This window comes from Myotis nattereri, assembly GCF_964212035.1.
Source record: "Myotis nattereri genome assembly, chromosome: 16".
In the NCBI taxonomy this organism is placed as follows: domain Eukaryota; kingdom Metazoa; phylum Chordata; class Mammalia; order Chiroptera; family Vespertilionidae; genus Myotis; species Myotis nattereri.
This window is the reverse complement of record NC_138091.1, coordinates 31,386,975-31,451,484: the sequence shown is the minus strand read 5'-3', so window position 1 is coordinate 31,451,484 and position 64,510 is coordinate 31,386,975. Positions and strand designations below refer to the sequence as shown.

The 64,510-nt window shown below is 46.7% G+C and overlaps 1 protein-coding gene across 1 annotated transcript; it reads right to left on the bottom strand.

Annotated features, from left to right (window-relative positions):
• Nucleotides 1–50,241: 50,241 nt before the first annotated feature.
• Nucleotides 50,242–64,051, bottom strand: AKAP1 (A-kinase anchoring protein 1). The gene is made up of 10 exons (XM_081110227.1): nucleotides 62,386–64,051; nucleotides 59,654–59,787; nucleotides 57,941–58,067; nucleotides 57,658–57,785; nucleotides 55,504–55,681; nucleotides 54,366–54,516; nucleotides 53,829–53,896; nucleotides 52,123–52,196; nucleotides 51,829–51,891; nucleotides 50,242–51,330 (listed from the first exon to the last, which is right to left on the bottom strand). Exons 1-10 carry the CDS (start codon nucleotides 64,031–64,033, stop codon nucleotides 51,256–51,258), a joined length of 2,646 nt encoding a protein of 881 aa, XP_080966353.1. The 5' UTR covers nucleotides 64,034–64,051; the 3' UTR covers nucleotides 50,242–51,255.
• Between the last annotated feature and the right edge of the window lie 459 nt (nucleotides 64,052–64,510).

The following is a 64,510-nucleotide window of genomic DNA, read 5'->3' as shown; positions in this document are numbered from 1 at the left end:
CAGCACAGGACAATGGGAGTAGAGTGGTTAGCTTAGACCTATCACTGTTCAACCTCTGGCCATCCCACCAACACTGCTCCTTTTCTCTCAGAGATGGAGGCAGGTGGTCCTAGAGAGCTCCAGGTCACTATTCAAGACCAACTCACACATCCAAAGTGAGTGCTTGAAAGAACTGATCTCAATAACTGTGGAAGGGGCACCATGGTTCACTACTGTCCTTAGTAGGTCACATTTGTGTCCTAGATTTCTGAAGCTTGGTTTATAGCCTTTAAGCCACAAAGCTGTGGTTACTCCTCCCATCTCTATCATGTGTGCAGTATTTGAGGTCAGCAAGAGCCCGAGAAACTACAGAGCAGACGCACTGGGATCAGGTGTTTCCAAAAAAGAAGGCTTAGTTAGTTCAAACCTTGTTTCAAAAAGAAACATTTGAGTCCAGCTTCAGTGGTTCAGTGGTTGAGTGTTGGCCTATGAACCAGAAGGTCATGGTTCGATTCCTGGTCAGGGCACAGGCCCATGTTGCGGGCTGGAACCCAGTGAGGAGTGTGCAGGAGGCAGTTGATCAATGATTCTCTCTCATCATTGATGTTTCTATCTCTCTCTCCCTCTACCTTCCTCTCTGAAATCAAAAATAAAAATATTTTTTTAAAAAAAGAAACATTTGAGGGGGGCAGGGGATGGCCTGATTTTCTGGTCTCTCTGTAAAATGCAGGAGGCACTCACCAATGTACTGAGAAAATAAATCCTATGCAATATTTTGAATGGGGAAGACCTTTGGCCCTACAATTGCTTGCTTAGAGGCACAGCCCCATTCAGGTTAGGACTTCGGTCTGATTCCTCCATGGGTCTACTCACTTTGCACAGAGATGGGTTGGGTTCCAGGTCATATGTCACACCCATGGCCTGTATCAGCCACATCACAAATACAACCAATCCATTTGTGTAGACCAGTGATTTTCACCTTTTTCATCTCATGGCACATAAACTAACCACTAAAATTCTGCGGCACACCAAAAAATGTATTTTTTTTTTGCCAATTTGACCAAAAAAAGTACATACAATTTTGATTCATTCACACCGGATAGCTATTGTGTTGGCTATTGTCTTTTTTAATTTTACAATCTAAGGCAAAAAGAGGTCAGTGTCCTTGAATAAATAGTCATGTATTGCATATTTTAAAAATTCTTGTGGTGCATTGACTGAAAATCACTGGTATAGATGGATCCCAATTCTATGTATCTGTCTGCACCTGCACCACTGAGAATGCAAAGGCAGCTCCTCCCATCAAGAGGTCGAATTGATTTTCCCAGTCTTGAATCCAGGTGGACCTCCTCTCTTGCTTTGGCTGACAGAACATGGTACAAGCAACACCAAGCTCATCTGAGTCTAGGTTTCAAGGCCTTTCACACTTCTTGTTCTGGTCTAGCCTGCTGGATGATGAGACTCATGACTCAGTCATCCCCATTGCTGCAGCCAAAAGCCAGCCAATCCCCTAACATGAGTGAAGCCATCCTAGATCAGCCAGTCTCCAACCAACCCACCAGCCACCAAGAAGGACATGAGCAAGCCAAGCTACTATGAACCTAGTCTAGCCTAGGCCAAAAGAACCACAGTTTTTCTTAAACTTATGAGAAATAACTAAGGGTTGCCATAAGTCACTAAGTTTAGGGGTGTTTTATGATACAACAGCAGCTAACTAATACTCCATCCATTTTAGAGGTGACTTCAACCTCTTCTCAACCCATCCTCACTCTGAGAGAAAGTGCCTTAGACACCAGGGAGCTGGGCACATCATCTCCTGTTTTAGGACAGCACATGGTGATGGCTCCTGCTGAAAGTCTTGCAGGTGATATTATGGGTTTCTTATGCCTTTAAGAGGCCCAGGAGCTCTAAAGAAAGCCAGGCCTCCAACCTGGATTAACTTCTTAGTGCTAGGGAACACCATTCTGTTAAATCTATTCATGGCTAATGGATTAGGGTCAAAGGCTGAATGTGAAGAGATTACTGCTGAGTTCAGGGTAAGATGCTATTAGGGAAACCGGGCTCACTCATCTAGGCTTCTGTGATCCATCTTGGTGTCAAGACTCTAGACGCCTCTTAGCATCTGACCTTTTAAGCCATTTCAGAAATCTTGATCCGAGTCCAAACCCACCCATCTATGGCATCTGCCTTTCCCATGGGTGAGCTGTTAACACTCCCTCCTCCACCAGGCAGACAGCAACCCAAACACATCAAGAGACTCATCACCTCTGGGCTTCAGCTGCCATTCTTGGTATACTGTCATTTCACCCTTCCCAGCCCACCAAGTTTTTCTCCCTGTTCCCTAACCTAGGCCTCTGCCCAGGCTGGGGGATGGTGGTCCCTAACTTGTACAGCTCAGAATAAACATGAAGATTAAGAAGAGCCTTGGTCGCCGAAACCGGTTTGGCTCAGTGGATAGAGCGTCGGCCTGCGGACTGAAAGGTCCTAGGTTCGATTCCGGTCAAGGGCATGTACCTGGGTTGCGGGCACATCCCCAGTGGGAGATGTGCAGGAGGCGGCTGATCGATGTTTCTCTCTCATCGATGTTTCTAACTCTCTATCTCTCTCCCTTCCTCTCTGTAAAAAATCAATAAAATATATTTAAAAAAAAAAAAGAAGAGCCTTGGTCAGAGAGCATGAGGGAGGGAGGGGGGGAGGGGGGTTAATGGGGGGGATGATGACACATTTGTAATTCCTTAACTAATAAAGAATTTAAAGATTAAAAAAAACAATAAAGAGGGATTCAACAAAAACCAAAACCAAAAAGAAGAGCCTTGGTCAGAAAACGACACAATCCCGCTTTGAAAGGGAACCTCCAAGAGGAGCAGGAGGCAATAAATCAACTTCTCATCACTAACACTTTCTCATCACTAACTAGTCCCCAAATTATAGCCTGGAGATCCAGAAATCCACTTACATAAAAGCTCAGGTAGGGAAAATGTCAAGATAGAAACGATAGGTCTGGACTATGGAACTTTGGATGTTTTTCCCTGCTTCCCCGCAACCCCCACCATCAGCTGATACTTGCACAATGTTCTTGTTCATGTCCAGAACCATCAAGGAGTTTCTTTCTTCCCTCTCCTGCATTTGTTTCCCACCTCCTCTCTTTCCCTCCCTCTGAGGTCCTGGGCAAAAATCTGTGCGGGAGCCCTGAATGGTAAGGTTTATGCCGGTGTGAGGTTTTTGGACGATTTCGTCCCTCTCATGAAAGGGGCCCTTGAAAATGTTTTTCTCTCTCCCGGGGAGGTGGCTGGGGACTGCCTGGGTTTCCTGGAGTGGGTGGCCATGCTGCCAAACTCAGTGTGAAGCAGAGACAGTCAGCCAGTCCCAGACTCCTGGATAATGGGGACCCTGTTCTGTGCTCGATACAACCCTGAGATCTGTATCCAGCAAGAAGCCTCAAGCTACCACCCAAAGGTGAGGCGGAGGATCACCTCCGCCTGAATTCAGGAAACAAATTATCCAGCCTCTAATTCAGACAGTATGGAGCGCTTAAACTAAACATTAATTTTTATGCCCAGTTTGGCAGTGGGAGTTGGACACTGACAGTTTTCTTTCTTTTTTTTTAAAGCGTGGGAAGTTTGCGGGCTGGAACATCCTTATTTTGTGACAAATCAGTCAGACTCTAAGGATAACAGCCGGAAACCTAGCACCATGTACCACTCCAGCTAAAAAGGGAATTGAATGAGAAACCCCACGTGGGAGACACAGCGCCTCATGCACGTCGGTTGTGACGCCAGGCGGCTGCTCCACTGTCCCGTGAGGCAGCCTCTGGCAGAGACATGAACAGGGATCTAGTCCCGAGTTTGAAATCTGGCTCCTCTCCTCTTACTGCCCATGGGGTTCTGGGAAGGTGACCTAATCTCTCCATGTCCCCATCATTTTCTCAGAAAATAGGGTTAATTATAAGTCCAGGGTGGTGATTACATATCAGATAGCATGATGCATGGAGTAAAATTGATTTCAGGCACAAACACCAGTCGCTGGTATTGTGTTTGACAATTGTATCAGTCTGAGCAGACTGGGTCATGTGTGTTGACGAAGACTCCCAAATCTCAGGGGCTTGCAAGACTTGGGTTTTGCTCAAATGACTGGTCCCTTGTGGTGGGGCTATGGCTCTGCACCATTTGCCCTTCACTTTCGGATCTGGGCTGTCAGAGCGTCTTCTACCTGGAGCGTTGCCAGGCTCATGCAGAAAAGAGGGAATATGGGGGAATGGCACCCTGCCTCTCAAAGCCTCTGCTCAGGACAAGCACAGGTCCCTGCTGCTACGTTTTCATTGGCCAAAGCCCATCAGAGGACCAAGTCTGTCCTCAATAAAGTGGGAATACATAAGCCTCCCACTGGGACAGACAGGAAGTGTTTGAACAACATTGTAGATCATTGCTGCACATAACAGAAAATCCCAAGTATCATTGGTAGACATGGAAGCCATCTCCCTCTCTCTCTCTCTCTCTCTCTCTCTCTCTCTCTCTCCTTTCTTTCTCTCTTTCTCTCTCTCTCTCATATAAAATAAGCTCCAGCCCTGGCCAGTGTTGCTCAATGGTTCCAGCATCGGCCGGCACACCAAAGGGTTGAGGGTTCCAATTCCTGGTCAAGGCACATAACTGGGTTGCAGGTTCAATCCCTGGCCCTGGTCAGGGCATGTGCAGGAGGTAACCAATTGATGTATCTCTCTCACATCAATGTTTCTCTCCCCCGTCCCCTTTCCATTCTATCTAAAGCAATGGAAAAATATCCTCAGGCAAGGATTTTTTTTTTAAATAAATAAAATAACATAAGCTCCAAAACAGGCATTCGTGGGTTAACATGGAAGCTCCCCCATCACTAGGGACCCACACCTTCTATATTTCTGCTCTATCATCCTCAGTTGGCATGTTATTTTCAAATAATAGCAGAGAAATGTGCGTCCTTTCAGGAATGGAAGGACAGGAGGGTCCCCATATTTAATTGCATTTCCTAAATAGAAAAGCACAATGGGACTTCTTAGCTAGGCAGGTGAGAAAGAGAATGAATAGGGACCTGGTCCAACCCAAGCCAGGAAACAGAAAAAGAGGAAACAATGTTAAAACAACAATCCACATAAAACAGAAGCAATGAAAGCACACATGTGGACTACCACACTAAACAGGGCGCTGTGAAGAGAGTGCGGAGCGGAGCTGCCAGGCTCCAAGGGACCTGTAACGTGAGCGAGATCACACCTTTGTTGTTACAGCAGCACGATTGAAAGTCACTTCATCTTCCTACTTCCCGCGGTCCCCGTGGATTCATTTGTTGTTTTGTCCGTCTTTCTCAAGTATTTTTTCCCAGATGGGGATGTAAGTGATGCATTCCGGAGCTCTGCACATCTGCACCTATCTTTTGTGCTCCTCCTGTCTTCTTAAGTGTGCTTATTAATTTTGACTGAGGTAAATGTCAGGCTCCATTTCACTTGGCACAAATTCTGTCGGTTCTGACTGATCTTCCCAGGGGGACCCAAGGATCTGGCCCACCCACCTAGCTCCCCCCTGGCCTCTGGGCTGTCACGTGTGGACAGCAGCCCAGGAAGCCTCTGATCTCTGAGGTCTAGTCTTTCTACAAGGCCCCTGGGGGGTTGCTTCTGAGACCTCATAGCTACCTGATGCCAAACTCCCCCCTCTCACCCAGCTCTTAGGAGAAAATCCTCTTCATTTCTCCCAAAGCCCAGAGTCCCACCTATGGTTCACTCTCCACATCCCCAGGGAATCCTGGCTGAAGAATGCAAATAGGCCAGGGTTGGGCGTGCCAGGGCGACAACCTAGTTCAGCTGTCACCTCCACAAGAGACACTGTTCAACAGGCAGGTGTTCTGTCCCTTCAAGATGCACATAGAGCCCAGGCAGCGTGGCTCAGGGGTTGAGCATCTACCTATGAATCAGGAGGTCATGGTTCGATTCCTGGTCAGAGCATATGCCTGGGTTGTGGGCTTGATCCCCAGAGTGGGGCATGTAGAAGGCAGCCAATCAATGATTCTCTCTCATCATTATTGTTTCTATGTCTCTCTCCCTCTCCCTTCCTTTCTGAAATCAATAAAAATATATATTTTTTAAAAGATGCACATAGAGGCAGAGCCCAAATGTCATGTAGCTCCTGCAAAGAGATGAATCAGTAACTATTCTCACGTCTTGAGGCAGCTTGCTAAGACACCCCAGGCTGGGCAGGCCCACTCGGATATACCAGCCACCAGCCTGCGCCTCAGCATTCAGGCCATGCGTGTGCCTTTCCCTTCTTTGGAAAGTCTGATCAGTAAAAGGATGACCCATGGCCCCCATGACTGTGCCAGCTCAGCATGGAGGGCAGGCCTGCCCTGGGTGGGTCCTTGCGTGGCCCTCAGACTCCAGGGGCAGCGAGTGAAGGATCCAGTGTCTTGGGTGACCAGGGCAGAGACTGAAATGCCTTTTTTTAAATGGTCTCACACAGCAGCCCTTGTTCACACAGCTCCGCACAGGCCTGACTGGCGCACACACCGTCAGCAAGGAAGAGGAGCCGTCCAGCTTTATTAGTCTCCGCACAGAGGGCTGCGTTTTATTTTCAGGATTACGCAGTCAGCGCTGTCCTGGGGTACTGACTTTTCAGAGACATGTTCAATGAAGTAGGAAAACTGAAAGCATCTAACCAGACGTGGCGTCACTCTAACTAAAGTGGCCTGTGGGTCATACTTTAAATTCAGCACTGAACGTCAAGGTGAAATGCACCCTAGGAGGCCAGCACTAACTCAGTTAAACATCATTATATAACCAAAGGTTCGAATCCCCTTCCCACCATTTAACATCATTCAATAGAGCACATTTCTGCTAGGGCCAGTCCTCAGATGTTATGCCTTAATCCTAATCTAAAGTCTTTGCTTGACTACAAATGCCACAGGCAGGAGGGCTCCACATACTTCTTGCTGACCCTTCTTTCAGATGAAGAATTGGTTGTTCCTACGTCTCCTGCTTCTCTGCCTCCTCTCAGAAAGGAAACTAGGGTTTCCTGGCTCCAGCCCCTTTCCGAGAAATGAGGCTGGAACTCCCCTGGAAAGGGAAAGAGGAACTCTGCAGAAGGATCCACACACCAGAGCACTGGGACCTGAGGCAAAGACAGATGGGGTGGAGCTGAAGTTCATGGGCTGTGTATGAGTTAGCTTTGCTGCGTAACAAAGCACCACTAACTTAGTGGTGTAAGACTACACACTACTATCTCACAGTGCCCTTGGGTCAGGAGTCTAGGCGTGGATGGCTTAGCTAGGACCTCTGCTCAGGGTCTCACAAGGCTGCAATCAAGGCGTGTTCTTACCTGAAAACTCAACTAGGAAACAACTGGCTCCTGAACTCATGCAGGTTATTGGAAGAATTCATGCCCTGTGGCTGTAGAAGTGAGGGCCCCGGCTTCTTACTGGCTGTCAGCTGGAGATGGCCCTCAGGTCCTAGAGGCCACCCACAGTTCCCTGTCACTTGGCCCTCTCCTTAGGCAGCTCGTAACAGGGTGCTTGCTTCTGTAAGCCATTAGGAAAATCTCTCTTGCTTCAGTTGGCTGAGACAGAGTCTTATATAAAGTAGCATAATCATGGATATGACATCCATCACCTTAGCATTGTCTATGAATTAGAAGCAAGTCACAGGTTCTGCCCGCACTCAGAGGGACAGAATTATTCAAGGACATGACTCACTGGAGCTTACCTTAGCGTGTGTCTACCACTACCTGCAAACTGCTGCCTGGGTTTGTATCTTACCTCCTCCACTATGAGTTAGGTGACCTTGAGCGAGTGGCTCAGCCTTATTTACAAATACGTTTCCTGACTTGTAAAAATAAACCCCACAGGATTCTTAGGAAGATCAAATAAAATATTCCATCTCAAGTGTTTCACAGAGTGCCTGGCACATAGTAAACACTCAAATATTAGCTATGATGATGGTGGCAGTGATTAATATTAATATTATTGGCACTCTCAGGTCTGTTTGGATATTAAGAAGCAGAAATGTAACTCAGACAGCAGCTACCTCCACCCTGGTTATAAAACCCTCTGCTCCAGAAATCTCAAGAGATCCGTTTCAACCTCAGCTGGGAGCTGGGGCATCATATCAGGCAATAATGCCAGTCTCCTACCACTGGAAATCTGTTAGGTGATGAGCATGCCTCATCACCTAACAGAAATGGAAGAGGATTTTCAATACACAGATGCTTCTGAAAGAGGTTCTGCTCATCTCTTATGAGCCTCAGGATAGCCGAGGTCCAGGGGTGAGTGGCCTTGCTGGGCCCTATAGGACAGGCCAAGTTGAGCATCTCCCCAAGTTAGCTATGATTGGTGTCTCACCTACAGGAAGCTCTCTTATGACCTAATCATCTCTGCATATATAACTCTATTACCTAGCCACACAGAATAACAGTAGCCATTATATATTATTACCAGACTTCCATAAATCCCATGAGAAGAATTTTAAGATAGCAAGTACTAGTACAAGACACACTCAACCCTACATCACTGCAACAACCCAAACACCCACACCTTCAGGCACACAAACCAAAGACAATCCTAGTTCAAATAATCTATATATATAAAAGCCTAAGCGACCGGCCGACCGGCAGCTATGACACGCAATGACCACCAGGGGGTAAATGCTCAACGCACAGGCATGGAAACATGGAACAGACTGATGAAACTCAGAGGGAAGGGGGAGAGGGCGGGAAGAGATTAACCAAAGATCTTATATGCACACTAGAGGCCCGGTGCATAGATTCATGCACTGGTGGGGTCCCTCGGCCTGCCCTGCGGGGATCAGGCCGAAACCGGCTCTCTGACATACCCCGAGGGGTCCCAGATTGTGAAAGGATACAGGCCAGGCCAAGAGACCCCCCACCAGTGCACAAATCCATGCACCAGGCCTCTAGTAATAACAATAACCCACAGTGAAATTTTCAAGTTTAGTGATAATACACTGATCTGGACATTGGCTCACAGAGTAGTACTCTCCTATCTGGTTCCTTCCTGAATAATGCATTATGGGAACTCAGTTCTGGTGGGGTCTTCATGTGGTTCCTCATTTGTTCTGAAGGATGTTTGGAGGCCTAACTCAATGTTATTAGCTTCTTACCCCTGTAGTGTCCCTGTGCCAGGAACATGTACTGGACACTCAGTACATCTTAATATTTTCTTTTGAAAAAATTTTTTTAATATATTTTATTGACTTTTTACAGAGAGGAGGGGAGAGGGATAGAGAGTCAGAAACATCGATGAGAGAGAAACATCAATTCAGCTGCCTCCTACACACCCCCCACTGGGTATGTGCCCGCAACCAAGGTACATGCCCTTGACCGGAATCGAACCTGGGACCCTTGAGTCCGCAGGCCAATGCTCTATCCACTGAGCCAAACTGGCTAGGGCTTCTTTTGAAATTTTTGAAACTTGGAATTATTTATTTCTCAGGGAGCTAAAAGTATTTCCCTTATTATTTCTGTGTTTTGAAAGAACAGCTGCACCACCTCTGGAACTTGAGGGGGTGGCTGTTTTGAGACTCGTAATGCTTGAAAGAAACCCATCTTGTTTTATTTCAAAGAAGGAAATTATCCTTTGACAATATCCAAAAGAACTGGATGAGTGATAGTCATCAGTTCTTTTGGAATCTGTAGGCGGCTCTATTTTGTGAAGGGGCAAGGGTCTACGGTCTACCTAGCTTTCCATTTGGGGAAATTTCCTCTAGAGCATTTTCTTTAGATCCTTAAAGCTCTCATGTTTATGAGCTGTGGAGTTATATATACCAAATAAGCCAAGACACACCGTTGAGGGCTGAAGCTTGGGTTTCTGATGAGACCCACATCTCTCCTTCCTTCATTCTTGTGTTCAACAAATGCTATAGGCACTTCCCATGTTTCCTGCCATGTACTAGCCTTTGGGGCTAGAATCATGAAACCAGGGTGGAAATAAACTTGGCTCTTGTTCCACTAGCTCATTATCACAGGAGATGCACAGGAAATTCTCAATACCGTGTCACATGAGGTGAACTTGGGGTCACGCAGAACACTGGAAAAACACGGAGAAGGGAAGAATACCCACCTCAGCTTGGAAAAGGAGAAAAGAAGGCTTTCAGGAGCAAGTAAGTTCAAGGGCAGTAAGGGAATAAGGTGGAGTCCAAGGCAATACTCCCGGCAGAGGGAAAAAAAGAGTGAAACGTCTCTTAAGCATGAGAGAGGAAGGTGTGCCGGCCCTGCGGCAATTGTAAAGAGGCCGGATTGAGGGTTAAGGTTAACATTGAAAGCAGAAAGTTCCCTTATTTTTACATTATTAAGCTTTTTTAAAAAAAATCTTTAGTTTTTATACATGCTGTTTTAACAAGTTCAAATACTACAAAAACTACGTGAATTAAAAAGGGAGTATGTCCCCAACCTTCTTCCAATCTTATTCTTCATTAGATATGCCTGTTAATGACTGTCTTTCCTTAGGGACTTTTTTCTATGCATAGACCAACATATATCTGTATATCATTGTTGTAATTAAATAAACAACAGCAATCTGACAAGTACTTACAGTGTTCCTGAGCATGGTTCTAAGCCAGGGGTGGGCAAACTTTTTGACTCGAGGGCCACAATGGGTTCTTAAACTGGACCGGAGGGCCGGAACAAAAGCATGGATGGAGTGTTTGTGTGAATTAATATAAATTCAAAGTAAACATCATTACATAAAAGGGTACAGTCTTTTTTTTTTTTTTTAGTTTTATTCATTTCAAACGGGCCGGATCCGGCCCACGGGCTGTAGTTTGCCCACGACTGTCTAAGCCCTTTATATATGTTGCCATTTCATCCTGGTAGCAACACGAAGAGGCTATTACCCTCACCTCAGAGATAAGGAAGTGAGACACAGCGGGATTGGGTAACTTGCCCCTGGCTGTACGGTGGGAAGTGTCAAGACACAAACCAGGCAGTGTTATTCTAAAATCTGTGCATCCAAGAGAAGTCTGAGATGGTGGCAGTGTAGGAGGAGGCTGAACTTGTCCCCTCTCATGAGCAAAAATTATGTATATAGGTAGCAATCAGTCCTGTGAGATAACTGAGTGCTGAATGAATGGCTTCTGACAACAAACAAGCGACAGAAACCAAAGAGAGGAAGGTGGGAAGCCGAAGGCGCCCTCCGGGATCTGCAGGAGCTACCTGGGCTGGATGATCCCATCAACCACCGCTGTTTATGGTACCCTCCACTTTGATAGGGCTGTGGGGGCTCTGTTCAGGGGCGTAGGCCTACCTGCAAGATCCCAGCACTGCTTGGCACACAGAGCCTACACAGAGGTCTCTTCTACACGGGACCTCTATACAGGGAGACTGTGTACAGAAGACTGCAAAGCCACAGGAGCTCTCCAGGGACTGCAGGAATTCTCTGGGGTCAGAGGGCCAGCAAAGGCCATAGCTCATGCACACACACACACACACACACACAGTGTTTATTGCTGCCAGATCATAGTATACATATGATTATTTTCATTTAAAATACACCATAATTTAAAAATGAGCAAAGGACCTGAATAGACATTTTCCCAAAGAAAATATAAAAATGGCCAGTAAGCACATGAAAAGATGCTCCACGTCATTGGTCATAAGAGAAATGCAAATCAATACCACAATGAGATGTCACGTCACACTCACTATAATGACTATACATTTTTTAAATGGAAAATAATACCTGCTGGCAAAAAAAAAAAAAAATGTAGAGAAATTGGAACCCTAGCTGGTGGAAATGTAAAGTGGTTCAGCCACTGATGGGGGAAAAAAATGGTGGTTTCTCAAAAAGTTAAACTTAGATTTACCATATGACCCAGCAATTCCATTCCTCAGTATATACCCAAAAGAATTGCAAAGAAATACTCAAACAAATGCTGGTACACATATTCATAGCAGCACCGTTCATGTAATTCAGATATTCAGTTGGTGTCCTCAGAAAAGTTTTGCCTCCGAAAAGTGGGGCAAAATTAGCCCTAGACTACATGCTGCTGGTCCCAACTGACAAAGCTTAAAAACAAGTCTGAAAGCATCAAACTGCGTCTAAGTACTTTAATCACATCCTAGAACGAAGGTCAAGAATATTTATAGCAATAGGAAAACAGGTAGTAATTTTTCTAGTAATTTGTCATTCCATTCTTGGTATTATGATTGATGTAGCACTGAGGCTCTGGGCTTTTAAACATCTTTTTCTACAGAGTGTTGAATTTTATTATTTTGGAAGGAGGTAAGTTTTTGATGGGTGCCCTTGCCCTTGCTGAGGCTTGGTTTGAGTCTCTGTTAAGGTGGGTCTATTGCAGTCTGCCCGTATTCCCAGGACACAGTGCGCACCCCTGGGGCACAGTTCTTAGACCTAAGACACAAGCTTCCTCCACTGAGTGCCCTGTGTTTCTCCACTCTGGGTGGGTCAGAACTCCAAATTCCCTCCAGTATTCTGCAATCTCCATTCAACTTTCATCCCCTCATTAGCTGTTCTATGTATTTATTTTTTGTTGTTGTCAATCCTCACCTGATGATATTTTTCCCATTGCTTTTCCATTTTTTTAGAAGGGAGGGTGGGAGAGAGAGAGGGAAAGACAGACAGAGAGAGAGAAAGAAACATCGATGTGAAAGAGACACATCGACTGGTTGCCTCCCACACATGCCCAGACTGGGGGCGAGGAGTGAACCTGAAACTGAGGTAAATGTCCTTGACCAGGAATTGAACCCAAGACCCTTTGGTGTGCGGGCTGACACTCTAACCACTGAGCAAACCAACCAGGGCTCACAACTTTATACGTAATGGCCAAAAACTGGAACAGCTCAAATATCGATCTATAGAGAATAAGACAACCCTGGTCTACAAACAATGAACTACTGCTCAGCAAGTCCAGTCAAAATGCCACAGACGTGGGTGACTTACTAGTAAACAGAAATGTACTTCTCACAGTTCTGGAGGCTGGGAAGTTCAAGATCAAGATGCTGGCAAAGTAGGTTTTGTTCTGAGGCCTCTTCTTCTGGCTTACAGGTAGCTGCCATCCTGTTGTGCTCACATGACCTTTTCTCAGCTCCGGGCTGGTCCCACCCCTATGATCTCATTTAACTGTAATTATTTCCATAAAGATTGCATTTGTAAATACAGACATATTGGGGGTTAAAGCTGCAACATAGAAACTGGGGGTGGGGGGGGCCACAAACATTCAGTGTGCAATAGCAACAAAAAGAAAACGACTGTTACTTTCAACAACATGGCTGAATAATTAAAAAAGCACCTTTTTTTTTAAGAAGAGACAAAATGAAACAATGTTGTTAGAATCAGAATAGTGGTTGCCTCTGTGTAGATGGGGAGAGACTGATGGAAAAATGGCATGAGGGATAGTTGTAGAAATGTTTTGGGGGGTTTTTTGTGGGCAGTTTATTCTAGTAAAATCGAAGGTAAAATTTGCATATTATGTAAATAAGGCTGACGGGAAATTGACAATCTGAGGTTAAAAAGGACAAATTTAAAAGTTTTCTTCTATTTATTTCCTGAAAATTGGACTGCTATTTAGAGAGTAATCTGGATGTTTTTATTCCAGCACTGAATTTTGGCATCAAGTAACCACTGTTATAGTGTAATAGGAGTCGCTTTTACCCGAGGGGTGAATTACAAAATGAACCTGTATCTCTCTCTCTTCCTCCCAATTTTTTTTGGGAGGCAGCTGATCAATTTTTGGTGGCCTTGTTTCGGCAAGGCTTTATTGTCTTGTTTAAAGAAAGAAGTGGAAAAAGTTAGTGGTTGCAGGTTAAGAAACTGACAAGCAAGAGAAAATGGAGAGTAACTGAAGATTGCGTGTGTTTCTCCGAGCTGCAGAGCCAGGAGCCAAAGTCGAAATTTTTTTTTTCTTGATCTGAGTCATGGTGACAAGTGAATACATTTGCCAAAATGCAGACCTGTATCCTCAGAATTAGTATGTTTATTGCATGTCAATTTTGGCTCATAGAGTACATTTTTCTGTATCAGCTCATATGGATTTCCTTTTTGAGCACCTATGCTGTCATCTATTGTATGAATGTATCATAATTTATTAAACTATTTCTCCATTGATAGGCACTTATATTTCTTCCAAGTTTTTGCTATTATGAGCAATGCTTGGAGGATAGATTTCTAGATGGAACTGGTACAGCCTCTTCTGTAAAGATGAAGAATCTGAAGCCCAGAAGGAAGAAGCAACTTCTCCAAAGGCTATTGCCATGATGCAATATGAGTTATGGTGGTAGAATTTGGAACTGAAGAGGCTTGTGTTATTACACAGAAACATGGGGGGGGGGGGGGGCAGCAGCCCAATGCTGGGTTTCCAACTAGAATAAATAGAATCATTTAGATTAATTTTACTTCCTTCTTTGTCTAATTCCTATTCATCCTGTGAGTAGTTATGCCTTTGAGTAGCCTTAATTTAACATGATGTTAAATAGTACCCTGGGGTTAAATAATAAATCATGATGTGCCAAGCAATGTGCCAGCACCTTATATACATCATCTCATTCAATCCTCACAACTCCATAAGGTACAGCTGTTATTAATTGCACACCCATTTTGTAGATGGGAAAACTGAGACTTAAACCATTTAAGTAACTTGCCCAAAGTTACACAGCTAAAAAGTGTTATAAACAGATGTCAAACCCAGGCCTTACTCTGAATTGTTATACTACACTTCTTCAACACAGCAGTACTTTCAGAGGGGTGGTGCTGCGAGGCTTACATGAAATGGTGGCAGTGCTGGTGGTTACTGCATCTTTATTTCTGTGTTCCTAACATCTGGCACACAGTGGAGTTCAAAGGGCTTAGCACTGGGCCTGACACATGGTACGCACTCAATGACTGCTAATTATTATCATTATTGGAACTCAATAAGTGTTTGTTGAGTCAGTAAGCATGTGCATGAGTGACTAATTATCCAAAGTATTCTTTTAGCAAATAAACAATGAGCATGGGGACAACAGGTTGCAGTCCTCCTCTCCTGCCAAGCATCTCATTTGGAGGCAGCTGAACTGTGAAGGAATCGCCAGCCCTCTTCTGTTCACACGTCTGCTCCCCCATGGGACACAGGAACAGGAGGGCATCTGATTCCGTGTTGGAGCTTCAGCCCCAGCTCAGTGCTGGCACGGGGTGGGGCAGACTCCCAGCCTATCTGTGTGTGAAGGAGAGAATCAGCTGATGTGGTGCTGGTGGTGTGTGGGTGTGTTTGTGCGTCTACTGCCTATTCTGTTGCCTCATCTTCATTAGAGGAAGGCCCCGCAGCATGGAGGTGACAGGTGTAGCTCGGGGATGAACCTGCTCAGCGCCATGAGCAAGGTGAGTGCTGTTTCTTACCCCAGATGGCCTTGGGCACGCTGTCAGCATTCAGGGCCTCTGTCAATTTCTTAGCAGACCCTGACATTCACTCAAGCCTAGCACTGTGCCCTTGCCTGAGCCGGATTCTCTTTTGTGTGCCCCACTCCTGCTTCCCTCTGGCTAGTGCCTTGATTGGCTTCTGTCCTTGGCAAGACCCGCACGCCATTCCGTCCCGCTGCCTTGCTCAGGGAACATCCCATCACAGACCGGGGGCTTGACTCTTTCAGCTCCTTTCTCACACTGGCTGACCTACCCACTTCGTGGTAAGGTGGGAAGTCGAGGGCAGCATGCCCGCCCCCCCCAGTGCCTGGTGACCCTGGGAGCACCTGAAGCACTGGCTAATATCACATTTTTCTTTGTCCTGTCTCCTGCCTCACCTAGTTACCGCAATCTTCATCTTATGCCTCTAACAGACCTTATTTTCATTTTGTAGTTGTTTTCAGAGTCTCACTCATTGAAGGCAGTTGTTTTTTTTGTTGTTGTCTTTTGTTGTTGTGTTGCTTTTGTTGTCGTTGTTAATCCTCACCCAAGGATACTTTTTCCATTGATTTTTAGGGAGAGCGGAAGGAGGGGGAGAGACAGAGAGAAAGAAACATCGATATGAGAGAGACATATCAACTGATTGCCTCCTGCCCTCGAGCCTGCAACTCAGGTACATGCCCTTGACCGGAATCGAACCCGAGACCCTTCAGTCTGCGGGTTGATGCTCTATCCATTGAGTCAGACCAGCCAGAGCTCATTGCAGGCAGTTTTGATTTATGTTTTATGGTAATCCTTAAATTCTTAAGCAAAACTTGTTTGAAATGTCTGTCACTCTTTTATTTATTACAGAAATAATATAACAAGGAATACATTTCTATATAACTTTATGTTGAAAAGACAAATTATTCTCAAATTTAAATATACTATCATGATTTGAAAATATCAAGACAAAGAAATGGGGGTGGGGTGGGGTGGGGGAGAATGAGCCAATAGATAAGGAACAGAGAGGACCAAATCAGGATCCAACCAGCAGGAGTTTCTGAAAAAAGAGGACAGAAAAAACAGGGGAGAGGAAATGATTAAAGAAATAACAGGGACATTTCTTAGGGGTGGAGGATACAAGACCAGAGAGATGACTGAAATAAGGCCCACACCTGGGAACAAAACTGAAATAATAGGTCACTAAGGATAAGGAGGGCACCGTAAAAGCTTCTACCGAAGGCCAGGGCCTTCATAAAACAATAAGAATGACAGTGAATCCAGGTTTTCAATAGGAAAGTCGATTTGGAGGACAATAGAGCAGTGCCCTCAAAGTTTTAAAGGAATTTTATTTACAGCCTAAGGTTCAATGCCCTAAGATTATCAATCAAGTAGAAAGGCTAAATAAGTTTCCAAACATAAAGACGGGAAAATTTCACCACCACACACCTCTGTATAGGATGTTACTTAATGGTATGCTCTGGCAAAATAAGGAAGAAAATCAACAGCAACCCCAAATCTCAGAAACTGTGGGTTGACGTCAGGAAATCATTAAAAGGAAGTTCTAGGATGATTACCATCCAGATTGAAGCAGGAGGACAGAAGGTTCTAGTTCAGGGGTGGGCAAACTTTTTGACTCGAGGGCCACAATGGGTTCTTAAACTGGACCGGAGGGCCAGAACAAAAGCATGGATGGAGTGTTTGTGTGAACTAATATAAATTCAAAGTAAACATCATTACATAAAAGGGTACAGTCTTTTTTTTTTTTTTTTTTAGTTTTATTCATTTCAAACGGGCAGGATCCGGCCCGCGGGCCGTAGTTTGCCCACGGCTTTTCTAGAAGGTAGATCTTGCCCTAGCCAGTTTGGCTCACTGGATAGAGCGTCGGCCTGTGGACTGAAGGGTCCCAGGTTTGATTCCGGTCAAGGGCATGTACCTTGGTTGCAGGCACATCCCCAGTAGGGGGTGTGCAGTAGGCAGCTGATCGATGCTTCTCTCTCATTGATGTTTCTAACTCTCTATCCCTCTACCTTCCTCTCTATAAAAAATCAATAAAATATATTTTTATTTAAAAAGAAGGTAGATCTTGGGGAGGAGACAAGACTCAATAGAACACCTGTTGGGATGGAAAGTTAAGGGGAAATTGAGAATAAGATGAAGTCGAATAGTGCTGAAAAAAAAAGTGGTTTGAAATTCCAGATCAAAGAAAATTATCCCAAAGAAGCAAACATAAGCAGATATGCTTCTGGCCGGAAAAGGAACCATTTGTGTATGGATATGTCTCAGTAATGTAAATATTATTTATTGATTATAATTTTTAAATATATTTTTATTGATTTCAGAAAGAAAGAGAGAGGGTGAGGAAGGGGGGGGTGGAGAGAGAGAGAGACAGAGAGAGAGAGAGAGAAAGAGAAACATCAATGATGAGAATCATTGATCAGCTGCCTCCTGCACAACCCCTACTGGGGATCGAGCCCACAACCTGGGCATGTGCTCTTGACCGGAATGGAACCTGGGACCCTTCAGTCCACAGGCCAATGCTCTATCCACTGAGCCAAACCAGCTAGGGCTGTTTATTGATTTTAGAATTCACCTTCAAGGGAAACATGGAAGACTTCACTACAGTTAGGAAACAGAATGAGGATGTATCAATGAAGCAATGTAAAAGTCAAAGTCGTATGACAGAAGCTTGGAGGGGGGAGGAAGACAGAGAGAAGACTGTGGCACCGGCTGCCTCTCCTGAAGCATTGGGAGGGAGCATCGGCAGATAAGCAGAGGGGTGAACAGGAAGAGGGGCAGTGCATTCTTTAGTGGCAACCGTAGCCGAAATAAGGACATAATTGTGTTGGGAGAAGGAGATAAAGGAGGTGTGTGAGCTAAGCCCTTTCTAATGTAGCAGGAAGTCAGTGAGTATACAGTGAGCAGGTAAAATAAACTGCAGTGTTTGCTTAGTGAAATGCAGATAACATTCAGAAGAAACAGCTAAGAAGATGAGAGGTAGGTTGCTCCGGGGATTGGACTGGAAGAACCGGGAACGCCATCGTTCTGACTACAAAAAAGTACTTAAATAAAAGCACAGTTGTATTGCATATGTTCTATTTTTTAAGGTATGTATGTAAGTGCACAATACATAAGTTTGAGGTTTCTCGAGTATAGGCAGCAGTCAAAGGAGAATATAGACAGCAGTCAAAACAGAGAAGGAAGCAGGAAGCAGGGCAGTTAGCTGCTCACTGCTGTGGAGCCCTCCGCCCCCTGCAGTGCTGAAGAAGGCCGGCGGCAATATGCAGTTGAGACCTGGAACTGTATTTACTTGGTGGGATCCAGTGGGTTTGGTTCTTCCACATCCACTATCGCGTCCTCCCAGCAGCCCAGGGAAGTAGGAATAGAGGGCTAGGGAGCAGGACAGACAGCTTCTGCAGGAACGAAGCTTACTGCGGCTTCACTCCCCAGTGTCCAACAAAGCCAGGGGCCTCAAGTCAGATTCAAGTGCAGGCTGTCCCCAAATGACCACCACACCTACTTTTTAAAATCATATTCTTACTATAAAAACAACATCATCCTGACTTTAAAGAAATGTGTTTCAATCACCCATAATCCTCCCCATGCCTGTGCACAATAATCACGCTTCATTGTAATCCTTTCTAGTCTTTGTCCACATTCTCTAATTGTGCAGAGCTGGTACTCATGTATGTGTAATTTTGTAAATATCCTACCTCTCCTAAGCAGTGTTGTTTGCTTCCACACAGTCTGCATAATTACCCATTTTAATGGCTGCATATTATGCAAGATCATTTTTAATTAACAACAGTACCCTGAGTTAACAGTTCATCATTATGCCAAGTATTTATTTATTTTTTAATCTCCATTTTACTTCTGTATAAGGCTGTCCCACTTACAGAACACTTTTTTTTTTTTTTTATCAACCTCACAACTTAACAGACCATCACAGGGGCAGGTGTTATTGTCTCCACTTTACAGATGGGGAAACAGTCCAGAGAGATACTGCCTCGCCCAAGGTCATACCGATCGTGCGCATGGGGCCGGGCCGGGAGGAAACCTGCCTCTGGGTCTTTTCTCTCCAAGTCTAGCGCTCCTTCCACCGCAGGGCCTTCATGTGGGCACCGCTTGCAACATTCTCTCCCTGAGCCAGAGCTCTTTGCAGGAAGGAACCATTACCACCTCATTTTAGAGGTGAGGCGGCCAGAGACCAGGCAAGGAAGGTCACTGGCCGAAGGTCACACGGCAGAGCCAGGAGTCAAACCCAGGCAGCCTGACTCCAGAGCCAGACCTCTTTCCAATAACCCAGTTATTCCTGCCCTCAGCGACTGTGAATAGCGCTGCTATGCCTATCGGTTTACAAAGACCCATTCGCGCCTGTTTTCCATTCCTTTGGATATATACTCAGCATTGGGTGAGTTTTTAAAGGCAAATCAAAACTCTCCTTCTATCCCCTGCCTCCAGCTTTTCAGGGGGCAGGGCCAGGCAGGCAAGCACTGCCTAAGAGAGGGTGGGGAGAGAAAACGTGTGCCCGTCATGTACCTGATCAGGGCTCTGCATCCCCAATATATAAAGAACTCTCACCACTCAAGGACAACCCAATTTTTTTTAAATGGGCAAAGGAGCTGAAGAGACATACCCCAAGGAAGGCATGTATACAAATGACCAATAAGCGCATGCAGACGCCTGACGTCATCAGTCACCGGGGACACGCGGCACAAAACCGCAGCTCCCGCTTCACACCCACGACGACGGCTGGAATAAAAAGGAGTTTCTAAGCCCACCCCAGCCTAAACCGCGTGCTCATCATTCCCGGGTTTTGTTAACATTGTTTTTATCACAGGTGTGCCACAGGCACAATACGGTGTTTAGGCTTCTGCCTTTTTTCCAATTAAGGATTAACCAATAAACTTTTAAAAAGCAAACATTAAGTTCTACACCTCGCCCCCCAAGAAAAAACCCCCACACTGAATGGTTAAACACCCCTCACCTTGCTGGAGAGAAAGCTCCCGTCCGGCACCGAGATGAGGTGGGGGACCCTCGTGGGGCCCGGGCCTGACGCCCCCTCGAAGCCTCGAAGCCACGAGTGCGCCCTGCCTCCGGGGGCTCCCCGCCTCCTCGCCAGGGCCCCGGCCCGCGGCCGCACCTTTAGGTGCCCCGGGAAGGCCTCCGCCGCAGGCCGAGGCCGGTGTGACCCCTCCGGCGTGGCGTTGGGAGGCGGCGGACTTCCCCGTCAGCGGCCGCTCAACCCGCCCGGCCCTGCGCTGGCTGCCGTCGCTACTTTCCGGCCTGTCGCAAACGGCGGGTGCCTTTTACGAACTTTCTGCAAACAGAATTCCATTGGATGCATTCACCCTCATAATGTGCTTATTTTGTTCAAGAATAGGTTTTCTTAGACATGGGCATGTGGGTGTCATGTTCAGTGCTGAATAGTATTCCAAAGCATGAATCTATCACAACTTAAAAAAAAAAAAGTCAAACTATTACAGGTGTTGATGATGCAGAGAAATCAGAACCGCCAGACACTGCTGGTGGGAATGTGAAATGGTTCAGTCACTTTAGAAAACAGTTGGCATTGCCTCAAAAACGATTCAACATAGACTTACCATATGACCCAGCAATTCCTCCATTAGGTATCTACCCAATAGAACTGAAAACAGGTGTTTAATCAAAATCATGTACAGGAATATTTATAGCAGCATTATTCACAGTAGCCAAAAGGTGGAAACAACCCAAATGTCCATCAACTGATGAAAGGATACACAAAACATGCCTTGGAATATTACTCAACCATAAACAGGAATGACATCTCTGCAGCCTTATTCATAAGCTCTGATTCATAAGCTCTTGTCCAGACATGGAGGCAACCAAGATGTCCTTCAGTAAGTGAATGGGTAAATAAGCTGTACCTCCAGACAATCAAATATTATTCAACCATAAAAGGAATAACTCTCAAGTCATGAAAAGACATGCCACTAAGTGAAAGAAGCCAATCTGATCAGGCTACACACTGTATGATTCCACCTACATGACATCCTGGAAAAGGCAAAACCATGGAGACAGTACAGAAATCAGTGATTGCCAGGGACTGGGGGTGGGGGAGAAATGAGTAGGTGGAACACAGGATTTGGGGAAGTGAAACTATTCAGATGACTCTATAAAGGTGAATGCATATCATTATATATTTGTCAAAATCCACGGAACGTCAACACCAAGAGTCAACCCTACTATAAACTATGGCCTTTGGGTGGTAACGAGGGATCAGTGTAGGTTCATCTATTGTAACAAATGTGCCACTCTGATGCCAGATGTTTATAGTGGGGAAGGCTGTGGGTGCAAGGGGGATGGGCCAGGAGGTATATGGAAACTCTTTACTTTCAGCTCATTTTTTTCAGTGAACCTAAAATTGCTCTTTAAAAAATGAATGAAGTACTGACACATTACAACATGGTTGAACCTTGAAAACATTATGCTAGTTGAAAGAAGCCTGTTACAAAAGACCACATATTATATGATTATATTTATATAAAATGGCCAGAATAGGCTAATTTATCCAGACAGAAAGTAAATTCGTAGTTATTTTGCACTTTAACTGATAGAAAGTTCTTTCATAGGTCTAGCTAAATCTTCCTCCCTATATGTTCACCCCTTGATCTCATACAGGTACTTGAGGGTCACAAGGGCAGACCTAATTCTTCTGTCATGTTTCTTTTCAATCTTCTCTTCTCCAGGTAAGTATCCTGTCCGTCAATCATGCCTCAGAGAAGTCCTCACCATCTTGCTTCTCTTGGCCAACTGTTGCCAGAATAACGCTGTATAACAAACGTCTCCAAAAATTCAAAGGCAAAACAAAAAGCTTAACGACGTACTGCTTCAGGTTTGGCAAATCTGCTTTCAATCTCTCTCCTCTTCCTTGGACTCCCCAAGACTTGTTTGTTTGTTTGTTTGTTTTTAATGACAAAATGCAAAAGTGCAAGGGATTATATTCATCTGTGCAAGCATATTTCTTTTTTTCTCCCTTAGGTCCATGGCCTTTGCCACCACTGCTTGACTACTTTTTGATGAGGATCTGCTTTCATGACTTGTTTTGCCTAGATTCTCACTCAGAGGAATTTACACTCTCTGAACACATGCTCACTGTCCAGATAGCTGACCAGATGTGCACCAGGTGTCTTGGGATCAAAAACATACCACCAATAATTCACTGGGGGGATGACGGACAAGGGTCAGCCTAGGGCAGTGGTCGGCAAACTTGCGGCTGGGCAAACCGCGGCTCGCGAGCCACATGCGGCTCTTTGGCCCCTTGAGTGTGGCAGTATTTTGTGGAAGACCCACACTCAAGGGGCCAAAGAGCCGCATGTGGCTCGTGAGCCGCGGTTTGCCGACCACGGGCCTAGGGGAACTACAGTTAAATGGCGGTCCATGATGCACATCGCTGCTTGAGAGGCAAAGATGTTTGGCCCGATGGCAGTATCGCTCTACCTGCTAAAAGTGGCCATGCCAGTCTCCTCTTTGAAATCCTTCTCTCTCCTCCCACACAGCCTTTCAATCAGACTTTGCCCTTCATCGCCCCCACAAATCGCTAAACCAAGGAGAAGCCTTTGTCTTTTCTGTCTGTGGCCTTTTGAAAACATCTGCACCTGTCTAATGAAGCCACCTGTCGTCTGGAGAAACAAGCACAACATGAGCCAGAAAGCCAAGTTTCTGAGCCCCATCATTCTGCCCCTTAGCGGCTGGGTGGTACAGGCAGGTGACTTAACTTCCTCTCCGAACCTCAGTTTCCCCACCTGACAAATGGGCATGGCCAAAACTACTTGCTGAGCAGTGATGAGGACTGGTCGAGACAAGATAACATTCAAGTGCTCCCTAGACTGTGAAATACCATTTAAATGATAGTGGTATTATTTACCTTCTTCCATCAAGTAGGGCTGTGTTGTGGAGCGTAAAAGGTTAAAGATTCAGGAACCAAAAAGTCTTTCTCCAACAGAAAAGAAAAATAATGCCCACTCCTGGATGCACTTGAAGGACAGATTGCTTAGGATGGGATTGCAATTGGCTCTCCAAGTGGGAGAACATGATTGCCATCTTCATCAATATTACTGCCGGCAAAGTCCACATGCAACTCCATCAGGTAATTGAGGTCCAAATTTAGTTTCTATCCAGTCACCAAGATGAATAGGAATGGCTTCTGGGGATTAACTCTTTGTGGCTTTCTAATGCACAATGAACGCACGGAGGACACGACATTCACGTTTTAGACCAGGACATTTGGAAGGTAAAGGTCTCTTGTCTGGTTTGGCTAGCCCAAATGTTAAAAAGATCATAGGATTCCTGTAGAGTTGGCAGTTCTGGTTTGACTGGAGGACTTTCAACTGCCTGAACCCTTACACAGCCAATTCCAAGAGGTATTTTTTGGTCAAAAGGACCGCTGGGACAAAGAGCAGTGATGACTGGGGCAATCCACCTTAGTTACTATAGAAACAACAACAGCAAACCAACAACACAGGCACACACAACCAAGACACAAAACAGCACCACTTTGCTGTTGTTAGGGTTGTGGCATTTGTATCATTAATTCAATAAATATTTACTGAATCCATATCATGTGCCAGTACCATAGTAATAGAAAAAGGGGGGAAACTTACATATATCTCAACAGATACAGACAAACCATTTGAAAAAATATCCCAACACCCTTTTATGATAAGAACACTCAACAAACTAAGAATAGAAGAAAACCTCCTGTACCTTTATAAGAGCACCTATGAAAAACTGTCTGCTACCATCATACTTCATGGTGAAAGACTACGTGATTTTCCCCCTAAGACTGGGAAGTAGACGAGGAAATCCACTCTTAACACTTCTATTCAATATTATACTAGAAGTTCTAGTTGGGGTGGTTAAGCAAGGGGGTGGGTGAAGAGAAAAGGAATGCAGATTGGAGAAAGAAGTGAGCCTATCTCTATTTATAGATGACATAGTCATACATACAGAAAACACTAAAGAATTCACACACACCAAAAAAAGATGTATTAGAGCTAATAAAAGAGCTGTAGGGTCAACATACAAAAATCAGTTATATTTTTATACATTAGCAATGAACATCCCAAAAAGAAATTAAGAAAACAATTCCAGCCCTGGACGGGTGGCTCAGTTGGTTGGAGTGGGTTTGATTCCAGTCAGGGTACATACTTAGGTTTTGGGTTCGATTCCTGATCAGAGCACATACAAGAGGCAGCTGATTGATGTTTCTCTCTCACATCTATGTTTCTCTCTTTTCCACTCTCTCTAAAATTAATTTTTAAAAGAGCATATCATCTAGTGAGGATTTAAAAAAATCCATTCACAATAGCATCAAAAAGAATAAAATATTGGGAATAAATTTAACCAAGGAAATGCAAGACTTGTACACTGAAAACTGCAAAAATGTTACTGCAAGAAATTAAAGAAAAGTAAATAAGTGGAAAGACATCTTGGGTTCATGGATTGGAAGACTTAATTTAGTTAAGCTGGCAATACTCTCCAAATTGATCTACAGTTTCAATGCAAACCATCAAAATTCCCACTGCCTTCTTTGCAGTAATGAACAAACTTATCCTAAAATTCACATGGAACTGCAGGGGATTTTTAATAACCTAAATGGCTTGAAAAAGAACAAAGTTGGAGTTCTCACAGTTCTCAAGTTCAAAATTTACTACAAAGCTACATTAATCCAAATTGTGGTACTGGTATAAGATAAATATATAGGTCAATGAAATCAATTTAGGAATCCAGAAATAAACCCATTTGCATATGATCAATTGATTTTTGACAAGGGTGTCAATATCATTTAATGATAAAAGAAGGAAGGGTCTTTTCAACAAATGTTTCTGGGACAACTGGGTATGCATATGCAAAAGAAGTTGGACCCCTATGTCATACCATAAGGAAAAATTAATTCAAAATGAATTGAAGACCCAAATGTAAAAGCTAAACTATTGAACTCTTAGAAGAAAACACAGGTGTAAATATTTGTGACCTTGGATTGGGCAATAGCTTCTTAAATGTAACAGCAAAAGCACAAGCAATAAAATAAAACATAGATAAATTAAACTTCATCAGAATTTTTAAACTTTGTATATCAAAAGACAGTATCAAGAAAGTGAAAAGAGCTCTAGCCGGTTTTGCTCAGTGGATAGAGAGTCGGCCTGTGGACTAAAGGGTCCTGGGTTTGATTCCCACCAAGGGCATGGACCTTGGTTGGCCAGCCCAGGCCCTGGTCCTGGCTCGTGCAGGAGGCAACCAATCAATGTGTTTCTCTCACATCAATATTTCTCTCTAGCTTTCCCTCTCTCTAAAAAAGCAATGGAAAAATATCCTCAGGTGAGGATTAAAAAAAAAAGAAAAGAAAGTGAAAGATAACTACAGAATAGGAGAAAATATTTGTAAATCATATATCTGATAAGAGTCTGGTATCCAGAATATATACATCACCCTTACAACTCAACAACAAAAAGATAACACAATTTAAAGATAAACAAGAGACCTGAATATACATTTCTCAAAAAAAAAAAAAAAACAACAAACACAAAAACATACAAATAACCAAAAAGCACATTAAAACATACTCAACATCATTAGTCATTAAGGAAATTAAAATCAAAATCACAATGGTTTTATCACTTTACACACACTAGGATAAATATAATAAAAAAGACAAATAATAACAGTGTTGATGAGGATGTGGAGAAATGGAAACTCTCATAATTTGCTAATGAGAATGTAAAATGATTCAGCCACTGTGGAAAATAGTTTGGCAGTTCCTCAAAAAGTTAAACATAGAATTACCATATGTCCCAGCAATTCCACTCCTTGGGCTATACCCAAAAGAATTGAAAACAAATGTTCAAACAAAAATTTCTACACAAATGTTCATAGCAGCACTATTCACAGTAGCCAAAAGGTAGAAACAACCCATATGTCCATCAACTGATGAATGGATAATCAAAATGTAGTACATTCATACAATGGAATATTATTCCACCATAAAAAGCAATGAAGTGTTGATATATACTGCAACATGGATGAAACTTGAAAATTGCTAAGTGAAAGAAGCCAGACTGAAACGGATACATATTGTGTGATTCCATTTATATGAAATGTCCACGATGGGTAAATCCATGGAGACAGAAAGTATATTAGTGTTTGCCAGGGATTGGGAAAAGGAAAGTGGGGAGGTGACTGCTTAATGAGTATGGCATTTCTTTGCAAGGTAATGATTATGTTCTAGAATTAGATAGTGGTGATGGCTGCATAACATTTACACTAAAAATCACTGAATTGTACACTTGAGAGCGTTTTAAATGGTGAATTTTATGTAATGTGAATTTTATCTCAATTTCTTTTTTTAATGTAAGATAAAAAGTTAATGGCAGGTCATGATGTTTGCTGGTGGAATCAGTTTTGCCAACAATAAAAGGAATCAAACTCTTCATTGTACATCACAAGGGCCCTGTTATTAACCCTGTCATGACTTGATCACACACAGCTCTCTTCAAAAGACTGTAAGCTTTATGAGGGCAGGGACAGTCTGGATCCCAGAAGTCTATTACAATGCCAACAAAACGCTGAACACTATGGGGCCTCAACCCTTAGAGAAGCCACAGAGACAGCCAATCAACAGTTGATGAAGCGGGGGAGTCATCTCAAACACATGATTGCACAGAAAAGCAATCGAATTACTTCTTTCTCCTCCCTTCCTCCAAACTAAAGGACTGAAAACAAACTCCTCCCTAGTCGGGTACAATGAATGCCAAGGTTACCCAAGGGAAATCAGGTTGATGATTGAAATGTGAAGAACCATCCACTCCAAGCACTGGGAGCTGGTAAAAGCAGGATCAGCCATTTCCATGGAGGAATCAGGCAGCTTTTCAGAGGTTATGATGTCAGAGCTTGGAGTGCTCATTTCAGAGCAAGTTTGAAAGAAATAAAAAGCCAAAACGGTATTTCATCACCTGACATTGTCAACCGTTTCTCCTCCGGGCTTGGCTAAGCTCCCCTCTCAGATTCTCAGACACTTAACTCACCTTTTCCCTGCACCACAGTGAAGATACATCCTGGGGTGTGGGTGTGGGCTAGAGTTTCAGCCACATGGAAATCTCTGTTTCTCACTCAGCCTGGGAGCTTTCAGGTTCTGTACCTGGTTCAGTCGCACAGCCTGTGCAGTTCTCCAACCACACCTGTCCCCGGGGCTTTGGCTGAAGCCGTGCCTTCTTCCAGCATCACCGTTCCAGTGGCTGACCGCGACTCCTCTATGACTCAGTGGGGATTCCTCTCCGGAGGGAAGTCCTGCCGGGTCCCAGGCTGAATGAGTCCACCCCTTGTCCATGCTCACAGCCTCCTGTGGTCAATGTCATAACCCGCCCACTCCCTGCCTTTTCCCTCACCAGACTATGAGCGCCGTGGAAGGAAAAGAGCTCTGAGTTAACGGCCTTGATTGAAATCGATAATGCGTAAACCCTAGAGTATGTTTCCTCCTCTGTAAAATGATGGGGTTAAACCAGATCATTGATGTGGTTTGAATGCAGCCCACAGACCTACTTGGCCCACCCATTATTTATTATATTTAAGCAATAACTTTTAAGTCAGGAACATTTATCTTAAAATCTGGATTTCTGTTCTTCTGAAAACTCAGGCAACTTGGCAGCCTTGGGCCCACAGTGTGGATGGAGCAATCAGCCCCTCTCTGTAGGTGGGGCACAGAGAGGCCTTCACTCACTTCGGCTTCTGTAGGCAGTGGACTTGAGCCTGATGGTAGAATCTAGACCAGGGGTGGGCAAACTTTTTGACTCGAGGGCCACAATGGGTTCTTAAACTGGACCGGAGGGCCGGAACAAAAGCATGGATGGAGTGTTTGTGTGAACTAATATAAATTCAAAGTAAACATCATTACATAAAAGGGTACGGTCTTTTTTTTTTTTTTAGTTTTATTCATTTCAAACGGGCAGGATCCGGCCCGCGGGCCGTAGTTTGCCCACGGCTGATCTAGACTCTAGATGCCTTCTCCAGCTCCAAGATGAGGCTCTGCCGGTCCATGATTCAATTTCTTTTCCTCTCCTCCATCCAGTCAACATCATCACCATTGTTGTGTTCATTTTGGTGAGAGCCAGTGAATTGAGACATTCAACTCTCCTTGTTTTGTTTTAGCTTCCCTTGTATTTTTGTTGTTGTTATTCATCCTCACCCGAGGATATTTCTTTATTGATTTTTAGAGAGAGTGGAAGGGAGGGACAGAGAGAGAAACACGGATGTGAGAGAGACACATTGATTGGTTGCCTCCTGCAAGTGCCCTGACAGGGGCCAGGGATCGAGCCTGCAACCGAGATACATGCCCTTGACCGAAATCAAGCTCACAACCCTTCAGTCCACAGGCCAACGTTCCATCCACTGAGCCAAACTGGCTAGGGCTCCTTGTATTTCCGCCCTCCACCCCTCTTTTGTCTTTCCTTGTATTTTAAGGCAGCAACCACAAGCCTACTCGGTTATTTCCGAAACAATTAATCACCAGATACAATTGAACCATCCTTAGAATAATTTATGCCTGCTCTATAAAAAGCCCTGCCACTTTTAGGTTAACAGAACACCCTCCTCTTTCTCATCATGGAACTAAGAACAGCAAACTCTGATTTCAAAAGTGCATTTCTAAGGTAATCCAACTGAACACAGGCTTCTTAAAAGCACATCAAATGCTTGAGCAAATCCTACCTATATATAACCATTTAAGCAATTTCAAATACACTTCTGTTGTATAATTGCTTGAGGACTTGGGTCATAAAACATGCTGCTGCGAACTTAAGCGAAATCACCGCAGATTATCACTTGTAAGAAAAATGTCCAGTTGTAAGGTAGCCCTGTCATCAGCTTCTCAATGGATTTCCACCTGTGCATTTCCCACCAACAGGTAAAGCACCCAGCCATCTAGCTGGGCCCGAGCAGAATGGCTCATAATGCTGGAGAGTTTGAGCTTAGTCAAAGCAGAAGTCATTATGTTTCTGTATATTAGTGAAAAGGGGCCATTGTTTTCCTCTGGCAACTTGCTAATCTGCCTGTATTCCCTACTGACAGAGTTTAGAACGGTGGTTCTCATCCCTGGCTGCACATGAGAGATACCCAGAGGTTTTTATTATTTTTTTTTAATATTTTATTATTTATTTAAATATTTCTATTGATTTCAGAGAGGAAGGGAAAGGGGGGGGGGAGAGAGAGAGAGATAGAGAGAGAGAGAGAGAGAGAGAGAGAAAGAGAGAGAGAGAGAGAGAAACATCAATAATGAGAATCATTGATTGCCTGCCTTTTGCACGCCCCACACTGAGAATTGAGCCCGCAACCCTAGCATATGCCCTGATTTGGAATTGAACCATGACCTCCTGGTTCATAGGTAGATGCTCAACCACCGAGCCAAGCCGGCCAGGCACACCCAGAAGGTCCCCCCCGCCCCGTACCCACCCACCCAGAAAGTTTTTAAAGAAAATGCCAAAGTCCAGACACCACTGCAGACCAATACAGTTAGACTTCTGGAGAGGAAGAGAACAGCATTTGAACGGGTAGGCTGAGTAAAGATTGCCCTCACCAAATTCAGGTGGGCATGATCTAACCTACCGATGGCCAGCATCGCCCAAAAAGGCTGAGGAGGCGTGAATTTGCTCTCCTTGCTTGAGCTGGGTCATCCATCTTCACCTGCCCGCAGACACCGGCACTCCCAGGTCTCAGACCTTCGGGCTCAGACTGGGTCTCTAGCTTGCAGAGAGTGGATCCTAGTTCACATGTGACAATTCCTATAAAAATGTCCTCTTTTATGTATCAGTCTATGTATATCCTATTGGCTCTGTTTCTCTGGAGAACCCTGACTAATACAGGCCGTTCCCAAGACAGAGCAGGGCCTCTGTGGAGTTTTGTTATCAGATATGGACACAGTGGGGCACCAGGAGGCTGCCCAGATCTCAAAGTGTCCTACTTAAACGTTGGCATCTCTCCAAAATACTGCATTCACAGAGAGACACTAAAAGGATGGAGGAAGATGCCATTCTCCCCCATCCCTACATGTAGATGCCACACCCTCCCGCGCTGCTGGGAGTGATCATTGGTATAACCATTTCAGAACACTGTGACAGTATTTTCTAACACAGAACCCACCTCTGCCCTATCCAAGGGAAGTGAGGGAAAATGGCCACCAAAAAGCACATACGAGAATGTCTCCGCCTGTTTGGGCTGCTCTAACAGAAAAGCGATAGACTGGGTCGCTTATAAGCAATGGAAATGTATTTCTCACAGCTCTGGAGGCTGGAAAGTCCAAGTTCAAGGTGCCAACAGATTGGGTGTCTGGTGAGAACCTGCTTCCTGCTTCATAGGCAGCTACCTTCTTGCTGTGTCCTTCTACGGTGGAAGGGGTAGAGGATCTCTCTGGGGTCTGTTTTTTTATTTTTTAATATATTTTTATTGATTTCAGAGAGGAAAGGAGAGAAAGAGAGAGATAGAAACATCAGTGATGAGAGAGAATTACTGATTGGCTGCCTCCTGCACACCTCCTACTGGGGATCGAGCCTGAAACCTGGGCATGTGCCCTGACCGGGAATCCAACAGTGACCTCCCAGTTCATAGGTCGACGGTCAACCACTGAACCATGTTGGCCAGGGTGGGGTCTCTTTTATAAGGGCACTAATTTCATTAATGAGGGCTCCACCCTCATGACCTAATTATTTCCAAAGACCCCACCTCCAAATGTCACCACATTGAGGATTAGATTTCCAAGTAGAATTTGGTAGTGGGGGCATAAACATTCAGACTATAGCAAACAGTCACACCAGTTTATTCATAATAGCTCCAAACTGAAAATAACAGATGCCCGTCAGCAAGAGAATGGGTAAATAAATTGTGCGTATTCACATAATGGAATGCCACATAACAATAAAAATAAACCACTGCTACAAGCAACAACATGGATGAATTCAGACATTACATTCAAGGAAAGAAGCCAGACACAAAAGAATATATACGCTGTATTTATTCCATTTATATGAAATTCAAGAACAGCAAAGCCAACCAATGGTGATAGAAGTCATGATGGTGGTTACCTCTTGGTGGGTGTTGACGTCCAAAGCATATGAGAGAACCTTCCAGGTGCTATAGAAATCCAGACCTGGATGGTGGTTACAGAGGGGTATACATATGTAAAAACCATCAAGTTATATACATAGGATAGTGCACTTTAGCTCAATAAAAATGAAAAAAATAATTATATTCCTTTACCAGATTCTACTGTCTGTGTGAGCTATGAATGAATAAATCCAGTAACTGTCTTGGGAAAAGCACACATATTGCATTATATTATTTTTTTGTGCTAATGGCCTTAATTTTAAACATGTACACATTTGAAATGCACCACAGTTGACATTTCTTTATGGTTTAATAAAGCAAAGCTTCAAGAAAGGGCAAAGGTCTGGCCCTCTCCAGACCTCTGGGAGGCCTCGTCATGGACAAAGCCACAGGATGAGTGAAGATGGCAGGAGGGCGCTCAGGACTCCCAGCGTTAGGCCTGAAGATGGGCGGGGTTTGGCCAAGGAGCGCAGGAAGGTGGCCTCAGGGTGCCCAGTCCAGGCATTGAACCCTGTCTGCCTCCTGCCTGGAAGGAAGCTACAGCTGCCCACGGCCTTCTCACGCCCAGGGGCACCGCTTCTTGTCAAGGCTTTCAGGGTGTCCCCAGGCACACTGCCTGGGCCCAGGTGGTTTTGTCATTGTGAGAACAGTCTCAGCAAAGAGGCCCGGGGAGCTGGAGAAGGCCAGGAAAATGCCCAAACTGGGTAATCAGCGCTGACTTCCTGGGCATGTGTCCCCCGCAGTCACACGCAGAAGGAAGGACCCCACAATCAGTTAATACCCCGCTGTCATCGTTTTGAAATCCTTAATTGTTGAGCAAGGGGCTCACATTTTCATTTTCCTCCATACAGCTGATGGCGGGTCCTGGAAGTAGCAGAGTCTGGCGTTAACAGCTCAGTGTGCAGAATCTGGGTTCCAGTCCTTGGTCATCTCCTTGCTGGTTGGGGCCCCTTTGGCAAGCTGTTTTACCTTGGTACCTCCATTCCCTGTCTTTAGGGGGTGGGTGGCAATACCTCCTGAGAAGTTGTTAAGAGAATTAAATCAGTCTTCAGTAGCAGGCCTGGCACAATATAAGTGCTCAATAAAATTTCAGGATTAGCGTTGAGGTGATTGAAGGATTATTGAAGCAGAAGTCTTGCCCTGCCCTGCCTCCGTAACGCCTGTTCTAAAGGCAGGAGCTGGAGAAAGAAGCTTTAGGGTTAATTCTCCCGAAACAGCAAATGCTTCCTCTTCGGCATTAGGTCAAATGGCAGCTGCACTGTTACACCCCAGGAGAAACGCGTCCTCATCAAGTCACAAAAGCCTGGTTGCAACCACAGAGGAAACAAAAAATAGTCTGCAATCCTGAAAAAGCCCACAGCCCACAGCATCAGGCACACCTCTGATTGGGGGGGGGGGGGTGTCACTGAAGCACGGCCAACAGGTGTGGTTATCTTGGATCCTCTATGTGGCTTCCGTAAATAGACTTTTGTTTTTTAAAAAAAATTGACTGACTGTGGAAAAACGAAAAGAAACTCGAGGAGCGGCAAGAATACTTTTTCTCTATATTCCTTCCCATGAAATTGACAGGCCGGAGAAATTTAAGGACCCCGCTGTTCACACATTAGTTCACCTGTTGCAGCCGCAGTTTCTGCCCGTGTGTAAGGGAAGTCCACAGCGGAGATCAGGGATGCAGACGCTGGGGTCAGACTCCAGGTGTGTCTCAACACCATCACTTGCCAGTTGTGTGGCCTGGGACCAGCCGCTGGGGCTCTCTGTGCACACTTCCTCATCCACTCATGGGGAAAATAATGGTCCTAACCTCCCTGGATTCTTGTGAGGATGAAGCGAGATCATACATGTAGAGTATGTAGAATGGTGTCTAGCACACAGTAAGGGCTCAATAAATGTGAGCTGCAGACCAGGAGCCTACAGCACCCAATCATGCAGAATCATAGTAGCTGCTGTTATGGTTGTTCAGGCTGCCCAGGACCTTTGGTCTTGTGAAGGGTCCCTTCTGAGCCTCCAGAAGGTATACGGCTCATGCAGAACACCAGCGATGTTCGAGGCCTAGGAATGGCCTCAACCTAACAGATCTTTTCAACCTTCTGAGGGCAGCAACGACAGAGCTCCAAGTCCTGTTCGTGTCAGAGTGGGAAAAGCTGACCTTAGAGGTGAGTCCACATTCCTCATTAATATATGAGGAACTGAGGCTCAGAGGATGCCAATGACCTGCCCAAGGTCACACAGAAAAATAGGGGCTGAGCTGGGAAGACAGCTCAGGGTTCATGCTTTTCTGCAGCCCTACCCTGCTCCTACGGCTCGTTCTGCCAAACTTCCGGCTCCTCACACAGCCCTCCCCACCTCTTCATCTCCCCAGTGAGCTTTCCATCAGGTTACGGGCTCATCTAATTCTTGGCCACATCCTGCTGAAGACCCATTTTTCTTACTGAATCAGGCCGCCAGTAGGTCCTGAAAGCCCCATAAGTCTTCTATGGATGAGCAGATCCCTTAATCTATTATTCTACAGTCCTATTTATATATATTTATCCATATGGCTATATAAATAGGGCTCTGAGACATATACGTGGCAGGTTATTGCTGTAGCATAGTTGTTCTCCCCAAGAGGAAAACAAAAATGATGTATGGCTGAGGCTCTTTTCCATGCAGAAAGCTCCGGTCTGATTTATGAAGAGCGAGGTTGCAGCCACACGCTCTGAAGGTAGAGAATCTATTGCAAAGTTATCTAAGAACAGGACACTCTCAGCTCCGGATGCCAACAGGCAATGGAGGGTGTGGCAGGAACTCAGAATCTTAGAGCAGTTGCTTGTAGGCGCTTGCCATATCCCATTCCATTAAGCGGGATTCCTTTGGTTGCAAATTTAAGCAAAAAAAGGGAGTTTGTTAGAAGGATCCTGGGTCTCCAGGAACTGAAACAGAGGAATGTGGCTGGACCACCAGCATCTCTCATTCTCTCTCTACCCCCACGACCACCAGCATCTCTCATTCTCTCTCTACCCCCCACATCTCTCTCCCCCCCCTCCCTCCCCACACCCTACCCCCCATCTCTGTTTCTCTCTGCCTTGCTGTTTTCTCTCCCTCCAGCATGACACTCTCCATATGGAAGAAAACGTGGCCGCCAACAGCTTCCAATTTTGCCTCTTAGGGCTTCCACTCACAGACTTGGTCCCAAGCACAGAAAACCGTGAAACGGAACCCATGTGCCCTGCTTGGTCCAAGGGTCATGAGCAAGGTCATGAGAGACCAGAGCAGCTGCTGCAGGCATCGTATGGAGGGAGGAACCGAGCGTAGGAACTTGTCCTATGCCTTTGGCCTAGTCGCTGTGTGAACTCAGAAAAGACCCCCCACGCTCTGGGCTCCAGCATCCTTAAGGGTAAAATGTGGCTAATGACCAGCTCCATAAGGCAGAGACCTGAGATGGTTTTATTCCCTGACGCAGCCCCAGGACCTAGTCAATGCTGTACACATGGTGATGCTCCATGAATAGCTATTGAATACATAAGTGAATATTATAGAGCGCCCTTGTAAGATCGTTGGGAAGATTAACTGAGATAGTAAGAGCTAACATGTAGAGAGCACTGAAGTACAAGGCACTGTGCTACGCATACACGTTAATATACAAAGTGCATCTAGAACCATGCCTGAGGTGTGTGTGCACACGTAGGAGAAAACTGGGGTCCCAGAAGTTAAACACCTCGCCCGAGGCCACACCCCTAGTAAATGGCAAAGCAGGATGGATGCACATCCACGGCTCTCTGAAGCCACTATGTTGCCCTCCCCATCACGGACACTCTCTAGTCCACCCGATTCCGTGGGTGGAGAAGAGACCTATGAACACATCTGGGCTATGGAGCGTGCGTCCACACGTGTAGAAAGCACTGCGAATGCTTCATAAACTGAGCAACCACGCTGATCACCAATGCATGTACGGCCACTGCAAAATGCATTCTGTGCCATGGCACTTAATGAAATACAAATTCATTGTAAATCATCCCTGAACTCTCAGTGGCCCAGGATCATGTCGTATTTTCTCAATTATCTAATACTGCAAGAACATCTGTTTTTAGGGGTCGTGAAAATTTAGTTTTGAGTACACTCACAGATTAGGAACCTTAGCGAGGCCCACCTCCTCACGTCACAGATGAGATGCAGACTGGGGGGTGAGGGGTGGGGACCGGGGAGTGACTGGCCTAAGGCCGAATACCACAGAAACGGGGGACATTCCATCCTGACCACAACAGGTACCAGTGATGCTGGGGAGCCACACTGCTGCAGAGGGGGTACAATTCTTCAAGAGCAAGTTGGCATTTCTAGTGATGTTGAGGGGGTACACACCAATCACCCAGCAACTGCACTTCTAGGATTATGCCCTAGAGAAGCAACATACATGAATAAGGAGACATATTCGAGATAGTTCACTGGAGCTTTAAAAAATGGAAATAGCGTAAACAAATAATTTAAAAAATTTTAAAGAATGAAAATAGCATAAATGACCATCAAGAAGAGAAGAGAGCCCGGCCAGCGTGGCTCAGTGATTGAGTGTCAACCTATGAACCAGGAGGTCACGGTTCGATTCCCGGTCGGGGCACATACCCAGGTTGCGGGCTCGATCCCCAGTGTGGGGCATGCAGGAGGCAGACGATCAATGATTCTCTCTCATCATTAATGTTTCTATCTCTGTCTCTCTCTCCCTTCCTCTCCAATATCAATAAAAAATATATTTTTAAAGAGAAGAGACTGAAGCATTCGATGACTTTCGATTAGCAGTCAGAAAGAATAACCCAGTTGCACCCAGCCATAGGAATAAATCTTGTGATGGGAAAAACGAGGTTGTCTTGTGGTGAGACCTTCGTCTCACCTCCTCCGTAGGCCTCAGTTCCTTCATCTGTAAAATGGGAACTGTGACTAGACCAGTGGTTTTCAAGTTGTGTGTGGCGAAGCCCCAGCAATGCTTCACGGGTTCTCCAAAAGCGTTTGATTCCAGTGTCACCTTTCAAACGTATTTTAAACTCTTTGACAACTGCAGGGCAGCATGCGCACTCCAGTGCGCTCTGTGGAAAATGTTAACCCATTGCACCCCAGCATGGCACCAACTGGACCGTCTGCTTCACTCATTTTCTACAAGCCTCAAGCTTTCCTGGTTTAACTGGAGCACATCCTGAGACCACAAGGCGAGCAGCTGGTAAAATCCGTTGCCATCTTCAACTGTTTAGCTGAGAACGTCAAGGTTTTTGGTGTTGTTTTTTTTCAATATTGGGTAACCCAAGCAAAACAGTGATCATTTGTATGTTCTGGAAGATGTTACTTGTCATCCATAATTACAAAGGCGTGGGTGTATGTTTTTCGGTTTTTCAAATGGCATTGTGTAATGCAGTACAAATTTTTAAATAAACTTTTTCTGCTGATCATTTTGCATTCACAGAAAAGTCATTAAAGACCGGCGGGGGTGGCTCAGTGGTTGAGCATTGATCTGTGAACTCGAGGTCAGGGTTGATTCCCAGTCAGAGTACATGCCCGGGTTGCGACCTTGATTCCCCACGGTGGGTTGTGCAGGAGGCAGCCGATGAATGATTCTCTCTCTTTGAAGTTTCTATCTCTCTCTTCCTCTCTGAAATCAATAAAAACATATTAAACAAACAAACAAAAAAGATAGTCCCAAGATTTCCTGAATACCCTTGACCCGGTTTCAGTTTCTCCTAAAACCTGCCGCTGTACATCACCGTGGCATGTCTATCAAAACGAAGCAACTAAAGGGGTGTGTCACTGTGACATAAGCACCACATTTCACACAGCTCTCACTGGTCTTTCCACTAATGCCCTTCCTTCTCTGTTCCAGGAGCCGGTGCATTGCATTTAGTCAAACTGGTATTTTCATCAGCCTCAGCGTTCTCATTTAACAAGTTACATGTTACAAATGTAACTCTAGACCAGCCGTGGGCAAACTACGGCCCGCGGGCCCAATCTGGCCCGTTTGAAATGAATAAAACTATTGAAAAAAAAAGAACGTACCCTTTAGTGTAATGATGTTTACTTTGAATTTATATTAGTTCACACAAACACTCCATCCATGCTTTTGTTCCGGCCCTCCGGTCCAGTTTAAGAACCCAATGTGGCCCTTGAGTCAAAAAGTTTGCCCACCCCTGCTCTAGACCAAACCTGGGGGTCGCGACCCCTTTGGCGGTCGAACGACCCTTTCACAGGGGTCACCTAAGACCATCCTGCATATCAGATATTTACATTACGATTCATAACAGTAGCAACATTACAGTTATGAAGTAGCAACGAAAATAATTTTATGGTTGGGTCACAACATGAGGAACTATATTTAAAGGGCCAGAAGGTTGAGAACCACTGTGAGTCTAATAAAATATCTACTTAATCTATTTTGCATAGTGAAATTCCAGGAAGATCTTGGGGGGCGGGGGGGTTGGGGTAAAGGAATCCGCTGTTTTTTTAAAAGTTTGCAAACTGGAGGAGCTGTTCTTTGAGGCCCCACAGCTCAGCCTCGGGACACACAGGGTAGGTCCTATCAGGACTTGCCAAAGAGCTCAGTGCCCGCAGCTCTCAGTGTGGGAGCTTCCCACCTGTTTTAGGTTATTGGTCCTGGACAGATTGGGATGCTCTTCTCCAGCACAAGGAGCCCAGGTGTTCGTTTATTCATTCGTCCTTTTGACAACTACTTAAGCCCCTACTATGTGCCAGGCACTCTAGGAGCTGAGAATACTGATGAACACAGTAGACAAATTACTGCCCTCGGGGAGCTTCTATTCTGGTGAGGAGACAATGATAAATAAGAGAGAGGAGTAAGCTACATGGTGCATTAGATGGTGATGCATAGAAAAACACACACGAAGTGTTGGGTGAAATTTTGGATAAGGAGAAGTCATCTGGGGGAAGAGTATTCCAGGCAGAGGGAACAGCAAGTGCGAAGCCCCGGAGGTGCTCCTGGGGCTTGAGGATCAGCAAGGCGGCCAGTGTGGCTGTGGGGGGCTGAGTGAAAAGGAGAGGCCAGGTAGGAGGCTGGAGGAAACACGAAGGGCCGCTCCTAAAAGAGCCCAGAGCCTTCCAGAAGTAACAGCTGGAGACTGTGGGGCAGCACCGAGGTTCTAGGCCAGCAGTGGACTGAGCATTCGGAGTGAGAACTTTCATGCGAGTGTGAGCACATGTGCACCCCGGAAAGCCTGGAGAACACCCTGACAGAGTCTTTGTCCTAGAGTAGGGCTTGCCTGGACACTGCGTGTGGCTCTGGGACCTGTCCTGCCCAGCTCCCTAAGGAGCCACAGACTCAAGGAAGGCATGTTGGCCTGCCTCACACGCCCTGGCTGCCTGTGCTGGGGGTACGATGGGGTCAGAGCGAGGCAGCACACAGCCAGGGCAGGTCTCCATGCTGCCAGCAGGTGCTGATCCAGGGAGGAATGAACCCTGCAGCCTTGGGACTCTTGAGAAAGGAGGGGAAACCTGGGAGGAGAGAAGAACTTCTTGCATTTTATGGCCTGGGGTGCATGGAGATGTTGTCATTTGAATGTTAAACCCAAATATCTTGGACAGGTGGCTGGGTAAACAAAGTGAGGTACATCCATTCAATGCAGCTCAGCAATACAAGTGCAACCACATGGACAGTCTCAAAAAAATATGCTGCAAGAAGCCGAGCAGAAAAAGAATACACACTGTCTGGTTCCATCTATAGGATTCCAAAAAACACGAACGATAGGAAGCAGGTTATTGGTTGCCTGGGCCGGGGAGCGAGGCAGGGCTGGGACAGGAGGCAACACAAGGGGATCAACTAAACTTTGGGGGGAGATGGATACGTTCATTATCCTGACTTAGTAATGGGGTCACAGGTGTGCACGTAGGTCACAGTGTACCAGTTTTACACCTTAAATATGTGCAACTTCATTGTATGCCAATTATATATCAGTAAGGTTAAACATGTAAACAAACACTCCCCATAAAGGTAGGTAGTCAGGAAGAAAAAAATAAAAGATGTGACTTAATTTTGTAGCACAAGATTTTTTTTCTATTCTATTTTGTAGGAAGTTTATAGCTATATATTTAAAACATGATGACATCTCTATTTTATGGATATTATCATTACATACATGGTTATGTACTATAAGTATACTCTATGTATTATACATGTATTACATATGTGTTTGATTTTAAATATTTTCTATTTTCTCTTATATGACGTTATACCTTTATAACTATACTTAACACACTGTACATAATTTATGTATATCTGTTATGTATAATTTTGCACTGACACATTTATATGAAAGCACGCGTGTGTGTTTATGAAGAGAACACCAGATGTTGGCTGGGGTCTCGTGGCTCCCAGTTGCGGGGTAACACTGATTCGAGCCCCCATTCCACAAGTCAAAGCTCTGGCCAAGCGTCCTCCCAACCCCCAATAACTGGAAGCTCTAGATCCCCAGCTCCTCCTAATCTGCTCGCAGCCCTGTCTCCTGGCATCAGTTCACAAGCCAAACGCGCCTCTCCCCCCTCCCCACATCCCTAGCAACTTCAGCGACAAGGCTGATGCCTAAAAACCACTGTCTTGAACACGGGGAGCACAAGCAGCACCGCACAGCAGACAGCTTCAGGTGGCGCGGGGCTCCTCGGGCCGCCCAGCCTCCCGTCCGGTCCCCCTCCAGCCCCAACTCTCCGGCCCCTCCCTGCTGGACCACCTTCTCTGCCCCCCAGTTCTTGTCTTCAGAGGGCATGTCTGCCTGCCCGACACCGCCTCCCACTCTCAGACTGCTTTCAGAACAAAAGGCTGACAGACAGTGGTGGCCACTGACAGCCTTCTCCTGCCTCCTGCACGTATGTACGGGTTTGCACTCCACGGGCACATGCACACGTACTTACAGGGTAAAGAACTAGACCAAAATGCTAACCCAAAAAGCAGCGTCTGGCCGGCCCCCCCTTCCTCCCTCCCCATGGGCCCTCCAAATTCCTGCCTCTCCCCCTCACTCTCTGAAGTGTCTTTCCTTCCTGTCCTAACTGCTGCTCTGTGTCCCCACTCTCTCCCTCTGGGGGCTGTACTTCCTGAGTAAGTCTCAAGCCAGCCGGTACAAAGGCTGAATAAACAGTCGGTAGAAATTAGCTGGAACGTTCAGAGAGAAGAACAAAGCCTTCCGACGGGAGCTGGGGATGGAATCATAATTGCCCGAGGAGCCGCCCGGCGCCAGGCTGCAGGAGACACAAGAAGCAGGGATGTTGACAGTGGCGGAGACGGGCAGGTGCGCTGAGGATTTGATAAGTGGAAGGGCGAGAATTCTAATGAATGAAGATGCTGAGGGAGAGGGGAATTGGGACTGAGAGAGGACAGACGCGTGAGGAGTCCTGAAGGCAGCCAGCTGAGGACATGCCTGGACAGGGGGTCCCAGCCTCATCCCCATCTCCCTGCCCAGCTCAGAAGGAAAGGGCCCCTGGAGGCAGGAGCCTGGCCAGCAGGTGATTTGATGGTAGCCTCACCCTGGAGCCATAATTACAGCCCAGGAGGCATTCCATGGTGGTCCCAGGGGATGAGCAGAGGGGAGACCAGCAGTTGGGTCTTTAATGTGGAGGAAATGATGGGGCTCCCTGGTCCAAAAGGAGGTAGACCCCACCCTAGAAAGACCCCCAAAAGCAAACAAAGATGGCCTTGTTTCAGAGACTTCTACAGAGAAACATCAGCACATCCTCCTGTCCTCACCCCCACCCAAGCAACAGCTGAAGGACATAAACAAAATACTTACCCAGCACATGCTGGGAGCCAGAAACTTCACATGTAATCCCTCCCACAATTTGAGGTGGCACCATTACTACTGGCCCTAGGTTACAGATGTGCAAACTGAGGCCTGGAAAGGTTTAGTAACTTCCCTGAGATCACAGAGCTCTTAGCTAGTATGCCGGCCCGGGGACTTCGTCTCTGTGGACTGCCTTTGCAAGTTGGGAGGGTTCAGCCTTAGGGGCACACATTTGTGGTTGGATACCCTGGTGTTCAAGGGTCTAAAACCCAGCAGGATATGGCCTTTCCTCCATTTGACCTCACATCATGTCCTGCCAGACCCAGCGTGGATCCCCCGGAGTCTAAGGCAGGATGGGCCCCACATGTCCAGACCTCCTGGCCATGGTGCATGGGCAGTGAAGTGCTCTGGGCGAGTTTCCTCATTTAACCTCCTCCCGCTCTGCCTGAACGCACCTTCCTCTGGCTTTACGGGGGCTCTGAGGAAGGCCTTCCTGACAGGGCTGTGAGAGGCTGGAACCCAAAGGACAAGGAAATAGTCATGGAGTGACTTTCTGGGCATTTCATCCTCTGTTCACCGAGTTTTCACTGACCAAATATTTTTGAGGGCCTATGATGTTTCATATGCCAGAGTTTTAGAAACTTAAAAAGCTTATGTCTTGCTTTCAAGGGATTCAATACCAAGAGGTGATGTCACAGCAAAAGGATACAAGGTGCTCTGGGGACAGGCGGAGGCCGAAGGTGTGGGTTCAGAAATACTTCCTGGAGCAGGGACCTCGCCATGTGTTAGGGAAAGAAGGGAGAGCCAGCAGTGGAGAGAGTCCTGGGAGACAGAGGTCAGAGACCTTAACCTTTCTTCTTTTTTAACAAAAAATATATTTTTAGTGATTTCAGAGAGGAAGAGAGAGGGAGAGACAGAAACATCAATGATGAGAGAAAATCATTGATCGGCTGCCTCCTGCACACCCAACACTGGGGATTGAGCCCACAACCTGGGCATATACCCGGACCAGGGATCGAACCGTGACTTCCCTGGTTCATAGGTCGATGCTCAACCACTGAGCCACACAGGTCAAGCGAGAGCTTAAACTTTGCGCAGTTTGGAAGGACTGGCGTTGAAGGCCGAGGGTGAGGTGAGCCCGGAGGCCCACACGGGGCTCTACAGCCTTTCAGGACGGCATCAGTGGTCTCCCCTGAGGGTGGTGAGGTTGACTGGTGCCCACGTCAAACCTGGAAATGAGAAGAAATAAACCTCCCAGAGTGGTTTCCCTAAAAGAAATGGAGACGCCCTGCCTCCCCCAGGAACGTGCGCGTTCCTGTTGCTAAGTGGCTCTGTGTTCTGTGTGTCCTCAGGCCCGTGGACACGCCATAAATATTCATGGCCGGGAAATCAAGGGGAGGCCCACCTGCTCCTGGAGGAGACTGTCTCAGGCTCCTGACTTCCGTCCTCCTGCCTTTAAACGCTAAGTCAAAGCCCAGGCAGGGCTACTCCTTCTAAAAGCCCCGCTTCCCTAATTTGTTTAACAAAAGACATGTCCATGCTCTGTGGCCTCTTAATTTCTGTAGATGTTAAAGTGCAGAGAATTAAAGAATCAATGGGCAATTAAGGAGGCACTGGCAGGTTCTGGCCAAGAGCATATTATTTATTTATTCAGCCAGCCACGCTCATTTTTAAAGCCTTAACTTTCCATTTTGTTTCTGACATCAAAAATAAATCAAACTAAACTGTACACATCATAGCAGAAAAAAATTATTTGCATGATGCATTGCCCCTATGAAGGCTCAGTAGCCACCTGCAAAAGGAATTTTTGTCTGTCAGGAAAAAAATAAAAAGATGTAAGTTCATTCTGGCATTGGCCTCCCCTCAGGACACAGATCAGATTGGAAAGATAGAAATAAGGTTTTAATTCGCTAGTGATTTTTCCACCTGGTCTCAAGCTTCTTTTTCATTTCTGAGCATCCATTTTCCTGGATCGTCTTGAGAGGGTTGCAAGATTTTAGTCCATTAACACAGCGGTGCTTTGGTGAAGTTTCAGAACGGGAAGAAATAAACAGCCATTAGTGGCCACAAAGGCTGCCCCAAAGGCTCCTGGACTGGGGCCTCTGCCCTAAAATGGGGGTCCCCCAGTGCCACCATTTGACATCCCTTATCTAAAAAGAAAAGTACAAAACCACCACCCAGTCTCTTGCTCCTTAACTGCTCCCTGGTTTGTAGGAGTTCTGTCCACACGTGGACAATTTGGAATTGTTCCTTCACTCTCCCCTCTCCCACTGCCACCCTTGCCCCTCCAGCAAGCCCTCTGTGCCCGGGGTCCTACTCGCTTACCCAAGCTACCCCAAAGCCAATTCTAGGACAGCAATTCTCAAACTTCAGTGTGCACCAGAACCACCTGGGTGGGTGTTACAATACCGTTTCTGATTCAGGGGGTCTGGGGTGTGGCCTGAGACTGTGCATTTCAGGTAAGGTCTGAGAATGAGAGTGAACCCCTTGGAGAACCTGTTCTAAGGCAACTACTGTAGGAGGGATTGTTTCTAGAAACTTGTGCTGTGGCGCCATCTAGTGGTTCGAGACCAGAGAACTTCAGGGTTTGTGTGGAGTGTTTGCTTGAATCTGTTTTTTTAGGTAAGTTTTTTATTGAAATTAAATGATCTCTTTTCATCCTCTGAACAATCACAGGGCAGAACTAAGACTGGAGGACAGATCTTTTGAGGCCATAAACTCTACACAGAGCCCCCCAATTTGAGAAACACTATCTGAAAGGGTGTGACCTCTAAATGGTGTGCCCTTACCCAGCCTTGCCACCCTTTAGAAAAAAACAAGTGTGACTGCATTTCATTTAACCCGCTATAACCACAGTATTCCTCTAACATGTAACCATTCTTCTTCTCGTCAAGTATATATTTTCCACTGACAACACAGCTCAACTTGGACAAGAAACATTTCAAGAGCTCGACAGCCCCGGTGGCCAGAGCCTGGCTTACTGAACGTGCGGCTCTCCATGTGGCGTGCAGTCCGTCCGAACTCGGTGATGAAGGATGAAGGAAGCGTTCAGTGATCTGCATGTCAGCATCATTTGTGAGCTCTTTCCACCAGGGCCCATACTAAGTACTTGACGTGCTTTTGCCAGTTCAGCCTCATGTCAACCCTGCTGTGCTCTCAGGACTGGGGATGCTGTGGATCGACCGCTGCCACGTCCACATGTCCACGGGCACAGAAGGAAGAAATGGGGCAAGAGTCCGAGCTGGGCTGCTGCAGGTAGCGAGTGCTCTGGCAGGGGAGACAGAGGCTGGGAGCTGGCGCCCAATCAACAGAGACAATGGGGATGAGAATTTACCTCTGAAGCAGATTTGGGGTGAGGGTAGGAGCCAGACTGGAACCACACGTCTGGTTGGACAGAACTCACTGGTGGCAAACAACAGATACAGTTTAGGGGTTTACTGGAGGGCAACTGGGGAACTGGCAGGACTCAGCAGGCCTTGGGAGGGGAGCTAACTGGGCAGCAAGCATTTAGAGCTGTCTCTCCGGAACAGGGCTCTCCTTCCCAGCAGCACATCGGAGCCACCTGGTGAGCCTTCTAATATCTCAATATGCAAGTAACTACTGAAGCTGAACATATTCCTACCCCGTGGCCCAGCAGTGCCAGGTGCAGGCCCAAGAGAAATGAAAACAAATCCACCAAAAACACAAGAATGAATCATAGCAGCTTCATTCATACGGCCCCAAACTAGGCCTAAATGAACATCAAAGAATGGGTAAATAAGTTGCAGTGTATTCATACAGCGGAATGCACACACCCAGACACCATGGTGAGCGGAAGCAGCACGCATCCTTAGTGGACGAGTCCATTCATACGATGTTCCAGAACAGACAAAACTAATCTCAGAGCGATACAAGAACACCGGTCGCCCTGGCCAGTGTGGCCATTGGTTGGAGAGTTGTCCTGTACACCGAAGGGTTCAATTCCCAGTCAGGGCATATACCTAGGTTGCGGGTTCAGTCCCCAGTTGGGGCGTGTAGGAGAGGCAACCATATCGAGTGAGGACAAAAATTTTATTTTTTAAATAAAAGAATACTGGTCATCCAGGGAGAGGGTATAAACCAGAAAGGGGCATGAGAGAAGTCCTGGGGTCCAGGAAATATTCCTGTATCTTCATCTGCTGATTACCCATTATGTGTAAAAATGCATCCCATTCCACACTCAAGACCTGTGCACTGTATGCACTTCAATGTATATATATTATACTACAAAGCTCATTTTAAAAATATACCTCACTGCTTCATATACCACTGGTTGGCTGCATCTCTGTTCTAGTCTTCAAGCTGGGACCCAGGTGCATGGTCTACTCTGCACCTGGAATGTGGTTGACGCTGGGCTAGAGGGAAGGCACGTGAGCCACACGCTGCCTCTTACAGTGTCTGCCTTGGGACACACACCACCTCTACCTACCTGTCCTTGACCAAGCCCAAGCTCAACAGCAATAAGACGTATAATCCTCCTATGAGGCAGGAAGTCAGAAGTTCTGGCAAGGAGACAGCCACTCCATCAGGGATGCTCAGCTAACAGCTGCTGCTGTATCAGGGCAGAAAGGAAGGTTCGGATGTCCAAGGATGCATGTGTGTTTTGAGAACAAAAAAATTCAGAAACACTCCAAAGAAATTAAAAGCAAATCATAATTACAGGTATACAACAAACAGATGAGCAATGAAACTGGTGAAAAAGGAGGTTGGGCCAAAACATTTTTTTTGATAACATGACTCAAGTTTAATGTCACCATTAAAAGATCCTTAACATAGAGGTTTATGTGAGAAGTTTGGAATTCTGAACTTTATTCTATATGTTCCAACAAAACCCAGGAGACAGTGTGTGTGTGTATGGGTGTGTGTGTGCGTGTGCGTGTGTGTATGTAGGAAGGACAGAAATCTGACATTCTGCTGAGTTTCTTAATGTTTAAGGAGGAAGGACGCCCTAAGTATGTGATACTGAAATATAAATCAGAGTTATTAGCACAGAAATAAGATGTTAAATGATAAATTTACTAGAGGGGAAATTTTTAATCAAGCAAATAAAAAGAAAAAAAATTAAAACAATAGAAAAATGAACTAAATGGCAAATAATACTGCAACAGTGATCACAATTAACAAGTTAAACTCACTTATGGACTTTGTAGATTTCACTTAAAAAGTAATCCTAGCCCAAGATGGTCTGGCTCAGTGGATAGAACATCGGCCTGCAGACTGAAGGGTCCTGGGTTCGATTCCAGTTGAGGGCACGTACTTTAGTTGCAGGTTCCTCCTGAGCCTGGGCCCTGGTTGGGGCTCGTGCAGGAGGCAATCAATCAATGTGTTTCTCACATCAATATTTCTATCTCTCCCTCTCTTCCACTCTCTCTAAAAATCAATGGAAAAATATTCTCAGGTGAGGGTTAAAAAAATAATAATAGTAATAATAATCCTAGCCCTGGCCACGTGCTCAGCTGGTTAGAGCGTCATCCCGATATACCAACATTGTGGGTGTATCACAATGAGTTGGTATATGGAGATGTAACTCGATTTCAGAAAGGAAGGGAGAGGGAGAGAGAGATAGAAACATTAATGATGAGAGAGAATCATCAATTGGACGCCTCCTGCACGATCGAGACCACAACCCGGGCACATGCCCCTGACCAGAATCGAACCAGGACCCTTCAGTCCAAAGGCCAATGCTCTATCCACTGAGCCAAACCAGCCAAGGCAATAAAAACACATTTTAAAAATAAAAAGTAATCCTAGCAACATGTTTATAAGCCCCTCATCTAAAAGGACAGAGAAAAAGGATATAAATTCAAAACAAAGCACCAAACAGGATACCAGAGCTATTTTAATGCTGATGAGGAAATACCTTTCATGAGCTCTTTCAAACTAAGCAACACAACTGAAACTCACAAAAGAAGCTGTAAAGAGAAACTGGAAAACATGACAACAGCAGAATCAGTTACTTTTCTTAGAAATGAACAGATAGTATAGCCCCCCCGCCCCCCAAAAAAAGAGGGTGGAGGGAAAGGGCAAAAAACAATAAATTTGAATAATATACAAGCCCAATTTCACAGATTACATAAAACTTTATACCAAACCAACAACATGCGTTATTTTTCAGAATACTGACCATGATCCTCTTCCCCAAATCATTCTGAAATTCATCTGGGAAAATGTGCAGAAGAACCCAGCACTTCCTCAATGAGGTAGGAACATGCAGAAAGAAGGCTGTTAGCATGTGTGCACCTGCCATCAGAGGTTGTCTCAAGCCACCTGTGGCTACCGAGCACCTGAGCAGTGGTTAGTCTGGATGGACAGCCTGGAAGTGTGACATATATACACCAATTTCAAAGACTGAGTAAAATAACTCATTAATATTTTTAATGTCCATTACATATTGAAATGATAGTGGGTCAAACTATTACTAATTACAGCTCTTTCTTTTTCCTTTGTATTGTGGCTCCTAGAAACATTTAGATTACACTGGAGACTCCTATATTTCCATTGGACAGTGCTGGTCTAGAAACACCTAGATTCTCCATCTTCCTGCCCAAATGTCTCTACGACATTTCTCAATGGAGGCTATGCTTTCCTCTGAGATCAGCATACGTTAGAAGGCTCACCCTGTTGGCCTAGATGCTACAGGGGTTTCCTGATGTGGTTTACATTACTAAAATTTTAATTTTTCATATAAGCAAAATAACTAATCTCTCCTGTTGTAATGTTTTGTTTATTTCATTCTAAGTTTCAAAACTTTCCCATGAGCCGATCATTTACCCACAGTGGCATTTATCTGGGGAGACGGGACAAGGCACCATCCTCCTCCTATGGCTTCAGAGGAGCCATGGCTGGGAGAACCTGGCAGGGGCAAAGCCTGGCTTTGCGTCTCAGCTCAGTTCCTTCCAAAACCCACTTTCTCTCGTCACTACCTCCCACCTCCAGGGTCAGTCCCCGCCTCACTGGGTTGTCATGAGGACCACGTCTACCTATAAAACAGCAGTGTCCGAAACAGTGACCCTGCTCCATAACTCTGGCTGCTAAATGTTTTATCCTAAGCCTGTGATGGTGAGAAATACCACTGCGTGGCATAACTGAGGCTGGATGAGGGGTACCAGAACCCAGCCTCCCATATCTAGCAGGGCCCCGAGGACCAGAGGGGAGGTCACTAACACAAGTATCTGAAATGAGAACAGGCTGGGAACTCGAGCCTCCTCCGCCCAGCATCCCACTTTCCTCCAGCACCCCGGCCACCAACCTCTCTCCAGCAATGGCTTTTCCTGGGAGTTTTCAAACTCACACTTAAGCTGTCCGCTGGGTGGTGCACAGGTAATTAATTCAAAGAACAAGTCTAAAAAGTACATGCCAGGATGGTGGCGCTAGACATCTGTAAATCTGTTCCTCCGTAAAAGCGACAAGATTGTCCTAGCTGGTTTGGTTCAGTGGATAGAGTGTCGGCCAGCGGACCGAAGGGTCCTATGTTTGATTCCAGTTAAGGGCAGGTACCTCAGTTGCAGCTCCCAGTCCTGGTCGGGAGGTAACTAATCAATGTGTCTTTCTCACATTGGTGTTTCTGTTGCTCCCTCTCCCTTCTACTCTCCAAAAATCAATGGAAAAAATATCCTCGGGTGAGGATTAAAAAAAAGTGACAAGATTACTGGCAAAATGGTCAAAATCAATTTTTCCAGAACCCTAGAAAGGCTCACAACAATCGGAGAAGTGTTTTTTCAAAGAGTACATGCCTTCAGCAACCTCCAGCGTGTTTATTAAACCCCAAAGGCTCAGCTGAAAGAACCTGAGACACATGGGCAACCCACCTCCTTTGCCCCACTGCTCTCCCCTCTCTCCATGGGGCCTTTATCCAGGGATGCCGACCCCACTGCTTGTCACCCAGGAGACATCCCAGAGGGAGCCCCTGACTTTGGTCTCTGGTTCATCCACCTCCCCATCTTCCTCCCTGCACCAAAACTGTGTAGTTCCCTCCATTAAAACCCCTTGATGGCTCCCGAATATAAGTCCAAATCTGCACACCAGGCTTTGCAAGCTCTCCCCAAACTAACTTGAGGTCTCCCGTATTCCCTCGCTGCTCCAGTGATGAGGGCTGCACAAAAAAGGCCAAGACCTGCTGTAACACGACTTGGCTGAATCACACCGATCACCGCTGGGACTGGGACTACTGACAGCCTAGGCTGCATGAGAGCTCATGTGGCCCCTCTGCACAGCAGGCGCAGGTCCATGATTTCACTTCATGGGCACCATTCACCACCTCTTCCTACAGATGAGGGAAACTGAGACTTTAACCAGGCGTTAGCGAAGCTCTGTGGGAGAATTCTTTCAGTGTGAAGGACCCTGGGGCTATCTCAGCTCCCTAGAGACCCCCAGAGGCCTGAGCCTGCCTTTGAGGAAGGACTGGTAAGTCAAGATTTATCATCTGCTCTCAACATGTATGTATATTTTATATCATTCTTAGCACTATGCGGTAATAACTTAATAGACCTTTAAGAATGCATAACCAGCCCTGGCTGGTGTTCTCAGTGGTTAGAGCATCAGCCTACACATAGAAGGATTGTGAGCATGATTCCCAGTCAAGGTCATATGCCAGGGTTGCGGGTATGGTCCCCACCCCACCCCCCGTCAGGGCACATGCGGGAAGCAATTGATATGTCTCTCTCACTTCGGATCTCTCTCTTTCTCTCTCTCTCTCTCTCTCTCTCGCCCCCTCTCTCTCTCCTCCCCCCTTCTGTCCTCCCTTCCAATCTCTTTGAAAAGCAATGAAAAAAGTATCCTCTGGTGTGGTTTAACAAAAGAAGGAAAAAAAAGCATACCCAAAGAATTCTGGAAACCAGCGCTTTAAACTCAAGCTTGGCTGGTTTTGAGATACTCACTGGGGAAGCCAGAGGACTCTTGCTGCCACCTTGTGGGTCACGGAGGGGAAAAGGCCAGGTGGAAATTTCTGGATAACCTGTCTTCAAAGAGCCATAGCTCTCCAGCCCAACCATGCTACAACCACCCTCTTTATTCCCCAACCCTTTTCACCATGGAACAAATGAACTCAAAGCTCTGGAGTATACAATTCAAGATTTATATAAGCTTAAGTTACTTATTTTAAAATTGCACAACGCGGGAAGACAGTTTAAAAAAGAATCAAACACACCATTGCAAGGTAATTCAATGAGCTGCTTTTTTTTTTTTAAACAAATTTGTACAGAAAAAAAAAAAAATCCCGGATCACAATCTATATCATACAGTCACCCTGTTCAATATGTGGGGCGCCACGGGAGCCCCAGTGGAGGAGCTGATGGGCAGCTGGACTGCGGAAGTGGAAAAACCTTGAGTTCCCTTTGTTCTCCAGTGTATCTTGTATAAAATATTACATTTTTAAACACGTATTTACAGTGTTTGCACAAATAGAAAACGGTTACAAATCACAACCAGGCTTGGCCGGGTAACAAACACTTCCCTTCTCCCACGGACCAAGGCCAGAGAGAGTTCTGATTGCTTTGTATTTACATATGCATTAAAAAGTCTGTCTTCTTAGACACCTAGGTGAAGTTTATAAAAACTGGTTAACATCATAAATTCATTTATGTCAGCTGTACAAATAATCAGTACCAATTAGTCAGTTCATGTCCTGCTCCCTGAAGAAAGATTTTGAAGCAAAAGAAACCCTCTCAAACAAGCAACACATCCCTTGGCCTGTCTGCTCCAATCGGTTTGGCTTGGGGGTGAGGGGGGGTGGGAAGGAAGAAGAGAGGAATGGGCAGGAGGGGGAGAATGGGACAACTGGTTGAGACAGTTTTTCTTCCACATTTTTTTTAACAGCTTAGAACCAGGTTAACCTCACTGGCTTGTTAAACACCATCCTATGGCTTTAAAAAGAACCCACAGCTCCTTCCTTGTCTCAGAGACAAAACACCTTTCTCAACATGACTGCAATATTTAAAAAAAAAAACAAAAAAAAAAAACAGGACTTTCTGAGGAAGACAACATTTGTTATTCTGATGTAAAGTCTTTGCCTTGAGTGTCAAGCCCAATTTCAACAGTGCAAAAAAGACTCGAGCGGCTGTGGCAGGGGTCAGAGGCTTGTGTAGTAGCTGTCTACCCACTGAGCAAGTCCTCGCTCCACCAGCGACCGGTTTATCAACACCACCTAGAAGAGAAAGTCCCCTTGAAAGCTCTGCCCACGGCACCCAGGGGCCATGCCTCAAGCCAGCGCGATGCTCACTCTTACAGGTTTAGGCGGCCACCGTGGCAACAGGTGGTGGTGGGGGAGTGACTCATTTTCTGGGCCAACAGGGGCATTTACTTCTGTATTCTACTGGAATGAGGACAGGCTTTCCAATGCATTGAGAAATCTAAGCTTTAATACCATGCGATGGAGGAGAGGAAAACGTAATGGACAGAAGGTCCAGCAAGGCCCACCCACATTTTGGGCCAAATAATTCTCTGTTGTGGGAGCTCTTCCTGTGCACTGTAAAATGTTTGGCAGCATCCCTGCCCTTTACCCACTCCCAACTGTGTCAACCACAAAGGGCTCCAGACATCGCTAACTGCCCCGGGAGACCCTGGTCTGTAGTTACATCCTCTGATTAGCTCCACGTCAGTCATCACTGCTGGCCAGTAATGCAGGGAAATGGACAGAACTTACTTCATCTCCTACCACGCTCCACAGCTGGATCAAAGGAATGCCAGTTGGACTGTAATTTGTCACCTGAAAACAAACAGAAAAACAAGTCTGTTTAGAAGTGACCTCGTGTGCCTCTTCTGTGAAGATGGCTAGCCAGCCCAGGGCAGGAACCACAGGAAGGCAGGCACTGAAAGGTCAGCTCCCAAGTGGCCCAGATGCTGGATGAGTGAGGCCGGTGGGCCCTGCAGAAGCTGGGAGGTTCCTCAAACAGAGCCTGTGCAACCTGTCCCACTTCCCCCTCCACCAGCCACACACCTGAGCCAGCAGTGCTGTGTTTCCAGTCATCTCGCTCACAGCTGCATCCGCCTCAGGTGAGAAGTGCTCATCATCTTTAGGAGAAGGAAAAGCAGCATTTAGACTCTCACTGAGGCCAGGTGCTCTTGTCACGTACACACTTCCAGGTGTGTTCCAAGTAAAAGGCCTCAGATACTGCCACGGAGCCTGAGACCTTCACCTGAGAGAGCCACCGGTGTCAAGAATAGAGCTCAGGGTCCCTGCTGTGTGCTATCCACCTACAGAGGACCAGATGGACAGAAACTCTGCCTTCAATGGAAACATCATCACCACCGCTTATCTGGGGGCTGACCGGGCTAAGCATGTTGGATACATTCTTCCACTGCATCAGTTAACACCCTACAAGATGGCAGGTGCTACCCTACTTTATAAGTGGGAACATGTAAGACAAAGGCAGAAGGTCAACCAGCTCTGAGAGTGGTGCAGGTGGAATTCAAACCCAGGCAGTGGCCACACAGCCCAATATGGGCAGTAATTATAGAACAGCAGGCAGGACACTGAGGCAGCATTCTTCGTCAGATTATAGAAGTTTCATGCAAGAACACACCCAAGGCAAGAGATGGTAAGGAAGTGAGAGGCAGGTTTATGAAAGTCTGAGAATATCTTATGGAGGAGGGAACCTTTCAGCTGAGCCTGGATAAGTCCTGAGACATAGAAATGGAGAAGAAGGTTGAGCACGGTCAAAGTAACAAAAGAGAAACAAAAATGAAGACCCTGCCCAGCATTCTAGCCAACAAGACTACTACAGTCAGACTATAGTGCTTCTAACGCATTTCACTGCTTTAGACAAGAACAAGACTAGATGGGGCAAACCTGGGAGGGAGGAGCATGAAATCAAGGGACTAGTAAATATAAAACTCCTGGTCATAAGTAGCTGCTACCTGACCAGTGTCCACATCCCAGCTGCTAGGTTCATGTAATTTCCTTGGCCACTCTGAAAAACAGGTAAAGCCCCATTTTCCAGAGCGGGGAGGTAGGAATCAAGGCTAAGTAATTTGCCAGTCACCTTCCCTCCGGCAATGTGATCAGTCTGAGACACCACAGTGGACAGGTGTGTGTTAGTGTGGTCCCCATAGCGCCCCCAGACGCTGAGGCCCAGCTGAGGAGTGCTGATGGTCTCAATGCCTGCCCTCAACCTCAGGTGCTAGGACTCTGGGTCTGGACTGCATCTGGAAGGCACCTGCAGCAGAAGCCTCTCTAAGTTGGAGGCCCAGGTAAAGTCTATAGCAGGGGTCCTTAAACTAAGCCCGCGGGCCACATGCAAATACAAATATTATATTTGTTCCCGTTTTGTTTTTTTACTTCAAAATAAGATATGTGCAGTGTGCATAGGAATTTGTTCATAATTTTTTTCTAAACTATAGTCCAGCCCTCCAACGGTCTGAGGGACAGTGAACTGGCCCCCTGTTTAAAAAGTTTGAGGACCCCTGCTCTAGAGCAGTGGACCTGGAAGGGTGGTCCATGGGCCAGCAGTATTAGCCTGACCTGAGAACTTAGAAATATAAGTTCTGAGGCCTCGGCCCAAAGCTATCTATCAATCAGAAACTGACAGTGCCAGCAATCCATGTTAGCATAAGCCCTCCAGGTGAAAATGAGGCTCTCAAAGAAAAAGACCTACTCTCAACTGCCCCCCCCCACACCCCCTGCCAGAAGCCCACACCTGTTACCTGACAGGGGCATCACGCTATCCAGAAGGACTTCTGCTCCCTGGAAAGGCAGGGTCACAAAGTCAGACCTAGAACAATAAGAAAGGAACACACTGAACATGACCCTGAAGGCCAACTCCACTCCAGGCAGGTAGTTACCTTCTGTTAGTACCATGAGCCCAGCAGTCCAGGGTGAAGCAGAGCAGATACTCATGATGGGCAGCAGATACCCATGATGGGCTCAGCCCCCATACACCTGAAGGCAGGCTGCCAGTTCTGCCACAAGCCTGACCTCAGAGGATCTTCTTGCATCAAACTCCTAAAAAAAAAGCCTGCTTGCTTTTGCCATATGATACTCAGGGGAATTCTTCTAAGATAGGCCTATCTGGCTTAGTTTGGCTGAGGTGAGCAATGGAGTTTGTTTCTATCAGAATGCTAAAGCAGAGCAAGTAGCAGAAGAATTAACCCATGTTCCAGGCTTAGTAGAACTGAGCCAACCAACAGAAACCCATCCCCTCCTAAGCAAGGTGTGTGCCTGTGCGAAGAGCCTCGACTCACCGGATTTGCCGGAGCACGTCTACTTTCACTCTCTTATATCCTCCGTAGTCCACATAGCGAATCTCGACTTCATTTGTCTCCTCGTAGGAGGCCACCACTTGGGCTCGCCACCAAGCACCATCCGCTCCGGGGGCTGCACAGATGACTGTTACTGCAGGGCAGGAGAGAGCTGTGGGCAAGACTGGCCCAGGCCAGGGCACCAAGGGCTGTGCAGTCCATGCTACCCACCTCCCCACATTCCTTCCCAGAGGCCTGCACCTCCAAGCTGCAGGGAACCGGAACGGCAAGGAGTCCCTGAAGCCTCCCCAGAGCCTAAGACTGGCCAATAGAAGCACCTGGATGTGGGTCATTCAGCCTAGCATGGGTGCCATCCAAACATCATCCAGACCAAAAGCATTCACCTACTTCCATGTGCTCTGAAACTTAACTGGGGCCTCAGACAGACACAGATGAACCGGAATAAAAAGTAAAATACAGCCTAGCCCGTGTGGCTCAGTAATTGAGTGTCAACCTATGAACCAGGAGGTCACAGTGCGATTCCCGGTCAGGGCATATGCCCCAGTTGTGGGCTCAATCCCCAGTGTGTGAAGTGCAGAAGGCAGCTGATCAATAATTCTCTCTCATCATTGATGTTTCTATCTCTGTCTCTCTCTACCTTCCTCTCTGAAATCAACAGAAATATATTTTAAGAAACACAAAACAGCCGAAACCGGTTTGGCTCCAGTGGATAGAGCGTCGGCCTGCGGACTGAAAGGTCCCAGGTTCGATTCCGGTCAAGGGCATGTACCTGGGTTGCGGGCACATCCCCAGTAGGAGATGTGCAGGAGGCAGCTGATCGATGTTTCTCTCTCATCGATGCTTCTAGCTCTCTATCTCTCTCCCTTTCTCTCTGTAAAAAATCAATAAAAATATAATAATAAAAAAAAACACACAAAACAAAAAACTCCACTCCACACCATGGCTCTGTCAGCCAGTACAAACAGCAGCTTGTGCTAGCCAGGCAACTCAGCTCAGAGTACTCCATGCCAACAGCAAGAAGTCAGGAATGCTGGTCCATGAAGGATCCCAGGAGCAGAACAGGCCACCCCCAAACCTCTTCCCTGGCCTGGCTCCTGCCGACCTTCGGGGCAGCACTTACTTTCCACCGGGGTGGGCAAGGTGGGGATTCCAGGCTGAGAGTAGCAGAGGTACATTTGCTGGTCCAGGCTGCGCAGTGCATGGAAGGTAGGGTGCGTGTGCTGCTGCACAAACAGGTGCCCCGCGTTGACCTGGTTGACCACGATCACTTCCACAGTGATGCCATCTGGGAGCATGAGCTGTGGAGAGGGGAGGGGTAGCAGGCACTTCAGCAATCCTTCTCTTCTCGTGTTTGGGTTAAGCCCTGAGGTCCCAGGACAAGTCTCTGAACTGGCACCTCTTTGAAAAGAGCATGGCAACCCAAAGCACATGGCACCCAGCTGGCAGGGATTCGAGGAAAACTACTTTAACATGCAAAGTGCTTAGACACCACTGTGGCCCTTGTCCTGCTGTACCATACGTAACCATTAGAGGCGACCTCACACAGGGCTGGACAGGGAGGCTCCCAGGAGCAGGCTGTGGGGTCCTGCTGGGCCTCCCACTGACCTGACCAAGGTTCATTGGCCAGAGCTCCCCATCCCCCACCTCCAGCATTCTTGCGTCTATAAGACCCCAGGAAGGCCAAAGGGAATGAAGCAGCCATTGAGAGCAAGGTGCCAAGGTAGACAGGCCTCAGGCCCCTCAGCTAGCTCCTCTGGGCCTACAGCTGACCCCAGGAGCTTATGGTTTGACAGCATCTTTCTACTCTACCTTTCTGTCAGCAAGGGTCCACCGTCAAAGTCTGCAACAGTCAGAGTCATATTTGCTCTTCTCTGGGCTCCACAGACATCCTCCCAACTCATTCCCATGCTGGGATTTGGAATGTAGGGTTGTTCTGTGGCCAGGCCCCACCTTAAAGGCCCTGGAAGAGGCCAAGACTAGTCTCTGAAAGAACTGTCCTTACATCTAGCTTTCCCGATGCTAAGCTACAGAAACCATCCTGGTGCTGTAGACACAGCAGCACATCACGTGCATCCTCCATTCAGGTGGCACAAGAGGCTTGGCTGAGAGTCCTGGCCTCCACCCCTCGAGGCCCACTGAGCCACACAGAAAACAAGGGAAGGAAGCCACACCAGCCACTCAATTATCTAAAAATAAAGAGTGGGTCTGGGACCAAGCCTCCTGAGGAAAACACTGATTCAGAAGTGAAGGGTGGAGTGAGGTTCAGCCCACTCCCAAATATCCACGGGAAAGGAAAGGGGCAGCATCCCTTCCCCCAAGGCACAGGGTCTCTGGGGGGTGGGGGTAGGGGCAAGATACAGAACCAAAAAGCCCATTGTCCTAAACAAAAGCCAGGCAGGCAATTTTCTTGAGGCAGCATGTTCAGCCCATGTGTGAAATGCAGTCCAGCCGCACGCATCATAATGACGTGCTGGTCAGTGAGAGACTATATACAGTGCTGGTGTCTCGCACAGCCCAAGTGTAGTAGGCTGTACCATCTAGGTTTGTGTGATTATAACTCTTGTGTTCAAGCCAACAACAAAATCGTCTAACACACCTTTCTCGGATGCATCCCTGTCACTAGGTGGCACATGACTGTGGCCTCAGTAAGATGAGGCCCAAATGGGGAAGGTACACTGTAGGACATGAGTGACAAGCCCCAGAGGCTCTGCAATTGCCCAGGACACAGGGACCCCTGAGATGTCAGCTCCTTCTCTTGCCCAACTCTCAAGGCAACCTCCGAAGAGCCACATGGCTTCCTGGGCCTGGCGGGGGTTACTGCTTCTCCTTTATACTCTAGGTACCTCCTGGGAAGCGGGATGGGGAAGGGAATCCTTCATCAGGGCAACCACTAGATTTGCCTTAACTAAGGAAAAGCCCATTTGAGCCCACAGCAGGGGCCTCATCCAAACACTGCTCCAGCTTCAAGGAGTTCCACACCAGCCTGGACCTGCCTAATCTCCTAGGTGGACTACAGTCCTTTCTAGGCAAATGCCTTGAACATATAGGGTGCCCAGGTGGCAGAGCCAGGGGAGAGTGGTCCTTCCAATCAGGGACTAAGAGGCACTCCAGCTCCTGAGCCTTCCCCAGAGGACACAGGCTAGAAGCTGAACTGACCAATGAAGGCTAGAAGTGAGAGGGCAGAGGCATCAATGAGCTCTTGGCCATGGTCTTGGGAGTTTCTTGTTGGGGGAAAGGGATGCAAGAAGTCCTGGTCCCCCAGGAGCATGCTCACCCAGGAAGTCATTGGAAGAGAAGGCAGTGCCAGTGAAGGCAGTGGGGGAGCGTAAATATTGGTGAGGTTCAGTTCCTTGAACTTCTTCCCAATCAAGTTCAGCGCCTTGTCTACATGATGCTGAGAACCTAAGAGAAGGAGGGAGGAGGAGTCACAGCAGGTAAGACAAACAGAACAAAACCACACCCCATTCCACAGGACTTCTGGAGTTCAAGTGCGCCTTTAAGATATTAAATTTTGCCTTAGAAAGAAAGGCATCTAAAGAGGCTTGAAACCCACTGACCTTCTATATGGCAGATCTGGACATTCTGGGTGTAAGGCAGGGCGGAGATGTAGATCTTGGCACCAGATGTTTGCTTCAGAAAACTCACATACCGCCCCTGCTTGCCAATTAGCCGACCGACTAAGTGCTGAGAAAAAGAGTTAGTTAATGGGAAACCAATTCTTCCAAAACCACTCCCAAAGACCTACCTTTGTTTTTCACAAGGTCAAACTCAAACATATTATCATCTGTTAACATGTCAGCACTCCTTTCCTTGGCACTATTCTAAGCACTTGCATTTACTCACAATACCTATGAAATGAATACCTTTTTAATCTCCATTTTACAGATGAGGAAAACAAGCCCAGAGAGGCTAAGTAACTCACCCAACATCACACAGCTACTAAGCAGCTGCACTGCAAGTCTGGCTCCAGGACTCGGAAGTTCCCATTTCATCCCCGACAATGTGGTCTGAATCCAGAAAGCTGCAAAGGCAGCATTTTCTTCTCCCAGATCCAGATTATGAGATGTTTCAGCACAAGGGTGGATTTACAACTCTTCTACCTCCTCAAGTCTACTCAGGACCAAAGATAGAGTCTCGATTTGAAAATAAAGGTCTAAGAAAGAACCTTTGGGCTCCTGCTGCCAATTAACAGCAGGCTGGTGCCTTCAGAGCCCATAGCTCACAGAATGCCCAGCACACCAGACTTCAAGGCAGAGAGAAGCAGCCAAACTTAGCCATGACATAAGAAGCTCTGAATCACTCCCAAACGACCCCACCCCCATGAAACTCCTAGGGGCCTGGTCCCTCAGCGCCCAGAGCTGCTCGGGTATGTCCTTTGCAGCCAATAAAGGAGAAGAGGGCATGTTGGTTATCAGGATCACTGGGGGAGCAAACAACTGAGAGAGCCAGTACCATGAGCCCGAGCTGCCTGCCTGACCCTGAGTTCAAAGCCAGCGAAGTCTTCACACGGCAGGAAGCTAAATGCCTCCGGAGAATGAAGTGGGCCAATTATTTCTGAGCCCCAGAGATAACCATCAAGACCAAGCTAATAAGTTTTAAGTCAGAATAGCAAGAAGCTAGAAACTACTTAAGCACCCCGGAATTGGGGAGTAGTGAAGTAAATTGACATTCACACAATAAATAATGCAGTTAAAATTACATTTTCAAAGAGAAGCACAGGAAAATTAAATTGTTAAATATTTAAAAGCATTAATTAAAGCAACATAATCTCAGTTGTGTTTAAAAACCACAGACGAGAAGGAAATAAGCCTTCCCAGTCACTCTCGGGGGTAGGATTAGAGCTGATTTTTATTTTCTTTATACATTTCTATACTTCTCAAGTTTTCTAAAATATGGATTTATGCTGTGCTCAATTATAAAATATTTTGCATTGGAGAGCTTGGGCAGAGCACAGTGAGGGACTCCTTGCTGGTCCATGTCCTCTATCTGGTTTTGCTAGCATCTCCAAGCAGATCGGAGGCCCGGGACACACACACAAAACCAGAGGCCTGGAGTTAGAAGAGGACAAGAATAGGACACTTCCAAGGCAGCTGGAGAAATTCCATTTTGCAGGAAGTTCTCTGAACCTTGGCAAAGTAGAGCATTCCCTTTCCCCACAGCCTTGGGCTCAAGAGGGAGCAGCCACTCCAGGTTGACTGTCCCTCCCCTAAACCCCACCCCCAAGCCCAATGAACCTGGGCCCAGGGGAACTTTTAGCTTACAGCCCTTACCTTTGGCACCTCAATCTCCCAGATGATGAGGTCGACCTTCTTAGGATTGGAGCCTCCCTGGGCATTCTGGAAACCGTCAGTTTTCCTGAGCCCACAGCAGCCGTCCACTGAATCCATGCTGTTCCCGTCCGAGCCTGCAGGGGAGGAAGCAGCATGCACAGACACCCAGACACCAGCTCAGAGCAATTAATAATGCACAACTCCCAAACTCACATTCCTGGGAGGCCCGAGGCCCCCACCCCCCGCCCCCTCCTCTAGCTTGGCAGGTGACTGTCAACTGGAAGTCTAGAAGGCTCAGAACAACCCCAATGAAAGGAGGGCTGGGGGTGTAGATACACCTAATTTTAGCTTGTCATTTACAGTCCAACTTGCTTAATTGGCAGCCACACCCAGCCACAGCTGCTGGAGCAGACAAGTGGTGAACTGGGAAGAAAGAACTGGCCCAGGAAAGGGGAGCTCTGAGTGTGGGGGAGGGGAGGGGCCAACAGGTTCACATGCTCCCAGGAGCCAGATATTAGATGCAGGTCTCCCCTGAGACCAACTGGTCACAGCCAGTCCATACCCTCTGCCAATGCCAGCCCCTCAGACCAAGAGTCCCTAGGTCCCAAGGCCCCTGGCCTAGGCTCACAGTCAGTGGCCTTCAGCCAAGTAGAGCTAGAAAAAGTCCCCTGTCGCTGGTACGACCGAGGACCCCATTCTTATTCTCGATCAGGGCCCTGCCAAAAGTGGACACAGGAATGAGGCCCTCCTTTTCCCCTGCTTAGGCCCGACTTGTGCAACTGTGAATGCTCTTCTGAGCCCATGGTGGGTCTCTAATGCCCTGGTCCAAATACTGAGCTAAAGCTCACTCCCAAGAGGACAGGGTGGGCAGCAGGAGCCTAGCATTGACTTGGGCTGCTCCACTCCTGACCAAGAGTGTGCCAAGGGGGCCATCAAAGAAAAACAGAGGGCCAAACCCACTTAAGTGGCTCTCATTTAAATATGGATAACTCAATTGCCAGAAATAGAGGACTCCTGAGATTCTACTAATTAGGTTATCTTGCACTGGTTTCTCCAGACCCTGGGCATAATCCCATGTACTATCTGGATGCAAAGGAGTAAAGCTTAGGAGATTCACTCCCAGTTAAATCACCATCAAAGTGACCTCATCCCTTAACATCACCTGTTGGGGGAGGTGATGGGCCAACAGGTCCACATGGTCCCTGGAGCCAGATATTAGATGTAGGCGTCCCCCAAGAACAACTGGTCACAGTCAGTCCATACCCTTCTAATAATGCCAGCCCCAGCCTCTATCCGACAGAGCACGACTGGATGGTACCTTCCACCCCGATGACACTCAGAGGTGGCTCGGACCATGCCAAGATTCTAACAGGCTTCACTCAAAGGCCATCTTCCAGCTTTCTCACGCACAAGGCAGAGCTACCATGAGAATGGAGGTGGGTCGGTAAGACACAGCCTGGTACTTGGCACAACTGAGTGCTCAGTGATGGGCACTACCAGGCTTCTATCTACCATCCCCAAAGTCCTCCACATCACCATGCTCAGTCACAGCCTCCTCTTCCGCGAGGTCTAAACTTGGAAGCCTTCTGCATAGCTACTATCAATCTAGAATTGGCAATGACAAGGCCAGAGGGCTTGTTAATTAACCTGAGGGGCAAGAGGCAAAGGGAAACCCCTTTATTCTTAAGATTTTTCACCCATTTTAAAATGCCTTAAAAAAAAAATTTTAACATCCTTAAAGTTAGAGTGCATCTTACAGTCTCTGGCCTACTATATTCATGATTGGCAGCATTTTTTTTCTTCCCAAGGTACACAAAAAACAGTAGTGTCATAAGCAATAGCACCTTAGAGGTGGTAAAATGTAATGTGTGGTACACACCAGCAGCTGCTCAAAGTACTGAATTCCCAAGAAAGAGTCCCAACCTGCCTCAAGGTGAAACGATAGGAAAAGGTTCCGGGGCAAGGCAGTCAGAGACCCGGAGGGGAGTGCCTCTTCCCAAGAGATCAATGAAAATGCCCCAGGGTAGCTGCAAAAACAGGGTCAGGAGCTGCTGACCTGGAAGTTAGCGATCTGAACTGTCTACCTGGGGTCAGCACTTGAAAAACCCAGTGGGCACTTCGTTACCCAAGTGCCCTTCTTTCCTGGGGGTGGACCTGCAGCTGCACAGAAAGAAAATGGCTGAGGCGCTCTGCAAAGGGTGACAGCAACACGCAGCAGAGCGCGAGCCTCCCACAAGTATGCAAAGCTGGGGCCAGTCTCTGGGCACTTACCAGGAAAGAGCTTCTGGAGAAGGAAAGCAGGTGAAGACATGGGAACAAGCACATGGTTAAAAGGAAATAAACCATTAAAAAAAAACTCACACCTACTCTCGGTACTCAAGAAAATTAAAGCTAAGGAGGCCTCTCTCCATTTAAAAAAAAAAAATTAACAGGTTAGGGTTTAAAAGAGAAAAAGAGGCACAATTAGGTTAATCGGTGAACCCAACCCAACTTTGATCTGATTTTGTCAGATCGGCTAGGGAGGGTCACTGGCTGCCAAAACAAGTTACAACTCCCATGGCTTTGGGTTTAAGGCAGCCTAAATGTTCAGTTACCCACCAGCTCTCCACTGTGCCCTGACTTTCTGCACGCCGATTGGGACACAGAAGTAGCAGAGAGAGAGAGGCAGCCTTTCCTACTACATAAAGGGAGACCCCCGTTCTCTGAGTGAGGAACGCCCAAGACCCTCCTACCTCCCGAATGATCTGCTTCTGCATCCATGGTCCATCCATCCTCAGTCCCCAAGTCTGACAACTCCTCCTTCAGCACCCCATTGCTGAAGGGCACAGTACTTTGTGGCAGTGGTGAGGTGGTAGCATTGTCCCTAGGGCTTGAGTTGGTCTCTGTACAAGAGTCTTCGAGCCCTGAAGTGCTGACGGAATCTGAGCACTGCCCAGAGGAGGATTCTGAAGGGACACCCTGGCTACTGTCAGACATGCAGGTGACACAGCCAGCATCTTCCACCAAGACGCTTGTGTTGTCCAGCGACTCTCCAAGGGGGGCGGCTGGTGGTGGGCAGGGGGCCAGGGAGATGTGGTGCACAGAGTTCTTTGGCTTCGTGTCCTTGGTGGGGCTGGACAGAGGGCTGGTCAGGCAGCTCACATAGGTCTTTGGTGGTGGTAGCAGGTCCTCTGCTGGCAGGCCTGGCAAGGGGAGCGCAGCATCCGATGGGCCCAAGGCTGACTTCGACGGGTCCAAAGCTGACTTCAATGGGTCCAAGACTGCCTTTGCTGTGCCCGCCTCCACTGTGGCCTGAGTGGGCTCCAAGGCATCTTGCCTGAGGGCAGTTTTCTGGCAGATTTGTGCACATCTCTCCTCCTTCTGCCCTTGGAGCTGACCGGCTGAGGCCTGATACATGCAACCTGCCATCTTGCCCACAGTGGTGGCCAGCACTTCTTCAGTTGCATCCAATATCACTTTGGAGATGATCTGGTAGGCAGCCTGCTCAATCTCCTCATTTTTATCCAAGGACTCCTCTTTGCTCAATTTTCCATCCCAGGCTCGACCACCTTGGACACAGGGTGCCACTGTTTCATCATCCTTGGCCTGCTCCACATGAACCAATTCATTAAAGCTAGTCATCAACTTCCCTGCTGTGTCCCCCTCCACCTGAGGTGGGCTGCTCTTCCTTTCCTCTCCCCCTCCTCCCAAGGGAGTCATGCTGGGCGCCTTGATGCTCTGTAATGCAGAGCCATGCTCCAGGGACAACACACCTTCTTCTAGCCCACTTTCTCCCAACACTGCATCGCCAGTGCCTTCAGCCCCCATCTCTCTCGCCTTCTCCCCAGGGCCATGCTTCTCTGTGGGAGCTGCAGGCTGGCCTTGCTGGCCCCACCCTGCCTCGCGCCTGCACACCTCAGTGGCTTCGTGGGGGAACCGAACAGCCTTTGGGGACGGAAGGGCACACTCTAGAGGAACAGGCTTGGCTTCATCACCCATCTGGGCTGGTTCCACCCTTGCACTATCATCTCTGCATGTTCCTGGTCGAACTCTCGTGTCTGTGGGGTTAGACAGGCTGCCTGAGGACTCTGATCTACGACAGGCTGGATGTGACCGCAGCAAGGCCGGGGGTTCTGTGGGAGGTTTGTACACAGTGGCCAGCTCCTCTTCTGCTGGTTGTGTGACACTGGGGGGTGTGGGCACTACTGCACGACAGGCATTTTCCACAGGGGCCAGTTCCTCGATGGCAGGGCCGGCCCTCAGCTCCACAGCACTAGCCTCCACCTGTTTATCATGGCTGCTGACGTGCTCTTTTTTACGAGAGAAAAACCACCACCAGCCAAGGAGTGCTAGCATTCCAGGCAATGCCAAAGGGAAAAGCGAACGGAATTGAATGGCCATCCTGGAGGCTTGTAGTAGTTACACCTGGGAACAGAATGAGAAAGAGATGCCATGAGAGCCTAGTAAGAGGTTCCTGATGTGACTGCACAGGAAAGAATAGGCAGGGGACAGCAGAGCTGTTGGCTCTCCCTTTCCCTGCCCCTGAAGGGATCACCATCCCTTCACACCATGACTCTGGGTGAGCCATTGGAGGTGGGTGAGCAAGAAAAGACACCCCCTTCTGCTCCCTCATTCACACACACTCCCCTGAAACAAGCTAAGCCTTCTCCTGAATAAGTCCCTTCCTTCATCACTTCTAAATGCCAAATTCTCCCTATGTTTCCCCAAGGAGCTAGTTATGTTTAGTGTTTTAGTTCACTAAACTCCCAGATATCTTATCTATTTAGATGGCATAGGAGCATTTCTCAACAGCCATGGAATCCACATGTATATATCTCGCTCACATAACCATGAGTCAATGAAACATTAGTTATATAG

Excerpts from the sequence above, each read along its gene's own strand:
- AKAP1 (XM_081110227.1), bottom strand. The coding sequence starts at position 64,033 with ATGGCCATTCAATTCCGTTCGCTTTTCCCTTTGGCATTGCCTGGAATG. Across the intron at positions 59,788-62,385 it reads AGAAGCAGATCATTCGGGAG|GCTCGGACGGGAACAGCATG; the intron begins GTAGGAGGGTCT and ends CCTCCCCTGCAG. Across the intron at positions 51,331-51,828 it reads GGAGCGTGGTAGGAGATGAA|GTGGTGTTGATAAACCGGTC; the intron begins GTAAGTTCTGTC and ends TTTCTCTTCTAG.